Genomic DNA, 72,089 nt, shown 5'->3' on the forward strand with positions numbered 1-72,089 from the left:
CCAGGGCAATTAATTTGAAATGGAATCTTTTCCCTGTAGAATAGCAGCAAGGGCAGATTTAAGGGCGTAGTGACTCGAGCGGCAGGGATGTTAGCAGTCTTCAAGTATTTGAAGGGTTGCCATGAGAAAGAGGGATTAGATTCATTCTGCTCGGCAACAGAGAATAAGATAAAGAATAATGGGTGCAAGATGCAATGAAGTTGGATGTAACGGAAAACTTCATACCAATTGGAGCCATCCAAAAGTGGAGTAGGCTACCTTGAGAGAGAGCTGATTCACCACTGGAGTCCTTCAAGAAAAAGCTAAATGACTACTTTCTGGGGTTATGGTGGAGGGGATTATTGTTTAGGTACTTTTTAGATGATGGAGCCTCTGAAGTCCCTTCCAACTCTTAGATTCCATAATTCTGTGATAATATTCTTACTAGGAATTGGCATAGGGACCTCATTTCCTTTTTTTGCTAAGGTTATAGGACTGTCAGATCAGGAGCATGCCATGGATACAGTATATCTGGACTTCAGAAAGGCATTTAACAAAATCTCTTATGATATCCTTCTGGAAAAGGTGGAGAAATGTCAACTTTACAGCTATGTGGATAGAGAATTATTTGATTAGACCCAAAGAGTATGGATTATATGATTGGTTGGCCTGCAGGGAGGTTTGTAGGGCTCTATTATAAAGCTCTGTCCTTGGTCCTAGTCTAGTCAAGTCAACATTTTTACCAATAGTTTGATGATATACTTATTAAACTTGGAGATAACCTAAAGCTGGGAGGAATAGCTAATGCAAAGATCGGAAGAATTAGGATCCAAAAATATCTTCATAGGTTAGCTCAGTGGACTAAAGTTAATAAAATGAAATTTACTTATATTTCAAATACATCAACGTATCTGTGATGCCATCAACAAACACTCATTAGCAGATAGTAGGAACTGTTTTAAATATCAGGAATAGAAAGAAAACAGTCCCTGCCTTCAAGGTCATAATTATAATGCCCTCAAGGTGATAATTCTAATGAGATACAGGATGAAAGCAACTATAAATATGATAAATTGGAGATAATCTGAGGGAAGTCAATGGCACTGAAGAATGGAAACAGATTCTTTCAAAAGGCTGGATTTTAGCTTATACTTGAATGAAGTCAGGGAAGCCAAGAGATGAAGATAAGGAGAGAGAGAATTCCAGACATGAGGAGCAGCCAGTGAAAATGCATGAGGTCAGGAGATGGAGTACCATGTACAAGGAAAAGAAAGGAAATCAGAGTCACTGGATCACAGAGTACATGAAAGGGAGCAAGGTAGATGAGAATACCGAAAAGGCAGAAGAAGGTTGTCAACATCTTCAAAACACCAAATAGAGGATTTTGTATTCGATTCTGGAGGTATAGAAGTTATCTCTACTGGCATAGATCATAAGTAATTCATAACTTCTCATCCTGTGGGCTTCTTATCCCTACCATGTGTCCCTTCACCACTCTTTGTTTGGAGGCCATGGTGTTTCATGAGTCTGAACTATAAATCACCTCCTGAAGGATTTTTTTGTCAAGATCCATGATTTCATTAGCATAAGTCACTCATAGGATTGTAGATTTAGAGCTATAAGAAACCTCATAGGCCACCTAGTCCAAATACCTCTTTTTACAGATGAACAAATTGAGGTACAGAGAGGTTGAATGACTTGCTTAAGATCACACAAGTAGTAAATAGTTGAATAAGGACTCCAACCTAGGTCTTATGACTCCTAAAGCAGTATCTTTTCTTCTATACCAAAATGTCTGGAGTCCCAGTGAGGAAAATCCCTCTGCCAATGTAGATTGGCAGTTGTTCTTCAATAGATAGTCTTAGACAGTTGGTTGGGGGGACATTGAGAGGTTCTGGCTTATCGAGGGTCAGGAAGCGCATATGTGTCAAGGGTAGGAACCCCAGTAATTGTGATTTGTAAGTTAGCTTTCTATCCACTGTACCATTCTGCAAGAATATTGAGATTCAAAAGGTGAACTTTGGCAGTATCAGGCAACATGAGATTACTAAAGGTGCTCCAAAATTTCCCAAATTCAATTCAGTCTGATTTCCTTCTATCCAATTCTGGTCCAACTCATTGTCCGGTTATTACATTTGTCCAGTATATATACATTGATGGGCTAATTCAACGGATTGCATGTCATAATCTTGCCAAAAACATCTTTCATCCCCTTTATTTTTCCAATGTGGGTGTTTAGGCTGAACTTTTTCAAGTAACCATATATCTAATTTAGAATTACTGGTAGTGTTCTGGGACTTGATGCAATCAGTATGATGTGATTTGGAAACTGGAGCATCTGTGTAACATTTTCATCAGGAGGTGATTGACTGAACGATATGAGGATGTTTAGAATGGTGAGAAGTCTTAAAGGGGAACATGATCACTGCCTTTAAATACTTGAAACATTGTCATATAGACAATCTGCTTTGTTCCAGAGGTACTGAATGAACTAGGATCAATGGAGAGAAGTTATAGACAGACAGATTTTAACTCAATTTAACAAAAATCACCCTAACAATAAGGATTTTGAAAAATAAATTCAAAGACTCTTAGTTTCTCTTCACTGGAGGAATTAATGTGGAAGCTGGACCACCATTTTGAAGGGGAGGAAAGAATGGTATAAATGAGATTGATGTTTGGGCAAAAGTTATATTAGATAACTTCTGAGGTCACTTTCAACTCTAAGATTCTATCATTCCATAATTTCAAAACTCAGAATGTACCATGGCCTGTTTTGAGAAACATTGAAATAGGTAATTTTGATTGGCTGTGCGTCTTGAGTGGCGCTGAGTATGGAAAGCAAAATTGTTTGACATGGTTTAGGGATAGTTTAGTAAATCACCTGGTGACTACATACCCTTCCCCCTCCCCCATACATACAACATACACACAGAATTTGCTAGTATTGTAGTTAACATTTCTGGACTTCATTTTCCTTAGCTGTAAAATGAGAGCATGAGGTTAGACGAGGACGATGACGACGATGATGACAACGATGATGACGACGACGATGATGATGAAAATGATGATGGTGTCGATGATGATAGGTGACATTTATACAGCACTTTGCACAATTATTTCATTTTATAATATCTAGTAGTCCTTCCAGCTCTAACATTCTATGAATCTACACATCTATGATTCTGTGAATTCACTAAGCAGTTTTCTATTCCATGGCCATTGATTGTTACTCACCTTGGATCAATAACATATATTTCTAAAGTGCTATAAGGTTTACAGCCTTGTGAATTTGTTAATAACAACTCACATTTCCATACTGCTTTAAGATTTCTAAAACTCTTTTTCTTTTCACAATAATCCTGTGAGGCAGGTGCTACTAGTATTGTAACTTAACAGCCAGTCAGTCAACAAGCATTATTTAGCTCCTACCATGTGCCAGGTACAATGTTAAGTACTGGGGATACAAAGAAAGGCAAGGACAGTCCCTGTCCTCAAAGAGGTCACAATCTAATGGGGGAAGCAACATGCAAACAACTATGGGCAAACAAGATACACACAGTATAAATTGGGGATGATCTCAGAGGAAAGACATTAAGATTAAGAAGAGCTGGGAAAGGCCTCTAGTAGAAGGTGGGATTTTAGTTCAGATTAAGATACTCAGGTTTAAAAAATAAAGCTGCTATCCAATTGTCATATAGCTGATAGCTAATAAGTGTTAGAGTAAGGATTTGAATCCAGGTTTCCTGAGTCTGAGTCCAGTATATTTTATTTTTACCACCCTTTTTGCTGTTCTACAAAGTAAGGAGATCATGTCTGAGGCAGGTGAAAGGACTGAGTTTTTCATAATCTGATGTGCTGTCTACTATGAAATCTGAATGGATTAAATGGCTCCAAGATATGGACCTATTCTCTCCCCTCCTTACACTCTTTCCCAGCTTTATAGATTGATGTTAACTCCTAGTTTTCCTTTCCCTGGGAACTTTTGGTATTCATGGGCTCCTTGCACCCCACTACCACTTGTCACCACTACTTTTCTCCCTCCCCCAGAAGAGCCCAGCTCCCACCCTCCCTTCATGGACTCTACTTGAAATACTGTATTTATCTCAATGTCATTTCTCCAAGATGTGAGCTGGAACCAATCTGGAGCAGCTGCTTGGCTTCTAAGTGTCCTTCAGGGATCCCCTTAGCAGACACTTGGCGAAATATAATGATGACATTCTAACGAGCATTAATGTACATGTTGTCATTTTTCTATATTTACTCTTCCCAAAGGAGGCATAGCTCTGAGAAAGGGGGAAAAAAGAACAGGGAGAAAGGGAGAAAATTTTGTTAGTAAACTTTGCTGCAAATTCAATGCCTAAGATCGTCCATGCCTAGAATTCTCTCCCTGTTCATCTCTGCTTCCTGACCTCCCTGGCGTACTTCAAGTCTCAACTAAAATCTCACTTTCTACGAAAAGCTTTTTCTGGTCTCTCTTACTAGTAGTGCCTTCTGTCTGTTGATTATCTCTCATTTATTCTACATATAACTTTTTTGCACATAGTTGTTTGTATATTGTCTCTCCCATTAGACTATGAAATTCTTGACATTAGAGACTGTTGGTTTGTGTTTTTTTTGTCTTTCTTTGTATCCTCAGTGCTTAACAAAGTGCCTAAACATAGTAATGCTTAATAAATGCATATTGACTGACTGCTTGACATACCCATTGCTGGAGAAAGAAGTCCAGAGGAAAGGTATAAGTAGGCTGGAAAGGCCTAGAACTTCCAGAGCCCCTGAGGTGAAGGTCAAGTGGAGAGTATGATTGGATCACAGATGTAGAGCTGAAAGAGACCTTAAAGGTTATTGAATCCAATTACAATAATAATAGGAAGTAAGGATTTGGGAGGCATAACCTTGAGGTAGCAACTTTTCAAGGATAAAAATAATGTTGACATATGAGGTTTTCATCTGGTTGGAAAAACTATCTCCCATTTTTTCTTTTTTTCCCTCTTTTTCCTTCTTCCTTTTCCTTTCCAGTCCATGATTCATTTGGCTCTCTTTCAGTAGACACTATGGGGAGGGTAATCATAAGAGAAATAAAATGGGTAAAATGGTGAATCCTGTAATCCTGGACATTGGAAATGCCCCATAGTGGGAGGATGATTTCTCTTATGCCTTCTCAGATCAAGAGCTTAAGTCCTGGGCATGGTCAATAGTGTTGGCTTCAAAAGGAGACAGTGTCAAACATGCCTTTGTCGAAGCAGGTTCAGATTTGGTCTTTGCTTCTCAACTGTGACATGGACCTATCACTGTTTGACCCATGACTTACATCCTGATCCTATTTCTGGCTCTCCCTGATTCTGACTTTGACCTTGGACTAGATATTTGTGTTTCAGCTACCCTGTATTAACCCTTTAGCTTCTTTCCTGTGCTTTCTTCCTGTTTGAGTCCCATGTCTGCTGACCTGGCAGCTTCCATTTGGATGTTAGCTACCATGAACTGCACCTCTTCCTATCCCTTTCTCTAGTTTTGCTAGAGATATCACTAGCTTCTCTACCCTACCTCCCTCCTCTCATGGACACTTACGGTAGTACCCAACCTATTAGGTCAATGCCTGAAACACTAGCAGCAATTGCTGAGAGAGAACAGAAAAAAAATTATCCAAGAACCAACAACAGACAATGGCAGAGAAGGCTTTTGTTCAGAGGCCATCCTGAGCCATGCTCAGCATGTAGGTAGGGGTAGAAGAAGCTCTCCTGAGTATTTTCAACATCACCCCAGCCCCTTTTCTGAACAACATACTGATGAATTCATTCATTGATACATTACGTCACTAGTCAGGGAACTAAAATCAGAGGATTCGTAGGATTGTACAAGCACAAAAGGAGTAGAAGAAATTGTCGCTGCCCTCTAGGAGTTTATATTCTTAATTTGGGATCTCAAATGCTTCCTACTCCATGAAGCCTTCCCCGATTCCCCTAATCAAAAATGATGTTTTCCCTTGCATAGCTAGGCACGGTGGATAGAGTACTGAGCCTGGAATCGGGAAGACCTGAGTTCAAATCTAGCCTCAGACACTTCTTAGTTGTGTGACCCTGGGCAAGTCACTTAATGTCTACCTGCCTCTGTTTCCGCATCTGCAAAGTGGGGATAATAATAATGCCCACCTCTCAGGGTTGTTGTAAGGATCCAATGAGATAATAATGGTAAAGTGATTAGCATAGTGCCTGGTACATAGTAGGCACTATATAAACATCAGCTATTATTATTATTATTATTACCTCGTCTATGCATTTGTGATGCTCTGTTTTGTATCATCATTAGTTGCACACATCAGCATGCAGATGTGGCTAGAATTTTGGACTTCAAGTCAGAAAGACTCTAAGGTTCCAATCCTGGCACTTAGTGTTTGACGAGTCACTTAACCTCTCTAAACCTCAGTTTTCTCATCTGTAAAAGGTGGGAAATAATAGCACCTACCTCACACAGTTGTCGTGAGGATAATGTAAGCAAAGGGTTTTACAGTCCTTAAACGTCAGCTATTATTCTTATCAAAAACTCCATTAAGGACTAGAACCGTGTCTTATTTTTCTCTGTGTCTCTGCCAAGTGCCTAGCACATAGTAGGCTCTTAATAAATGCTTATTATGAATGAACACCATGCTTAGTCCACAGTTATATTCTGAATTGACCTAAAGAGATGAGAATAGTTAGAAGATAATTCCAAGTATCATAAGAAAACACATGCTGTTCTGTGTGGCTCAGATGACATATATAGGTGGATTGCAAAGTAAAGGAAGGATCAGCCTGGGGTGAAGTTCAATATTGAGGGCTTCCTAGGTAAGGACCCTCTTGCATTGATACTCAAAGTAGGTTTTAGGATTTGGATGGGGAAAGAGGACAGTTCCTGCAAAAAGTAGATGGTAAGATCCCTTCTCTTTCCTCAGAGGAAGGATAAGGTCAAACTTTGTCCTCTTCTCTGCTAGGAGATCTTATCTGGGTGGGATCGTATCAAATAAATAATGTATCCGAAGATTCTGCCCCCATTACATTATCCACATCAGGAGCAAGTGCACGGGCAGGGTGTGTGATAAGTGGTAATAAATGGCAGTGCTTGTCGGTGGAAATTTTTCTGGCAAATTTCCGAACCAGATTAAAAAGTAAATTAGATTTCTTCTGAAGAGTTATTTTCAAGGGTTTTTATCCACTGACGTGTATGTGCAAGATTGCGGCTTTGCCAAGGGGGAGAGAACGAAGCTGAAAAAAAAAATAAAATAAAAATCAGCACGCAATTATCTGTCTGAACAAGGCTATCGTTGGGAAGGCACCTAATCAGAGATGCCTCAAATTTGCTTAAAATACAATGTGCAATATAAAATGTATTTATAATGTGTCTCCTATGCTCCGATAAAATTGTTTCCAAGGCCAGACAATTGTAGGAGACAGGACTGTAAAAATGGAATGGATAGAATCAAATCGGGTATTAATAACAGTGGAATAAAATAAAGGTTGTTGTTTGTGGTGTTTGGATTTGTTGATTTTCCTTTTGCTTGGGAAGAAATCTTAAGTCTTGTGTGTTGTAAATACAGATGAATCACAGACTAGATGGAAGTGCCAGCTACGGGTAGCAAGCGGGGAGGGGTTCCCGGCAGCCAGATGAGAAGAAGCCAGCAAGAAGAAGGAAGAAGGGCAGCTGTAGGATAGAGGATTTAGAGAGAAGAGAGGCTGGATCGAATCCTGGATCTGCTGCTGACATGCTTTGTGATGGCTGACGAGTTGTTTTACATGACAGGGTCTCGATTTCCCCCTCTTTAAAATGAGGGAGTTGGATTAGATGGTCTTGAAGGTCTCTTGGTATTCAAAAGTCATATGACTCTATGAAAAAATATTTGAATAGCTCCTGGGCATTCTGAGACTTGAGGGGGCCTGGAGAGATGATTCGGACCATTTGTCTGCTTTTCCTCAATTTGAAAGATAGATTCCTATCCTAAAAGTCAAAAGTATGATACTAATTTCTCTGTAGGCATCCATCAATCCTCAATCACACAGGGAGTAATGGTGATATTAGTGCCCAGCACAGTGCCTGGCACATGGTAGATACTTAATAACAATAGCTAATATTTCTATAGGACTTGCTAAGTGCCAGGCGTTGCGCTAAGTGCTTTACACACATTACTTCATTTGGTCCTCCCCAAAACTCTGGGAGGTAGATGCTCTTATTACCTCCATTTTGCAGATGAGGAAACTGAGGCAAATAGAGGTTAAGTGACATGTCCGGTGTCGTGTCCGGAAATATCTGAGGCCAGACTTGAATTCGTCTTCCTGACTCCAGGCCCAGTGCTCTATCTACTACAGAGCCTATTGATGGATTAATTTATATCAGGTAGATAGATTAGCCAGGCTCTTACTCCTCACTTTTACTTACCTTTCAGCCATTTTGCCAATCAGAGGTCAAAACCCAGAACCCAAAAAGTCCATTTTCATTTTCTTTTCTCCCAAGGCAAAGCTGTATCATGGTAAAACTAAAAACAACCTTAGGCTAAAAAAGATCTCCATGAATTTGGATTTGGAATACTCCCTTGACTTCAACTAAACAAAATTTATCTGTAATTGTTTTTCAGAAAATTAGAAAATTGTATAAATCTTGAGTTGCTTTAGACCTTTGCATTATCCTTCACTATGCTTACAAGATCTGTCTTCAATTCACACCCCTAATTCTTCCCCATATTGTCACTTTAGTGACCCTTTCTGGCTTCGGAAAGTTAGTCTCTAAAAGGGGAGGGAGAACATAATGGAAGTGGGTGTATTCTTCAAACTATAGGCCAATATGCTTGGCTTTGATTCCTCAGAAAATTCTAAACAGTATTATTAAAAAGATGATTAATGAAATTTGAAAAGGAAAGCTAAGAGTCAGATCATACTGTCCTAACCTAGTTTTCTTTATTGGGAAGCGTTGCTAGACTGATAGACCAGGGGGATGACAGTATACCTGGGGTGCCACACCAAGTAGGCGAGAATGTGTAAATTCAACAATCAATCAATCAACAAGTACTTATAAAGTACCTACTATGTGCCAGACACCAATGATACAAAGACAAAAGTCACACCATTCTTGCCCTGTAAATGTTTACAAATTAGATGGGGGGATAATATGTGCACATATAGGTATATATCAATTTTATACAAAATAGACACAAAAGTCATTTGAGAGAAAGGCATTAGAGGCTGTGAGGATCAAGAAAAACTATGCAGAAGGATGAAATTGAGCTGATCCTTGAAGGAAAAAAAAAGAAATTCCAATATGCAAAGGTAAGGAAGCAGTGAACTCCAGGTATGGAGGACGATAGGAACAGATGCAAAGAAACAGGAGATTGAGGGATGGGCATGAAACTCAGTAAGAAGGTCCATTTGGCTGGACAATAGAGTGCTGAGAGGGGAGTAATGGGTAATAAGGCTGAAGAGGTAGGTTAGGACCTGGTTGTAAAGGACTTTAAATGCCAAAAGATGAATTTATATTTGATGTTAGAAATAAGAGGGAGCCACTGGGATTTATTGAGTAGGGGAATGGCATGGTCATTCTACTCTAGGAAATCACTTCAGTAGCTGTGTGGAGGAAATTTGGAGTAGGGAAAGACTTGAGGTAGGGAGACTAATTAACAGGTATTGCAGTAGTCTAGGAGAGAAATGATGAGAATCTGAACTATGATGAAGGCTACATGAGTGGAGAAAAGGAGAAGGCAGAGATATTGTGTGTGTAGATATAAAAAGATTTGGCAGCTCTGGGGAAATGTAAGGTATGTTAGAGTGAACACTCAAGGATGATATTAAAATTCCCAGTCTGGGTGATTGGAAGGATGGTGGTGGTGCCTTTAACACAAATAATAAACTTCAGAAAGGGGTGGGCTTGGGGTGGTGGTGAAAATAATGAATTCTGTTTGGACATGTTGAGTTTGAGATGCCTGTGGGATATTTAAGTGTCCAACAAGCAACTGGTTATGTAGGATTGGAACAAAGGAGAGCAACTAAACAGGGCTGGATATAGAGATTTGAAGCTCATTAGCATAGCAATGATAATTAAATCCATGTGAGGTGATTAGGTCTTCAAGGGAGAGAAGCAGGAATTAAGGAAGGAAGGAAGGAAGGGAAAGGAAGGAGGGAGGGAGGGAGGAATGGAAGGAAAGAAGGAAGGGATGAAGGAAGGGAGGGAGAGAAGTAAAGAAGTTAAGAAAGGAGAGAAGGAAGAGAAGAAAATAAAGATGAGGAAAGGAGGGATGGAAGGTGGAAGAAAGGGAGAGAAGGATGAAAAGAAAAAAGGAAGGAAGGGAGAGAGGGAGGGAGGGAGGAAGGAAGGGAAGGATGGGGGAAAAGAAGAAGTGAAGGAAGGGAAGGAGGGAATGAAATAAGGAAGGAAGGGAGGGAAGAAGGAAGGAAAAGAAAGGGAAGGGAAGGGAAGGGAAGGAAAGGAAAGGAAAGGAGGAGGAATGGAAGGAAAGAAAGAAGGGAGGGAGGGAAGGAAATAAAGATGAAAGAAAGAGAGAAGGGAGGAAGAGAAGGAGGCAAGTAGGGAGAAAAGGAGGGAGGAATGGAGGAAGAAAGGAAGGGAGGGAGGAAGGAAGGTAAGGATGGAGGAAAGGAAGGAGTGAAGTAAAGGAAGGAGGGAATGAAATAAGGAAGGGAGGGAGGGAGAGAGGGAAGGAAGGATGGGAAGAAGGAGGGAAGGGAGGGATAAAAGAAGGAAGGGAGGGAGGGAGGAAGGGGAAAATGGAAGGAAAGGAGTGAGGAAGGAAAGAAGGAAGTAAAGAAAATAAAGATGGAAGGAAGCCAAAGAGAGACAGAAAGAAAGAAAAGGAACGAAGGAGGAATGAAGTTAAAAGGAAAAAAGGGAAAGAAAGGAATGCATTTATTAAGCACTTGTGTGTAAAGCACTGTGCTAAGTACTGGCAGTGTATTTTAAAATTGTTATCTTTTTAGAACTTTTACAAAGGGGTATTATAGCAAGAACAAAAACCTTGTGGACATACTCTATTCCTCTCCCATACAACACCTTGGTCCCTTGGATATTAGATTCATAACTTAGCTCCATTTTCACATGGCTTTTGGTTGTATCAAGTTGATGTCCAAAGGTGACATCTCTACCATTTCAGCTACTGCTGGGCAGGGATCCTGAAGGTCACTTCCAAATATCACTCCTTACTCCTTGGGGTATGAATATTGCACTGGCTCTGGAAACCAGACTCTGGAACACTAGGATTCCAGAGCACCCTTTTGAATTTTCAAACTTACAGGGTCAAAGACTTCAATCTCCTTCACCCAAACACAGTGGCTAAAGACTGAGTTTTTTTCAAAGTCCATAGGGCCTTGAAGGGGAGAAGCCCTCATAGTCTCTCCCCTTACAGCAGTATCTCACACTGAATGAAATGAGCGAAGCAATCACCAATCAGATAAAGAGACAGGGAATACAAATATAAAAACAACACAGCCTATGCCTTCAAAGAAGTTACCTTTTAATAGAGAGTGTCAACAAATATAGAGGATTAGAGCCCTGTGGAGGATATTTCTGTCTGGGAAATCACAAGGATGATGAGTGCAGCCACAGAGGGAATTGATGATTGGTATATTTTCTCCAGAATCAGTGATAATATTGATTAATTATGACTTCCCAGGGAAAGAAGTAGAAAAGAATATGCATAGCAGGGGAAGATGCACTCATAGTAACATGGTGGATGGCATAAAGAGGGCTAGAGTAGAAAGCCATACAGAATGTGAAGCATGGTCTGATTAAGGGACTGGGTAATCGAATGTTAAGTGGATTATGGCTCCCAGGACATGGTCTCTAGGAGTATGGTGGTTTGGAAAGCTTAGCAGCAGGGTGGATTGACAAGAAGATGACCAGGGTAAATGGGCTAAACTACTAAAGTTAGGTGATTTAGAAATTATTGAAAGAATTGGACTCCCCCCCAAATAGTAATAGTCAATCTAGATAGAAGTTTCTAGCACAGTGTCCTTGGTTCTATGCTGGTCGACATTTTTTTTGGTCAATGAGAGAATTGTGTAGATGATATGCTTCTTCAGACTTTTCAGAGTGTAGAGTATACAAAACAGGATAAGATACTTAACATATCATATGACAATCAGGTTTCAAAATATTTTTGGTAAGCTAGAATGTTGGGGGCCAACAAAGGATAAAACTTAATATAGATACATCTAAATTGTGAAATCTATTTGATATTAACTTTGCAAGCCCAGGATGGTGGGTGGGTTGTAGTTTATAGTCAAAAGTTCATGTGAAAAAAAGATATTGGACTTCTAGTGAACTACAAGCTCAGGAAAATATGGCATCTCCAAAAGGTAATTTGATCTTAGAATATATGAATAGTAGCAGAGTCCAGGATGAACGAGGCAAAAGTCCTGATGTACCCTACCCTGATTGGAACACATTTGAAATATTGTGTTCAGTTCTGGAAACAATATTTTAGAAAGGACATTGATAAATAGGATTATGTCCAAAGGAAGGAGAGGAAGGTGGTAAGAAGATTGGAAACCATGCCTTAGGATGATTGATTGAAGAAATTGGGTATGTTTGGCTTGTAGAAGAAAAGACTTAGGGGGACATGATAGCTGTCTTCAAGCATTTGAAGGACTGTCATAGGAAAGAAGACTTGTTCTGCTTATCCCCAGAGGGTAGAAGTAGGAGCAATATGCGAAAGTTACTGAGTCCATTTTCAGCTTGAAATAAGAAAACACTCCCTAATCATTAGGGCTGTCCATTAGGACAGCACATTCATAGAATGGAATGCCTCAGCAACTAGTGGGTTGCTCATTACTGTAGTTTTTCAAACAGAGGGTAGATGGTCTTTTGCTGAGAATGTTTTAAAGGGAATTTCTTTTTGGGGTTGGGTTGGACTAGATGACCTCTGAGGTTTTTTCCAACTGAGATTCTGTGATTCTTTAAACCTACATACAGCCTTGTAGCCTTAATCAATACTCATGCTCCTCTTTAGTTGTACTACTTTCTTCATGACTTCAAAGATCTGTGATTTCATGGATGTGGGTTCTCTCTCTTCAGTGCATATCACAGCCTCTCTGCCTTCGTTGACAGTCTTCATGAATTGCTGTAGCAGAAAAAAAAATCACATACTCACTATTCTAAAAACCATCCTTCAGGTTTCCCAGTTTTGTGCCATTGCTTACACAGTTTTCCCTGCCTGAAATGCCTTTCCTCATCGCCCTCCACATAAGAATATTTGTGTGTATTTATACACATGTCTTTATATATATTATATGTACATATCCATCCATCCATCTATCTAATATCTATCTATCTATTTATCTATCTATCTATCTATCTATCTATCTATCTATCTATCTATCTACGTATCTATCTCATTGGGGATGGGATCTACCCAGGAATGACCACAAGGAGCATTCTAGCACATGAAAAGTGCATCAGGGCAAGAAAATGTATTAGATTCAGCACAGAGGGGTTTAACTTTGTGCGAGATGTAGGAATAGGAGCCAACTGCATCTCTGCTACTCACTATCCAGTTCTGGGCCACAGATCCAAGCTGAGCTAAGAAAAGATTGTGCACCTAAGGGTGGAATCCAAGGATAAGGAGCAATCTTATTTCATTACATGTATCTAATAAATATATCATATTACATGTATATTGCCTCGTAGCATAAATTTGACTCATTACAGTGTATCTGTGTGATGACATAGCATATGGGTATCATGACATAGCATATGAATGGCATGATATGGTATGTGTTTCATGGCATTGTGATACATGTGTGAAACATCATGGCATAACATATGCAATGGCATGGTATGGCAATGCATGACATGCAAATATGGCACGAGATTGCACAACACAGACATGACAGTTGTATGAAATGGCTCAACCCAATGTATGTATGCATGGCATGTGCATGACATGGCATCGTACAACATAACCGTGATGCCATGTGCCATATGCATGACACAGAATGACATGGCATGACACAAATGTGGCAAGATGTTTCATAAGCATGGCATGCCTGATGTGTGTAACATGAGGTCATGTGTGTAGCATGACACAACGTGTGTGGCATTGTGTGAATTCATCTTTCATTGTCCAATCCCAATGGCATCTCCCCTATGAAGTCTCTTTGCATCACCTGATTGGCAATGTTCTGTTTCTCCTAAAAACTCTCAAAGTACTTTGCTTATACCTCTTGAACACTTACATATTGCAGTATTATAATATTGTATATTGTATTGTATATTATACATTGTATTTTTAAGTATTATTAATAAATGCTTGTTGACTTGAATTATAGTAAAGCTTTTTGTATGCAGCTGTAAATTCACAAATGATTCTCACGAGGAAGAAAATGGGTTGTTTTCTAAGGAGATTAATGAATTCTCTGTGCATTCATATTAACTAGCTTGCATTTCACGTATACGTATATATCACATATATATCATATGCATACGCAAGCACAGCAGCAAGGGAATATAATGGATGAAAATAACACAAAATGAGGGAACCAGAGTGGTAGAGTAAGGAATACTAGTTCTGGAGTCAGAGGGCCTGCATTCAAATTCAGGAGCAGCCATTTAACTGTGTGACCTTGGTCACTTAACTAATCTGGGTGTTAGTTTTCTCATAGATAAAAAGAAGGGGTTGAACAGAAACCATGTGATATCATGGAAAGACTTCTGAATTTGGAGCGAGAGGACCTAAGTGACTAGGGTCATTAAGGTATGACCTTAGGAAAGTCATTACACATCTTTGGTTCTCAGTATCTTCCTATGTTAAATTGAGATGATTAAATAATTTTAAGGCCCCCTCCTGTCTCTTAATTTATGATCCTATGATCTAATTATTCTAGCACTATATGGCCTCTGAATTCTCTTCCAGTCCTTGGACTATGATCTTATGATAAGTGGCATAGTTCCATAAGAATTATATCAGGTATAAAGTTCAGAATGCACTGAGGTTGATGCTGAATGTTAAGGACCAAAAAAGGAGAACCTTTTTAAAAGTAAGTTAGGAGCAAAAGGAAGATTAAAAAAGAGATGAGATATCTGCTGAGCTTGTATGGGAAGAAGATAATGGAGAACAGAGAAAGGGCAGAACCACTCATTTTGTTTCATTGGTCCATAATTTATAGATGCCTCCCTCTTTCCTCATTTGAAAACTAGAGCAACTTGATTTTGATTCTTGACAAAATTCTAGAACAAGTTATTAAAAGGATGGTTTGTGAGTCCCTGAAAAGGAAGCAGTGATCTCTAATAGTCAACATGGCTACATTGAGGATAAGTCACATTAGACAAACTTCACTTTTTTTTTAGATGGAGTAATGGCTGGTAAATCTGGGGAATGCTATAGAGATAGATTTTAGGAAAAGCATTTGGCAGTCTTTCATACTATCCTTGTGGATAAGATGGAGGGCAAGATGTTAGGTTAGTTACACTGGGGTAGTTGGAATTGGCTGAATGACCAAATCAAAGAGTAATTAATGGTTCAATGTCAACTTGGCAAACAGTTTCTAGTAGAGTGCTCCAAGAAAGTCTTCTCAGCTCTGTGTTGAGGATACAGACAAAAGAGAACATTGTTTTTAATCATTAAGTTGGATGAAGGTATAAATCGTAAGTTTATTATACTTGTAAATTTCATAGAACTGTAAGGGACAGTTAACATGTTGAATAAATGAATGCAGGTTCTCTGAGAATGATTTGCACCCTAAGTACACACACACAAATACACAGACACATGCACTCACACCACAACATATACATACATACACAAACACACTTTTTTCCCTAAGAAAAAATAGGAAAGAAAGAAGAAAGAAGATTGGAAGAGGTTGAACGACCTAATGTGTGGGGTGTGTGTGTGTGTGTGTGCGTGTATCCCCACAGGTGTGCATTTCTCTGTATGTATGTGGATTGGAAAACAAAAGGATGGAAGCTTTCAGGAAAAGATACATGAGGAACAGGGAAATGAGTCTGAATATTAACTGGGATTTGGAGATGACTGGAGAGTTGTATATTTTATTCCCACTCCCAGTAGGTTTCTCCAGGCAGTTCAACTGTACAGAAAGTCTAGTAGGCTCTCCTTTCCTTAATGATATTTACTTTTACTTTACGTGGCCCAGATCTCTGTAATACCAGGGTTTGGAGAAGCCACTGCTGTGTGTACTTAGAATGGTGATGAATGCAGAATGGGAGGAAGTGAATTTCAACCCACTTCTGACACTGAAAGGAATGTTCCTATGTCTAGGGACCCCCTCCAGATGGGTCCAATGCCCTACCCCAATGACAAAATCAGGCCTTAACTATATGGTGATTTCAGGAAGGTATGTTGGTACCCTAACTCGAAATGATTTCCCCTCTGGTCTGTCATGCTGCTTCAAATCTCCATCTGGGGCATCCCTCCTTTGGGTTAAGGCATTACATCTTCCAAAAGGCTCCTCCTAAAATGTAAATACATATAAATGTCACCAGTGAAAGATTATTATGCACCCACAGGAAGTACTGGATAATTAAGAAGTGATGGGTGGGGAGGAGAAATAAGAGGGTTTACTAAAAAAAAAAGTTGAGTCTCAATGGGGAGAAGGTTGGCGTAGGACAGTGTTAATACAGATAAGCATGATCTACTGAGAACCAAAGAAGTGTAATGACTTTCCTAAGGTCATACCTTGATGACCCTAGTCACTTAGGTCCTCTTGCTCCAATTCAGGGATTTGGGGATAGGTTGCCTATTGGGGGGGCAAAATGGTGGGGAGCGGTTGTTGAGAACATCTTAATGGAGTATCTTGGGAGGTCTACTTTAATAAGAACATTGGAAGCAGAATCCAGATGAGGTATTAAGATCATGATGGTCTGGGTTCAGGGTGGGAAGTGGTGGTGGCAAAGAGTATAGTTGTGTCTGAGTCCACTTGCATGGAACCTAGCTACTTAATTTATTTTTTCTGAACTGTGCCAGAGCAATGATGGCCAGCTGAGGCTAAGTAAGAGCGGGGAAAGGGGCATAAGGACAACATGTAATTCAGTGATTGCTCAGTCAAGTGTAACCAGAATGGCCTTTGTTTTCTTTGAATGACTCAATTTATCTCAGTGAGCTTTTCTAGGTGCTAAGCCCCAGGCCCAAACCCCATTGTAATCCATGTGGATGTGAACCTCCCAGGGTCCTAAGGGGAGGGGCCAACTCAAGAACCAATCACCAGAGCCTGAGCTCTGGTGATTCAGATGATGTTTGATGTCTGAAGCCCTATAAGAAGAGAGGACAGAACCATTTGTGTGGGGCTCTGGAGGTGGTGTTGATGAGGAGATTCCGGGCAGCTGTAGCCAAGGAGCCCTCCAACTTGTAAACCTGGATGCTGAAACTTTGTTGAACTCTGGTAACTATGTGTTGGGATTTGAATCAGACAAAGTCTGTTGATGTTTGTAATTTGTTGGCATTTTGTTTTGAAGTTCAGGGTGCTGGCTTTTCCCCCTGAACTAACTGAATGATATTTGAATGCTGAATTAAAAGTAAGCTTGTCAACCCCTTCACCTTGCTTTCCTTAATTAAGCAGATCAGAAGAACCTGTGCTGTTGGCAGCTTTCTGGGTGCTAGCTGTGGGTGAATCTTATACCCCCACAGAAGCTGCTAGCCAAGTTGTTGAAACATCAAGTCCAACTCTTTGTGAACCCTGTTTGGGGTTTTCTTGGCAAAGATACTACTAGAATGGTTTGCCATTTCCTTCTCTAGCTCATTTTACAAATGAGGAAACTGAGGCAAACAGGGTGAAGTGACTTGCCCAGCGTCGCCCAACTAGTAAGTGTCAGAGGCCAGATTTGAACTCTGGTCTTCCTGACTCCAGGCCCGGCACTTTATCCAGTGAGTTGCCCTAAGCTGCCCTTAAGAACAGTACAGTGTAGGCAAATGCAAAGAGGGATAGATTTGGAATCAGAAGACAAGAGTTTAAGTTCCACCTCAGACTTTCATTTATTAATAGTATAAACTTGGGCTAGTCATTTGCTCTTTCTGGGACTTGGTTTTCCCAAGAATAAAATGGGGGCATTGGAATAAAAGTTACCTTCCCAGGTTTTTGGAGGGGGTGGAAGAGTTACTCTATATTTTGACAAGTGATTAACTTTTTCTACCAATCTATTCAGGACTGTTCATTCTGGATGATTAGCTAGGTCCTTTTTGTGAGAGGCCTAAGACATTTCTTCCCTCTATCCCAACAGCTACTGTTCCTCTAAACCTAAACAATTCTGGAGAAAAATTGGCACCTGGTGAGGCTACAGGTGCAGAAACAGTGGGAACCCCTAAACTGAGGAGGCAGATACATGGCTGGGGTAGTGGAGCAGGGAGTTGAGTTTCATGGCTCCGGAGAGGTTGTGACTTCACATCAGATTCTGCTAGGGGTGACCATTATCCCCCTTTCTTTCTTGCTTGCTTCATCCCTCTTTCTCATACTTCTTATATATCTTTTCTCATCTCTATTTGCCTGCATTCCTCTTTTCTCTTCATATTTCTCTTCCTTTTCCTCTCCATCTTCTATGTTCTTTTTGTTTTTCTTTCCTTCCCCTTGATTTCCTTCTCCCCCTCTTTTTCTCCTTCTCTTTCTGCTCTCTCTATTCTTCTCCCTCTTTACTTCCTCCTTTTCTGTTACTTTCTTCCCCCTTTCTCTTTCTTTTCTCCTTTTCTACTCTCTCTTCTCTCCTCTCCTCTTCTTTCCATCCCTTCTCCTTTGTCTCCTCCTCCTATGTCATAGATGGGGATGACTTCCCATTTTTTTCTGACCCATCTCAGCGAGAAGTTTAACTCTTCCCTTCCCTAACCACCAATTTCCAGAGTTGTAGCTGTGCTCTCATTTTGAAATTGGGGTCAGACATGGACAAATTTATTATGAAAACCAGTACTTTTATAGCCCAGAGGACTGTGCTATCCATGCCCTGCCTCCATGCCTCACACAAATGATTAATTCTTGCTTCTAGAAGGTAGTTTGGCAAGGGAGATACACTAGCATTTGGAGAGACAGGAGAGGCTTCATGCAAATAATGGTGAGAGGGAGAGAGAGGGAGAGAGAAGGAGAGAGAAAGACAGAGAGAGAGAAAGACACAGAGAGAGAATCTTTGAGTTAAAGGGAAGGAAGGAGTGCATTCTAGGCATTGGGGATGTCCAGTATAAAGGAATGGAGAGAGCAGAAGGAGTATTGCATGTAAAGAATAGAAAGAATGCCTGTTTGGTTGGGTCACAGAGTATAGGCAGAGGAGTAATCTATAATACAGATATCCGAAAAGATAGGTCTGGGCTAGATTACACATGTGTAGGTATTAGAAGCTAAACAAAAGTTTCTATTTTATCTTAGAGACTATAGGAAGCCACTGGAGTTGGTTAAATAGAGGAATCATAGGGTAAGACCTGTGATGACAAAATTTACTTTGGCAATAGTGTCTAGGATGGACTAGAAGGAAGAAAGAATTGAGAAAGGAAGACTGATTAGGAATTGATTATAACTAGGAGAGAAGCAATGAGGACCAAAAATAAGGTAGTAGTTGCATTCATAAAGAGAAGAGGTAAGATGTGAGAGATGTGTAAATAGAAATAGTAGGATATGTTAGTTGATTAGATGGCGAAGGAGAATAAGAATAATGCCAAGGTTATAAGCCTAAGAAACCAGAAGGACAATATTGCCTTCAGCAGAAATAGTCGTTTGGTAGAGGGGTGAAATTGGGAGGTGTGGAAGATCATGAGTTCAGTTTTGGACGTGCTTAATTTGAGATGTCTACTACTGAACATAGAGTTTGAAATGTCCACTAGTGAATTGGCGATGTGGGACTGAAGGTTAAGCGAGAGGGTGGGGCTGAATACATACATATACACACATCTATACATATATACACATACAAACACATATTTACACATATGCACACATATACACATGTACATACATACATATATACATACACATGTTACCTTATACATATACACATCCACATGTTAACTTAGTTTCAATAAAACAAAAACAAAAACTTCAAACCCCTCCCTACCCTTTTTTGTCATTTCATGGAGCCCTTTGCTACTCTAGGGAAACCAATAGGCCCCTTTTTGGAATAATATTTTTAAATGCATGAAACAAAATACAAAGGACTACAAAAGAAACCAAATATATTTAAATAAAGATGTAAATTTTTTGCCCGTTCAAGTTCACAAACTTCCTTGAAACCCGGTGTAGAGGGAAAAGAGAAAAAGACCTAGGACAGTCTTAGACTGTCAGACTGTAGGACAAAGGATTGTGAGGATTAAATGAGATGATATTTGTAAAGTGCTTAGCACAGTGCCTGGCACACAGTAGGTGCTTAATAAATGCTTATTCCATTCTATTCCATTCTGTTTCATTCCATTTCTTGGGGAAATGTTCGCAGTTAGAAGGCATGATGTGGATTATGAACCAGCAAGGAAAGTGAAGAGTGGTCAAATAGGTAGGAAGAGAACCAGGAGAGAGCAATGCCATGAAATCCCAAAGTGGAGAGGACATGTAAGAGGAGAGGGTGTTCAAAGCAATAGATGGTCAAGAAGAAAGGGTTATTATCTTTAGGCTTTTTGTTTTCTAAGAACTCTAGTGGCCTGAGTGGTGGATTTTCCTGCCAGATGGACTCAGGGCTTGAGATGTATAGCCCAGATAAGGGAGTACCCTTTTTTTCTCATCCCAAGGAATTCCTCACCTATTCACAATTCAGCATTGCCAAGACCTGGATCTAAGCATCTCTTTACAAGCCTGGACTCTTAAGGAGGCATCATTTAGGACCCGTTAGTAGGTCAGGTGGTAGGGAATGAGAAAGCACTTCTAGCTGGGACGAGTGAGTAATAATACCAAGATACAAGGAAAAAATGAAGAGAATCTTCCCTCTCTCCTCAGTCCCTCTGCAAAATGGGAGTAGGGAAAGGGGGGAGGAGGAGGGAGCAGGGGAGAATCTTAGAATGAAATCCCTTAGTTCCTCTCATCCAAACCTCTCCTTTTACAGAGGAAGTAACTGAGTCATGGGTGTTCCTCCTTTCCCCCTCTCTTTCATGGCAACAGTGAAAGGGTTATCATTTGTGGCTGATGAGGAATAAGCAAAACTCCTATTATGGCTTTTTTTCTTTCCTCCTCTCTAGCTGAAGGGATAGACTACCCAGATGATCTGCCGTCTAGCTCCCTCTTCTGGTCCTGTACCAGGTGCCAAGGGGCCAAGATTGGGGTGGGACATTGAAGGTCAAAACGATGGCATGGCAGAGAAGGAGCCTTCCTGTCCATTCGTCACCATGACAGCCCCATATGTCTCCCTATCAGAAAGCACTCGCCTCCCCCTAGTGCACTTCATTATTCCTCCAAATGTTGTTGCCCAAGGTGTGGAAAGACCGGTTTCTCTCATCCCAGTGACTGACGAGGATCTGGGGATTAGCTGGCTACTTACTCTGTGCCCCCTAGCTCCCTGCCCATGATGCTTCAGGATGGGGGGGCAGAGACTGCAAGTGAGGTGGGCTAACTGGCCATTGTTCTGATGCTGCCATACATCCACTGTTTGTGTAGATTAAGTTGGAAGGGCCCAGAGAGCAGGCTTGGCACCACTCATTTGTAGGGCTTTCCCTGTAGATGTTCAGAAAGACCTAATTGCGAATTGTGCTGTTAGGAAAGAGAAGAAACCAAATGAGTCTGACCGGGGCTATCTCTCCATCTCCTTTGTTCCTGTGTTAATTATGTGTATGTGTGTGTGTGTGTGTGTGTGTGTACACACATATGTATTATATATACACACACCCCTCCACATACATATATATGTGTGTGTATATATATATATATATATATATACATATACATATGTTTTAGCTCACTCTCTAAAAGCACAGTGACTCACACATAATAGGCACTGAATAAATGCTAATTGAATTGTGAGGGTGTTTATATGTGTAAAATTGGCATTCAGTCTTTAGCCTTCAATCCATAGGTTCGATGAACAAATTAACAACAAGGAAAAATGGTTCTGCTTATTCCTCTATTGGAAAAGATAATTATTCTGAGAGACACAAAGTTTTCATTCCAGAAATCAGCCAAGTGTTGGTGGAGCCTGGGTTCTTACTATAGAATGAAACTTGGGAAAATAGAATATACTTGTGGAAATCCAAGCACATTTTCATTTATTCATGGGCATTAACGACTTTAATCAAAGTGAAACATTTTAAAAATTGGTGATTAGCCTTGACAATAGATGTATAAACAGGATCCTAATTCATGAATTTGCTAATTTTTCTTCTCTCTTGTATATCAGTTAGTGATGGATTTTTAGCCCTTCTCTATGTTAAATACAAATTGATATTCCTAGTCATCTCAATTATTTATTCGAACTTTAGCTAATCCCAAAATAGTTTATATAGGCCTTGGAATACTGTCACAAACAAAGCTAAACAGCTATTTTTCTTTTTCTATCTGCCCTATTCTGGTGGTGTCCTCCAATCAACTGAGTACCTACGTAGAAAGTGAAACAGACAAGACAATGAGGGTGTCATAAAGTTGAATAGGTGCTTCTACCTTAAGCATACACAGCATAGGAAGTTACTCTATCATGAAGAAATTATACTCCAAAAGTTTATTGTAATTTACTTGTTTAGAAGTTGGTAGAAGACCCCTAAAACCATGGTAATAGATGGTATTTACTAGTATAGCCTAGGCGAGCGTTTTTAACACATGATATAGCTGAGCTGTCATCTCAGATCTTGGAAGTCACTTTCTGTTGGGCAACATTGACCAAACAGGGGTCAAAGTATGGACCTCACAGGCAGGAAAGCAGATATTCTCAACCTCCTCTCCCTCCTTTTCTCCCTTCTTTCTTCTTCCTCCTCTTCCTCCTCCTCCTCCTTCTTCTCTTTCCTTTTGTTTTAGAAATCAAGAAAAATTTGTTAAGTACCTATTTGTGCCAGACACTGACAAAAGGGAAAAGAGTCCTTGTCCTCAAATCAACAAGGCGGTACAGCGGATAGAAGACTGGGCATGGAATCAGTGAGACCTGAATTCAAATCCGGCACTTATTAACAGTGTGACCCTGGGCAAGTCATTTTATATCTCTCAGTCTCAATTTCCCCATCTGAAAAATAGGGATAATAATAACACCTACTTCATAGAAAAGCAAGGGTCAAATGAGATAAAATTTGTAAAGCACCAAATGTTAGTAATTATTACAGTCTGTTGGAGGGGAAAACATGTGCTTGTGTAAGTATATGCAAAATGTACATGAGGTTATTTTAAAGGAAAGAAAGAGAAGGGTCATGGAATAAACATTTATATAGTACCAAGGCACTGCCCTAGGTGCTTTACAAATGTTATTTCATTTAATCTTTACAACAACCCTAGAAGGTAGATGCTGTTATAAGCCTTATTTTACAATCGAGGAAGTGACGTGCCTAGGTTCACATAGCTAGTAAGTGTCTGAGGCCAGATTTGAACTCAAGTCTTTTGACTCCAACCTCTGAAGTCTATCCACTGAATCACCAGCTTCCTCTAAAGGGAAGGTACTAGCTCCTGTGGACATCAGGAAAAGCATCATTCAGGAAATGGTGCTCTAGCTGAGCCTCAAAGGAAACTAGAAATCCTAAGAGGTGGCCATGAAGAGGGGAACAAAGACACAAAGATAAGAGATGGAGTGTGGTGTATGAGGACCAGTGAGAATGGCAATTTGACTGGAACAAGGTATGTGTAGAGGGTAGTAATATGCAATATAAAGATAGAAAGGTAGCTTTCAATCAGAAGAGCTTTAAACGCCCGGAGGGCATAGAGATTCACTGGAGCTTATTGAGTAGAGTGACATGGTCAGATTTCTGCTTTATGAAAGTCATTTTGATGGTTCTATGAAGGATAAAGTGGAGAGGAGAGAAACTTGAGGCAAGGAAACCATTCAACTTGGTGGCTATTGCAAGAGTCCATGAGAGAGATGATGCAGTCCTGAACTAGGTGGTGGCTTTGTAATCAGAGAGAAGAGAACATATATGAGAGATGTTGTGAAGGTTAAAATGGTAAGATTTGGCAACCGTGGGGATATGTGGTATGAGGAAGACTGATTGGGTGATTGGAAGTGTGGCAGGACTCTCAGCAGAAAAGTGAAAGCTCAAAGGAGGGGTGATTTGGGGAGAAAGATACTAAGTCCTCTTTTGGACATGAGTTTGAAATTATCTATCTATCTATCCATCTATCTATCTATCTATCTATCATCAGTAATGCGATACCAACTGGAACTCAAGAGAAAGAGTAGGGTTAAAAATATAAATTTGGAAATCATCAACCTAGAGATGGGAGCTGAAGAGATTACCAAATGAGATAGTATAAAGAGCCTTAAGGGACACCCATAGTTAGTTGATACAATGAAAATCCAGCAAAGGAGACTGAGGAGTGGTCTCACAGGTAGAAGAGCCAGGAGAGAGCAGAGTCATGAAAGCCCAGAGATATGATAGTATCCAGGAGGAAAAAAGATCATGGTGCCAAATACTGCAGAATCAAGAAGGGCTAGGGTTGAGATGAAGCTAAAAGATTTGGCATCATATCAGATTTTCAGATTTTTACGGTTGTTTCAAGATATAACCTATTCCTCCTCTCTCCACCCAACTAGCACATCCTTGTAACAGAGAAAAGCTGTTAAACAAAACCAACTGATGCACAGTGACCTTGTTTGATAGTATATGCAGGATTCTGCACCTGTGTCCCCTTACCTCTTTACCAAAAAGGAGAAGCTGCATCCTCATCTTTTCTAGCAGGCTGACTGGTTAATATAGTTACTCGTAATTTGGTTATGTGTTAGTGTATTTTTAGAAGTTATATTATAGTAATTATTGTATACATTATTCTCCTTTTTGTGCTTACCTCTCTCTGCATCAGCTCAACCAAGCCTTTACATGTTTCTCTGAATTTCTCAAAACTGAAATATCTACTGGTTCAATAATGTTCTATTCAGCCATTCCCCAATCAATGAACAACCACTGCTTCCAGCTTTTTTTCTATTTCACAAAGTGCTGCTATGAATATTTTGGTGCCTTATGAATATTATAGGGTCCTGAGCAAAGGTACCTTGCTTAAAACCCCACATTGGGGAGGGAATTAGTTGTTAAACTATGAGCAAAACCAGATGAACAAAATGGTGATTGGAATATGAAACTATGTCTCAAATTAGGGAGTCAGTAAGAATCAACTTTGCAATAGGATCACTAGGAGAAATCAGGAATATAAGTCAGGAGAGTGAGGCCAGTGTGACAGAGTAAAGTGAGGGAGAAGACCCTGTTGGGCAGAGAGGCCACCAGAGGGATAGGAATCATGCCCCTCTCTGTTCTAACTTTGGATTACTTTTTCCTTTTTTCCCACTTCTGATCCCAGAGATGACCTACAAGTTCAAGGATGTTGTTTTGTTTTCACAGTGATTCATTCATCAGCAGTGAGGTCACAGGTTTGGGCTGGAGTGGAGGCTGCACTTTGTCCATATGGGCCATTTTAAAATTGGATGTTAAGTTGAGAACTTGATTAGCAAAATTTATACCTATCTACCTACCTACCTACACACACACACATACACACATACACACACACACACACACACACACACACACACACACACATATATATATATATATATATATATATATATATATATATATACACACACACATAAAACAAAAGTATGTATTGTGTGGCTATTCCTTTTCAGAATGATACTGAGGTGGTTTAGCACCAAACCTTGAGTCAGGAAGCCTCAGATGCTTAATAGCTGTGTGACCCTGGCCAGTCACTTAAACCATTTGCCTCAGTTTCCTTATCTGTAAAATAAAGATAGTAATAGCACCTACCTCCCAGGGCTGTTGTGAGCACCAAATGATACAATAATTGTAAAGTGTTTAGCACAGTGCCAGGCACATATTAAGCACTACACAAATGTTTATTATTGGAAAAGAAATGGCGTTCACAACAACATTTTTGTTGTTCAGTCGTTTCCAATTCTTGCTGACCCCACTTGGGGTTTTCTTGGCAAAGATACTGGAGTGGTTTGTCTTTTCCTTCTCCAGCTCATTTTATAGATGAGGAAACTGAGGCAAACAGGGTTAAGTGACTTGCCCAGGATCACACAGTTGTTGAGCATCTGAGACTGGATTTGAACTCAGTTCTTTCTGACTCTAGACCCAGTGCTCTATCCATTGTGCCAATATTAGCTGTTATCAAAAGGACTAATCTCAGCTTTCCTTCAACTAGCCACATCCCTGGCATATTTATATAGGATTTGATTTACCAAGATCTAATTAACAAATAGTTTTGGGGGCCCATTTATTGGATAAAGAGAACTGTACTTTTAAAAAAAATAGAAATATGTAGGTTTTATAGCAGTAAACATGTACCTATTGAATGTTTATTATATGTAGTACATAATGAAGTATACTATTAATATATATATATAAGTATAAATGTTTATATACACAATATGGTATACTATATATCATATATAATGATGAATATATACATAGAGACAGAGAGACAGAGAGAGAGACACACAGAGAGACAGAGACAGAGAGAGACAGAGAGAGGGAGAGAGGAGAGAGAAGAGACACAGAAGGAGAGAGAGAGAGAGAAAGAGAAAGTGAAAGTGTGCTAAGGACCGAAGGGATCACTAAGAACCATAAAACCTAATCTTCTCCCTCAAGGAACTTAATGTCAGATTCAATGAATTGGGACATAAAGGTATACAAAGATCACTAATAATGTGACACGATGAGAGATTAGCAGTAAATGAATGGTGCAGACAGTGTGTGTGCTGGAGTTCAGAACAGGGAAAGATTCTTCTAGAGGGGGCTAGAGATGGCGAGATAAGTACTTCAAACACCTTGCACACAGCAAATATTCAACAAATGCTTATGTATGTATGTATTATGAGGGAAGTCAATAACTAAGATAAATTTAAGCATATCTTCAAAATTACACGTTTTGAAGAAATGAATTTAAAATGTTGCCAACTCTGGATTGCAGAAGCTGTGAGTGCTAGCTATTCAGATATGGTAATGAGGGTTTGGAGGAATATGCATATGATAGTTAAGTCATGTCTATGAAAAAAGGAAATTCATCTTAGTTGCTGATTCTACCTGGTATATATGTTTTTGTGTATTTTCAGATTGTGTGTTTGTATTGATAGGTACTTCCAAACGATCCCCTCAGGCAGTACATGAGAATCATAAGAAGGGAGTGGAGACTAGAGATGGAAATCCCAGAAATAATTCTCCCCATGCCCACTTTCACTTTGTATTTACTTTGTATATATTTCGTATTTATTTATCTGCACACATGTGGTTTTGCTCTTCTTTTCCTCTCCTCCCAGTAGAATGTGAACTCTTTAAGAAAAGGAACTACTTCCTCTTCTGTCATGGTACCCCCAGAGCCTATAGCACAGTGCATGGCACATAGAATACACTTAATAAATGTTTATTGAATGGAATGGAATGCAATAGTGTTATTCTTTCAATACATCTTAGATGGGACTTCTACCCTTCATCATCGTCTTTTTCTCTTCCCTTCCCACTCTGTCTCTTCTCCCTTTTCCCCTTTTTCTTCCTCCTCCCTCAGTCTCCCTCTCCCTCCTTCCTCCCACTTCTCTCTTCTCCCCTCTTTCCCTCTTCCTCTTACTAGCTCTTCTTTCTTTTCTTTTTCCTTCTCTACTCTTCACTGACATAAGGCCAGGGAATGGTGGCAATGTTTGAATCAATGCTATGACTGAGGGGGTGGGAGATACTCAAGATTGAAATTAAGGTGAGGATGGCTTTGTGGACCATTTTTGCCTAAAGTATCCCTATTTCTTTTATCTTCCATTTCAGTTGTTAAATCCATGAGTAAGGAGTAGCAAAGGGAAAGAAAAAATGGTGTGTGTGTGTGTGTGTGTGTGTGTGTGTGTGTGTGTATGTGTATGTGTCTGAAATACTCCCTGTCTGAGGCTCTTCCTCTAGACCTGAGAGCAGGTTAATAGAGTCTTAAAATTGCCACCCTGAGAGTAGTATACTTGAGACCAATCCATGTCATGCACCTGCATCTTTCCCGAAAGATGCAGGCTTGTTGTTTTTTATTCTGGTAAGCAATTATAACCCTTGCAGGTGAAGAGGAGGAACCTTCAGGTGGTCCTTTGGTCACATACTGATCTGACTAGCATAGTGCCTCTGGAAGGGGACTTTCCAAGTGTGGATCTTTTATGCAATTTGCATCCTTTTTTCATCTTCGTCCTCTTCCTTTCTCACCTGATGTCCCACTCTCCCCCGCTCCTTCCCATACATAAATCTTCCCCTTTTCTAAGGCTTGTTTTAATTCCTACCACTTCAGTTCCTTAGCTGATTGCACCAAGACATAGTGATCCCTGTCCTATAAACTCATAACACTAACTACATATAGTACTACTACTGCTGCTGCTGCTGCTGCTACTGCTACTACTACTACTACTACTACTAAATTACTATTATTATAATAGCAGTTAGCAGTTATAGAGTACTTTAAGGTTTGCAAAGCTCTTTACATAATTTATCTCACTAGCTCCTGACAACAATCCTGAAAGGTAGGCACTGGTGTTATCCCCATTTGGCAGATGGGAAAACTGAAGCTGAGAGGTATAAAATGATCTTCCCAGAATCAAACAGCTAGTTAGTGTCTGAGGAGGAATTCAAAACCAGGTTTTTCTGACTCCAAGTCCCCTATGCCAAGATACTATGCCACCTAACTACCACTCAGTGGGCATTTAATCATACACTGTCTTATTCAGTCTCTTATTTTATTATTACAATTTTTGTGCGCCTACGTCCTGGTGGTTCTAGCTATAGTTTAAAGGGTTGTGTTTTATATGTTTTTTGGTAACCACTACAACAGCAGGTAGGCGTTCAGCAGATATTTATTGAATGAATAAAGACATGAATGAATCCATAATGGGAGGTTCCTGAAAAACTGGCTAGTTGTTCTTTCATCTCCTGGATAATGGAGATTCGTTCTTTGGATAAACGATCTTCAATTCTATCATAACAAGGTTGAAGAGACATGTACCAGTCAGTGCAGGGTTTAGCAAAAATTGCACTCACCAGGGGAAAATGATTGGGAGAAATGGCATGATGTGGTGAAATGAACACTGGAGCTTGAGTCTGCTGTCTTGGGTTCAAATTCTGACTCCAATACTGAATGACTTTGTGACTATGAACAAGTTACTTAAACTCTCTGAGTCTCAGCTTCCATCTGCAAAATGAAGGTGACTCTCCTAGCACAGCATCACAAGGTTGTTTTAAGGACAGTGATTTGTAAAACTGAAAGGGTTTTATAAATGTTAGTTATTGGAATTAGCAGTTAAAGTGCTTGGCAATTAATTCATAGGCAACAATAACAACGAGGAGAAAGAGGCAGAAACAATATTAACCATAATAATAATAACATTTATATGGGCAACTAGGTGGTGCAGTGGATTGAGTGCCTGGCCTGGAGCCAGCAAGACCAGAGTTCAGAGCTGGTCTCAGACACTTATTAGCTGTGTGACCCTAGGCAAATTACTTAGCCCTGTTTGCCTCAGTTTCCTCATCTGTAAAATGAGCTAGAGAACGAAATGGCAAACCACTCCAGTATCTCTGCCAAGAAAGCCTCCAAAAGGGTTCACAAAGGATCAGACATGACTGAGATGACTAAACAACAACCAAAACGGCATTTGCATAGTACTTACTTTGAGCTAAGCACTTACGATTATAGTCTCATTTTATCTTCACAATCATGATAAGCAATTGTTCAATTATCTTAATATATAGAGTATGAGTAATAAAATGAGCTAGCACTTTTTAGTTAAATAGAACCTTGTAGACAGAGCTGAGTCTTCCTGGGATGCAACTTTTAACTCAAATAAAGGTAAGAAAGATATGCTTTGTTTAAGAGGAACAGCTTAAGTAGGATGGGTGACAAGGTAGCATTTTACCCTAAAAATTATTCTCCTGGTTGGAAATCCCAAAGGGAACAGGAAACATGGTGGACTGTATTTAGGTTAGGATAAAAAGGGTGACACGGTGATGGAAATACACTAAGGTCATAAGGCAAAATGGGAGGGTGGGATGATGAGTTCTTGAGTGAAATCACAAAGCTAGTGCTGGAGGTCTTTTTCTGCTAAAAGCAGAGCAGCTGATAAATTCTTGACTTGTTTTCATGATAATTTCATTGTTCAGAACGTTGAGGAAGCAATGAGGGAAATTGCTATTCTGTACCTTATGCTGATCAAAAAAGAAGAACTTAGGGGTAGAGAAGAAATGATGGGAACTTTGGGAGGCAGTTTTTGATAGAGAAATGCCAAATCCAGTATGACTAGGATTCCCAAAGTTTAATAGAACAGATTTCAAAGATGTTGGTGACATGACAGGGGGGACCCCATCACCTGGGACTGTAAAAGGGAAGTCAATGAGAGACAAATGGGAGATTGAAAAATTTAATTCTGATGATATATTCACAATCAATTCCAATGAGTAAGAAAAGAGGGAGGTGTCTAATAAGACTGATGCAGACAAATGGAGAGCTGATCAACTAATTCAGATTTTTAAAGGACATTTGTAAGAATAAATGGTAGCAAGGTCAGGAAACCGAGAATAAACACAAAGGAGTGGCAAGGTCCTGTAATAATACTGTCAGGAATAAAGCCCAGCATGAGCTTAAGATGAATGCAAAAGATAACAAAAGGGTTCTTTAAAAAAAAAGCTGTGTTGGGGGCAAGCAAACGATCAAGGAAGGGACAGGATCACTGCTGGGAGTGTATAGGGAAGAGATAAAGGACAATAGAGAGAAGGTGAAACTACTCAACTTCTGTTTTCTCTACTAAAAAAAAAGTGGCCTTCAGACTGGGGCTGATAGAAGAGAAATGGTTAAAAGGGAATTAAAACCCAAGATAAGTGTGGAGGTGGTAAAAGAATGCCTGGCTGTCTTCAATAACTTCGAGCCACCTGGCCTAGATGAACTCCATCCAAAGGTCCTGTAAGAGTCTGTGTATGTGATTGTTGAGCCACTGCTGGTGATCTTTGAGGGATTATGGGGAATGGGATTGGAGGTGAGCAAATGTCCTAGTTTTTTTTTTTTTTTAAGTCAAGTAAGTAGATACTCCAAACTATTGGCCAACATGTTTGCCTGATACTATTTCTGGAAGGGATTATTTAAAGGATGCCTTGGGAACACTTATAAACTTCATTTTCCCATTGGTTACTAGACAAGTAGATTAGGGGAAGGGGTAGACACAGGAAATCTGGATTTCATTGTGGCATCTGATAATGTCCTTTATGTTATCCTTGGGACTGTGATAGAGATATGTGGGTTAGATCAGTGCTTCTTAAACTGTGGGTCTGTAAGGCCAATCAGGAAGTGAAAGATCTTTCCAGCCCATTGAATAGGCCTTAGGTGGGGCCAACAAAGGGAGGCCTGATTTAAAGGCAGGCCCATACCCTTTCACTAACTGCTAGTTAAGGATGTGGGCACGAAGCCCTCAGGGCCCTAAGGGGAGTTGCTAAGACCAGAGACAATGGTATGTGCACTGAGTTCTAGTCAATCAGGTGCAGGCTAGGACTGTATAAAAAGAGGGCCCAGAACTGAGAGCAGCAGGATTCAAAAGCTGATATCAAGAGGACATTGAGGGAGCAAGAGCTACAGGAATTGGAATTCAGCCCAAGGAGAAGGAGCAGGAACTCAGAGTCTACAGAGCTGCAGAAGAGAGTGCTGAGTGGAGAGTTGGGATTCGTGAGTGATTGTTTACAGGAAGGCCCTAGCAGGGGAGAAGGTTACAGGATGACTTGGCTCCTTGCTATAATATTGTGTTACAATTTCCTTGTTGCTACATTGAGGTGGGCTTACTGGCTTTGGAATATTATTGCTAGTATATGGAATTGGAATTACTGGTCCTGGGATTGGATTCTCTGGTGTCTAAATAAGTGTTATACTTCCTCTGCCTTCTACCTAGAGAATTTCTTATACTTCGAGATTCTGAACCATTCAGGCATGTTCATCATCATCTTCGAGGTCATGAATCTTGCCTTACTGATATAGGGTCGAGACCCCATATGGGGTCGTGAAAAATTTAGCAACAATAAAAGGTTGCTGAATGCACGATGTCCAAAAATTAATTAAAAATCAAATGGGTAATGAATCCGAGGTGTTTTGGCAGCACTTGCCTGTGTTGCATCATGCAATTTCACCACAGCCTGGGTTCTGAATACAAAGCATGGGTACTTTGCAGCTGTGCATGCCCTCAGGCCATGCAACATCAATGAGCTGCCTAATTGGGAAAAGAGGTCATGAGTGGGAAAAATTTAGGAAGCCCTGGGCTAGAGGATGGTATGCTACCTGGATTTAGAACTGGTTGACTGACTGGACCCAAATAATGCCAATTGATGGATTGCTACTAACTTAGGTCTCTAGTAAAGTGTTCCAGGGCTTTGCTTTTGATCCTTTTATTGTCAATCTTTGAATCTTTGGCTTATATGAAGGCCTGGTGATATGCTTATCAAGATGGCAGATGGCATGAGTTTGGGAGGAAGTCGACAGAGGCTAAGAAAAAAGTTCAGTAGCAATGAACATCAAGTCTAAGTTAACCAAATCAATTGTACAAGTGTAGAATAAGGGAGACATAGCTATTTAGGAGTTTATTTGGGGAAAAATATAGGAATTCCGGTAGACCACAAGCTCAGTAAGAGTCAGCCACATGATGTAGACAGTGCAGTGTAGAGGATATAGTGTCAGATTTGGTGTCAAGAAGAATTGCATTCAAATTCCTTCTCTGACACTACCTACATGATCATGTACCTCAGGTACCAATTTGTATCATTCCACACTGGGAGTCCCTACACATTTGCTCCTCCTTCTCCCTCCTTCCCCCTCCAAAAACGTACTTATCTACTTTAAAGCTCATGTAAAATGACATACATAAAGAGCTAATCAAATTTTAATGTTTTCAAAATGTCAGTTATTATCTGGCAGTCAAAAAAAAAAAACTCAATGTGATCTTAGGCTCCATTGGAAGAAAAGTGATCAGGAGAGAGAGGTTATAGAACTCTGGTCAGACTGTATGTCAGTTTGCTCTCCCAGATTAGCTATTTTGGCAGAATATCACCACCAAGTTTGTCCTCTGGGGATGACTTTTCTTTTTTTCTTTCCTTTTCTTTTTTCTTTTCTTTTCTTTTCTTTTCTTTTCTTTTCTTTTCTTTTCTTTTCTTTTCTTTTCTTTTCTTTTCTTTTCTTTCTTTCTTTCTTTCTTTCTTTCTTTCTTTCTTTCTTTCTTTCTTTCTTTCTTTCTTTCTTTCTTTCTTTCTTCCTTCCTTCCTTCCTTCCTTCCTTCCTTCCTTCCTTCCTTCCTTCCTTCCTTCCTTCCTTTCTTCTTTCCTTCCTTCTTTTCTTCTTTCTTTCCTTCCTTCCTTCCTTTTTTTTTTTTTACCAAAGTCTCTTTATCTATTAAATTATAGAGCATCCGTATCAGTAGAAGTGGAAAGAATATATGAACAGCAGAAATTATGTATCATTAAAGTTTTGAATTCAAAGCATCTATTTAATTCCATTGATCAGTGTATAATGCTAATATGGCCAAGGCTGTCTAGGTTCAACCCCCATGTGGGCCAGCTGACTTTGTTCTTTCCCATGGTCACAGATTGCACTCTGGTGCTGGTCAGTTGTTGCGGAGATGTCTGTTTCTGGTCACTTTCATGTCCAATTGATTGTCTACACACCTGTCAAATTAAGAAGCTTAAAATGGAGATTTAGTTGTGTCATTCCCCTGTTCAAAATATTCCATAGCTCCCTATTGCTTCTAGGATAAAATACAGATTTGTTAGCCTGGAATGCAAGAGCCCTCTAAAATCTGTTTACCACCTACCTAGTCTTACACCATGACATTTCCCTTTCACACATTCTGTTCCAGTCAATGGAGCTACACACTTGGCATTCCATCTCTAGCCTCTGTACGTTTGCACAGGTTGTATCAATGTCTGAAATGCACTCAATAGTGCCACCACAATGCACAGCTCACAGGCACCAACTCCTACAGGAAACCTTTATTGAACCTTCCCATTATTAGCATTCTGTCCCATTTGAAAATTTCAAAAAATTTTCTTTGCATCTACAGACTTGTGTATATGTTGCCTCCTCCTGCTTGAATGCAAACTGTCTGAGGGCAGGGACTGTTTCATTTTTTTTTGCATGCTTAGTATTGCACATTGTGATACATGTTTACTGAATTGAAGTGTTGGTTTGAACCAAACACACAGGATAAAGAAGTATGAATAAACTAGTGTAAATCCATCCCTAATATTTGTTAAAAATTAATTCAAAGTCAAGTCCTTCTGAAGCTGGGTCAGTAGCACTGACATACAGGAAGGGAAACATTTATTATTACAAAATTACTATCACCAATCAATCAGCAAATGTTTATTAAGCACCTACAATGTCTCAGCAGTGCTCAGGACTTAGGATATAGAGACGAGAAAATGATACCCTGCCTGCCCTCAAAAAGCTTATAATTTTAAAGGCAGAGGAACCATATACATACATAGGTATATACAGAATATTTGAATGCAAGGTAGTTTGGAGAGGGAGAACCCTGGACATAATAAGAGACCGAATCTATTTTTTGCAGATTTAAGAACAAGACTTTATCACAGAGCTAGCCAAGGCTTCCCCACTTTGAGTAAGAGTAGAGGCAGAGTTTGTTTGGATTTGAGAGATTTCCAATTCAGATCTACCAGAAACAAGGCCCTAAAGAACTGTTTGTCAATCAGAAACCTTTAGGGGCAAAGGGACGTCTTCACACCGCCCTCTGCAAACTCATTGTGCTGGAAAGTGCTGTCCATAGATATGGAAAGTTTTTACCAGTATAGAGTGGGGCATGGGGCTATCCACCCAGGCACTGAACTTCCTTGCCCTTCTACCTGTAGCCTGCCGTGCCTCTTATCGGGGGCTCTGTGCCAACCCTTTGTTGTGAACCCCCTCGGTCCCATTCTCACTGTCCAGATTGTTTTCATCTTCTCAAGTTTCCTAGAAATATCTAGGCAAAACGTGACATTTGATTTTTGTCCTGTCTGCTGTCATGTGGCCACAGGAGACCTGGGTTCTGCCTGTCAGGGCTTGGTGGGCACTATTAGAGCAGAGTGTAAGGCACTGGGGACCAGGAACATCCAGTTGAAGCTGTGACCTAGCAGGTGGTATGAGCCTGGTACTGAGTTAGATAATCACAGCAAGAGAATAGAGGAAGAGACAGCCCAGTATGCCCCAGCCAGAGGAAAAGGGGAAGGGGATTGTGACCCTCAGTTGAAATAATTTCTTGCAGTTCTTTTATGCTAACTTTGCTGGTCATTGACAGATTGTTGGCAGCCCTTCCAGTGAGATAAATGCAGTGTGAAAGGGTAATTAGGATGAGTGATTTCTAAGTCAAAGGAAATCTCTCAGGCTCCAATTTCCCTATGGCCTTTGCATCTAAATTGATTTGGGAATGGAGGTGATAGGAAACCTGGAGGCAAGGGAAAGGGAAAATTATGCCAGTTTGGGGAATACCCAAGAGGAATGTTGTGTTGGGGAACAGAAATGACTCTTTTGGATTTATTTCGAGCTTCAGTAGCCCGATTTGATACAGAACCCTTATGGCTACTCTTCTCAATACTCTCTTGTGAGAGGATACCCAAGTACCAAGTTGATTCTATGATGTTCCCAGAGAAATGGGCCATGCTTTGACCCATAGCGAGGGGGTGGAGAAAGCCATCCCTGGCTATACCCACTTTATTCTGCTATTGAGAATCTCTGCCCATCCCCATGTGGATATCATTGGACATTTTTCACTTCTATGTCTTGTCTGCCTTTATTAACTCCAAGCCATTCTATGTTTTAAGCAGAGATGTTTATTTACACGGAAAAGAAACTTAAAATTGGCATAGAAAGTAGAAGAAGATGAAAGTAATATCTAAAATATCTGCCCAATGCGTAGCTGGATGCCTCTAAAGCTTCACAGGTCAACCTGTTAGAGGTAATTTTTCTGTATCTAACACATGTCCTAGCCTGGTCCATCATGGACTTAAAGTATTACATAATCTATAGGAATAATATATACACTTTGTGTATATTATTTCATTTGACCCTCACAACAGCCCTGTGAGGTGGGTGCTAATTTCTTTTTTTTATTTGATGTTTTTCAGTTTTCAGCATTGATTTCCACAAGATTTTGAGATACAAATTTTCTCCACATTTCTACCTACCCCGCCACTCCAAGATGGCCTATATTCTGATTGCCCTGTTCCCCAGTCAGCCCTCCCTTCTATCATCCCCTCTTCCCCTCCCCCCACCGTCCCTTTTCCCCTTACTTTCTTGTAGGGCAAGATAGATTTCTATGCCCTATTGCCTGTATATCTTATTTTCCCATTGAATGCAAAACAACCTTTTTTTTGGAGCATTTTCTTTTAAAACTTTGAGTTCCAAATTCTCTCCCCTCCTCCCTCCCCACCTACTCTCCCTAAGAAGGCAAGCAATTCAACACAAGCCACACATGTATCATTATGCAAAACACTTCCATAAATAGTTGTGTGGTGAAAGACTAACTATATTTCCCTCACTCCTATCCTGTCCCCCTTTATTCAATTTTCTCCCTTGACCCTGTCCCTTTTCAAAAGCGTTTGCTTTTCATTACTTCTTCCCCTTATCTGCCCTCCCTTCTATTGTCCCCCTTTTTTACCCCCTCCCCCTACTTTCATGTAGGGTAAGATACCCGATTGAGTGTGTATGGTATTCCCTCCTCAAGTCAAAGCCGATGAGAGCAAGATTCACTCATTCCCCATCACCTGCCCCCTCTTCCCTTCCTACAGAAGCACTTTTTCTTGCCACTTTTACGTGAGATAATTTGCCCCACTCTATCTCTCCCTTTCTCCCTCTCTCAATATATTCCTCTGTCATCCCTTAATTTGATTCTATTTTTTTAGATATCATTCTATCATCCCTTCATATTCAACTCACCCTGTGCCCTCTCTCTCTCTCTCTCTCTCTCTCTCTCTCTGTATATATATATATATATATATATATATGTGTGTGTGTGTGTGTGTGTGTGTGTGTGTGTGTATACATACATATACATATATATATATATATATATATTTATTTATATTCCCTTCAGCTACCCTAATACTGAGCTCTCATGAATTACACACATCATCTTTCCATGTAGGAATGTAAACAAAACAGTTTCGCTTTAGTAAGTCCCTTATGATTTCTCTTTCCTGTTTACCTTTTCATGCTTCTCTTGATTCTAGTGTTTGAAAGTCAAATTTTCTATTCAGCTCTGGTCTTTTCACTGAGAAAGCTTGAAAGTCCTCTGTTTTATTGAAAATCCATATTTTGCCTTGAAGCATTATACTCAGTTTTGCTGGGTAAGTGATTCTTGGTTTTAATCCTAGCTCCATTGACCTCCGGAATATCATATTCCAAGCCCTTCAGTCTCTTAATGTAGAAGCTGCTAGATCTTGTATTATCCTGATTATGTTTCCACAATACTAAAATTGTTTCTTTGTGGCTGCTTACAATGTTTTCTCCTTGATCCAGGAGCTCTGGAATTTGGTGACAATATACCTAGGAATTTTCTTCTTGGGATCTTTTTCAGGAGGCAATTGTTGGATTGTTTCAATTTCTATTTTACCCTCTTGCTCTAGAAAATCAGGGTAGTTCTCCTTGATAATTTCTCGAAAGATGATATCTAGGCTCTTTTTTTGATCATGGCTTTCAGGTAGTCCAATAATTTTTAAATTATCTCTCCTGGATCTATTTTCCAGGTCAGTGGTTTTCCCAATGAGATATTTCACATTGTCTTCCATTTTTTCATTCCTTTGGTTCTGTTTTTATAATATCTTGATTTCTCATAAAGTCACTAGCTTCTACTTGCTCCAATCTCATTTTTAAGGTAGTATTTTCTTCAGTGGTCTTTTGGACTTCCTTTTCCATTTGGCTAATTCTTCCTTTCAAGCGTTCTTCTCCTCATTGGCTTTTTGGAGCTCTTTTGACATTTGAGTTAGTCTATTTTTAAGGTGTTATTTTCTTCAGTATTTTTTTGGGTCTCCTTTAGCAAGTCATTGACTTGTTTTTCATATTTTTCTTGTATCACTCTCATTTCTCTTCCCAATTTTTCCTCTACTTCTCTTGCTTTCTTTTCCAACTCCTTTTTGAGCTGTTCCATGGCCTGAGACCAATTCATATTTTTCTTGAAGGCTTTTGATGTAGGCTCTTTGACTTTGTTGACTTCTTCTGGCTGCATGTTTTGGTCTTCTTTGTCACCAATAAATGATTCCAAAGTCTGATTCTGAATGTGGGTCCATTTTCACTGCCTGTTCATGTTCCCAGCCAACTACTTGACCCTTGAGCTTTTTGTCAGTGTATGACTGCTTGTAGAGAGTACTTTGTCCCAAGCTTTAGGGGTGTTGTGCTTGCTGTTTTCAGAACTACTTCTACACAGTAAGCTCTGACACACCAGCACTCCTCCTCCCCCAAGAACCGCCAACTCAGACTACAACTCAGATCCAAGCAGGCTCTGCACTCCTGCTCTGATCCACAGCACAATTCCTCCCACCTTGTGGGCCTGGGGCTGGAAGCAACTGCAGCTGGAAGCAGCCCCAGAGCTGTACCACTTCTGCACCCCCAGGGCTGAAGCAGACTGTGCACTCCTTTCACTCTGTTCTAGCAGTTCTACCCACCAACCTTCTCTGTTGTCTTTGACGTTTGTGGGTTGAGAAGTCTGGTAACTGCCACAGCTCAATGATTCAGGGCCCTGTGGCCTGTTCCAACCGGCTCCTGGTCTGGTTGGTCCTGGCATGGCCCATGCTGGACTTTGCTCTGCCCTGCTCCCAGTTCTGTGCAAAAGACCCTTCTCTGCAACCATCCAGGCTTTCCTGGGCTGGAGTCCTGCTTCTCTCTGCTATTTTGTGGGTTCTGAAGCTCTAGAATTTGTTCAGAGCCATTTATAGGTATTTGGAACCTGGGGGAGAGCTCACGCAAGTCCCTGCTTTCCAGCTGCCATCTTGGGTCCGCCCCTGGGTGCTAATTTCTGTCTTCATTTTATAGCTGAGAAAAGAGCAATTGACTTTTCCAGGGTTGTCCAGCTGAGTATCTGAAGTGGAATTTGAACCCAAGTCTTTCTGACTCCAGGCTAAAAACATTCTAACCACTATACCAAGCTAGCTCTCTGTGCCCCATGGTGATGCTCAGAAAGATGTTACTTTTTTGTGGCTTGACTCAATATATTCATTTCCCTTCCTAGAACCCTATGACTTAGCTTTGAGTTTGTTTAGCTATGAATCCCCTGGATTTAGTTTATTGATAATTTAATTAAATAATTCAACAAGTATTTATTAACTAATTACTACATGAACATATATTTGGCTTGTATGAAGCTCCTTCCCCTCTCTCTTCCCTCTGCTCCTTTTTGCCTAGGAGGGAGAAGTGTTTGCTATATATCTTGACCTCCCCAAGGTTTAGGGGGATATTCTTGATTCTTCTCTAGGGAAACAACTGGGAATTTCCCACCAGTGGCTAAGTAGATTTTCTACTGGCTCTGGCTCTCTCCATGGTGAAAGGGTCAGGGATAATGGCCTTTTTTTTTTGTTGCCATGATAGAGGAGGAGTAGACATAGGGAGGGGGGGGGAGAGAGAGAGAGAGAGAGAGAGAGAGAGAGAGAGAGAGAGAGAGAGAGAGAGAGAGATCATCCACATATATGGAGCTAGTATGGCCAAGAGCTACATGAAGAGAGATAGGTTGCCTGCTGGAATAGAAACACTCCCCACCCTGCTACACACACACAGGGCCCTGTGAGTAAGTGTTTGTCCTCTGCACCATCTTAGAATACCCTTCAGCTATAGAAAATGACTAGGTCCTAGCTCTCATGAGCAGCATCTTGAATTTGGAGGAACTCAAGTCCCAGATCACTGTGAGAAAGATGTGGAAAGATCCTACTCACTTTGTAATTTGGCTGTTAACTGTTTTTAAAAAGGTAATTTCTTTCTCATTTAAATACTTACTATCTCAATGCTCTTCCTTTTGAGGGTTTGTTAGCATGGTAATCCACTGAAAATCTAGGTTTGAGTTAATTTCAGAACTCTATAGTTTTTCTCCTGGTTGGGGAAAAAAAAAGAGCCATAATTACTGCTAGAAGTCTCCATAATTTATATGCCAATCAAATGTTCACAGGATGATACTCAAGAGTTAGACAAGGTCACACAAGTTTGGAAACTCTGTGGCCTACCCTTAGTCAATGGGGGCTCTCAAATGAGAAAATGTGTGTAAAATGTTTTACAAACTTCAAACCACTAGATAAATACTGATTATTATTGTTGTTATTGTTTTGGTTTATTACTATTGATATTAATGGTGAAGCCACCTTAAACTTCTGTGGGGCCTGGAATCAAAAGACCCAAGTTCGAAAGTGACCTCAAATACTTTCTAGCTGTGTGACCCTGAGAAAGTCATTTAACCTCTGCTGACTCAGTTTCGTCAACAGTAAAAAGGAGATACTGATAGTACCTACCCCTCCAAGGCTGTTATGAGGATCAAATGAGATAATACAATGCTAAGTGCATGTCTCCAGTCGTGTCTTTCTGGGCTTCAGTTTTCTATCGAAGGAGGAGTTTGGACTAAGGGTTCCCAACATCTTTGAATATAAGGATCCTTTTTAAAAAGCATCTCTTATTTTTATTAGCTGATTCCACATTATGGAAGTTGTACGATTAGGTTGAGAAAACCCGTGATAACAAAAACCTACTGCAAATTCAATAATGGTTTGTGTTTTGTTAGCCATACCACATCTACATACCTTCAAAAATAATGGAGCGTGTATGTGTGAGACATTTATTCAGTCTACAGAGGGTTTATTTGCTCATTTATTAGACTGAGTCAATGATGGCTGGTGTGCCATTGCAAGATTTACCCTTCCAGTAACTCTATCCTTCTACCCACCCACCCCCAACCTTTACCTCAGGGTCTGAGGTTCACAGGCTAGGAGCCATTAGACTATATCAATCAATCAATAAAAAATTATTAAGCACCTACCATCTATGTGATCTCAAAAGTTACTTGAGGCTTTGAAATTCTGTGATTCTGAAAAGCAGCATGTAACAGGGGAAAGCTTCCTGACCTTATTGTTAGAAGACCTGGGTTCAAGCCCTTCTGCTGACATTTCATTGGTCACACGATCTTGAGCAAGTCACAAGCTGTCTGGGACTCAGTTCCCTCACATGTAAAACTAAAGGGTTAGATCAAATGGTCTCTGAGGTCCCTTCCAGATCTATGATCTTATGAAGCCACCTAAAGGGCTTTGATCTAGGAATACAATTCCTTAGCTTATCTTTGACAATGATTATTCATCACCAAGGCCACACCTGCCCCAATGCCTTGACCCTCAAGTTAACAAAGGCATTCCATTCTTTTGAATGCTTTCTGGTCATGTCACATGGGGGAAAATGACCCTCCTCTCCTCTCCACCCATCTCCCCCATCCCACCCAGAAGGGTGCTTTCATCTGTGCCATTGATCTATGCCTATAAGATAAACAGAGAGCCAAAATGGTTTGGATCTCAGAAAACACCAAAGAGGAACTGATTCAAAGGGTTGGGAAAGAGAAATGAACAACAGGAGAACCTTGTTTGGCATCAGCCAGAAAAATTCAGCCATTAGATCATCCTAGAACACAAGCAAAAGCAAATTAGAATTAAACAGAACATCCAGACTTAGAACATTGAATGTAACAGCTGGAAGGAAAAGAAAATCACCTAGTCCAAACTCCCCAATTGACAGATGAGGAAACCAAGGGCCAGAGAGATTAAATGATTTTTTTTCAAGGCAACAGAGTTAATGGCTGTGCTGTATGGCATATTGCCTCCTTGGGGACCCTGTAGAAGAATAAATTACACTTAGGTAGCAGGATAGAAATGTCCAGAATCAAGGCAGTTTCATAAACTGTATCTCCTAAGCTGAGAAAAGTGGACTCTGGTCTTTGAACCTGTGTTTGCTACCTGCCTCTAAGTCTGTGCCCTTATATTAGGGCTAGGGTACATGAGATGTGAAGCTGGTGGCACCTCAACCTTTAATTAATTTTACTACTCTTCACGTGTATTTATCTTTCTGTCCATTCGGCAGTTATATGAAAATGACCTGGGGATTTTCTTGGATTGAAAGCTTATTATGAGTCAACAATGTGTTGTGTTGTAGTGAAAGCAAAGACAAAAAGAAACATGAGAAAACAAAACCCTGACATAATTTTGAGCTCTGTAAACAGAAGCACAAGGTACAGAACCCACCTGATTACGCTCTCCCGGATTCAGGCATCACCATATGAAGATGTGGTGAAAGGAGGCATTGTTATCAGAGAAAGAGAGCTTAATCTGGAATCAGAGGAACCGAGTTCAAAAGCCACCTCCGGTACTTAGTCTCTGTGAGACCCGGGAGCATGGCTGCTTCCTTTGTAAAAGGAAAGGTTTGAACTAGATGGTCTCTAAGCTCCATTTGAACTCTGTATTTATGATCTGACGAACTGGGTACGATTAACCTGGAGAAGAGAGGACTTAGAGGGAACATGGCCCCTTTCTTCAAATATTTCTTAAATCACAGCATTTACAGTTGGAAGGGACCCTCGTGGCCATCTTGTCCAACCCTTTCCTTTTACAGATGAGCAAACAAAGGACCAGGGAAGTCAAGTGACTTGCACAAAGTCACATAGGGAGTAAACATCAAAGGCAACATTTGAACCCAGGTCCTTCTCACTGTAGAAAGTTTGTCATTAGAAGAGGGAAGGAGGGGTAGAATTTGGAATGCGAAACTTTAAAAAAATGCTTAAAAATTATTTTAACATATAATCGGGAAAAAATAAAACATATAAAAAGTATAAAAAAGAAGAGGGGCCAGATTTGCCCTTTCTCTACTAAGAAGAACTAGAAGCAGGCCTTCAGGGAGAAGCTAGACTATCCTTTATGTGGGATACAGTAGGAGAAACATGCTTCGGAGAAGTGTTAGACTTATCTCCTTGTTGTTGATGTTTATTTAATTGTTTCAGTCACGTCTGACTCTCCATGACCCCATTTTGGGGTTTTCTTGACAGAGATACTAAAGCGGTTTGCCATCTGCTTCTCCCTCGTTCATTTTACAAATGAGGAAGCTGAGGCAAATAGGGTTTAAGTGACTCTACCTTGGCTCATGTAGCTAGTAAGTGTCTGAGGCCAGGTTCGAACTCAGAAAGATGAGTCTTCGTGATTCCAAGCCCAATGACCTATTCACCGGACCACTTAGCTGCCCAGACTTACCCCTTAGGTCCCTTGCAACTCTCAGATTCTGTTTTAGAGGCTGTGGTCCTGCTAGGGAATAGATTTTCTTTGTTTATCTTTAGGTTCTGCATAGGTATGTCCATATGAGTTGATCTGTTTTTGTAATTCTGTGAAAGGCAGGCGCTTGGTTACAGCTCTGCATCTAAGTCTTTGCACATCGCTGGGCACGTTCAATAACACTTCATGATGTTAGCAATACTGAGAATAATGACATGATGATGATGATGACGGTGGTGATGGTGATGATGATGATGATGATGATGATGATGATAATGATAACGATAACAACCTGCTCAGGAAAAATAGAAAGGTGACGAACATTAATTCTAACAAGGCAGCCAGTCTTTTCCTCTGACACCTAGATTAGAGGTCTTTCTTCCTCACACAATAGCCCACTCCCCTCACCTTCCATGCATGCACACTTTTTACTTTAGCTGTGAAGCGGCACAGAGGAGAATTCACAGTTTTAAATCGACTTGTTAGCATTTGCCTTCAGCAGTTTTCATGCTTCCCAAGTCCAGGGAGCCTGGGCCCCAGAGCTGCTGGAGCTGTTGGGTGGTTGACAAATCTATTAAGAAGGTGAGATGCAAAAGTATACATAGACTGGGCTCTCAGAGGGAGTGGATGTTGATCATCTGTTCGGGAGAGAAGGGACCAGTGTGTGGAGGGCATAAATTCTACTTGCCCAAAGAAAGGAGATATTTGATCAGAGTTCTTTAGTAGAATTTTTTAGGCATTGAGGTTCTCAGACCACACCCAAAGGAACAGTTCTAAATTGATAGGATTAATTAATTTATTTATATTGTAATTCATTCAACGTAATAAAGAGCCCTGAAATTGGAATCAGAAGTTCAAGGTTCATATCCTACCTTAGATATTTACTGGTTGCATGACATAGGCGAGTCATTTTTCCTTCCCTATGAAATGGAGATAATGATGTTAGCACTGTCTATCTCACAAGATTGTTGTGAGGAAGGTGTTTTTCAAGCCTTAAAGAGAATTCTACCAATCAATCAGTTAATAAATGAACATTTACTGAGTACCAACTAAGTGCTAGGCACTTGCAACAAGTGCAACAAAATCAAGATAGTGGGAGCTTTCATTCTATTGAGGTAAACAACATGTACCTAAACACACTTCTGCATGTGTGTTCATGTCCGTGTCTGTGTGTGTGTGTGTGTGCATGCATGCATGTGTGTGTATTTAGTATAAAAAGAAGAATAAAATGATTGAGGCGGCACAAGGCACCGGTGGCATCATATAGAAAGTGGTTTAGCTGATAAGTCTTGGGGAAAACAAAGGATTTAAGAAGTGATGGTGAAGGGTAGAGGGCATTTCAAGTATAGGAGAGCCTGTGCCAAAGTGTGGAGATGGGAGATGGAGTATCATACGTGAGGAACAGAAAAGATAGCTAGCCTGGACTGTAAAATGAACATACCGTTGTATAACAAAGATGATAGATAGATAGATAGATAGATAGATAGATATTGATATTGACATGTATATATACATATCTCAAAACTGAAAAAGTTGACTGGGCCTAGGTTTGAGGGACTTTAATGCTAAACAGAGTAGTTTATGCTTGATCCTAGAGACTATAAGAAGTGGGGAAGTAACATGGTACAACCTGCATTTTAGGAATTAATATGACACCTTTTGCAGGATAGATTAAAGCAAAGAGAGACTTGTATCAGGGAGACCAACGGTTGCTTTTGCTAGTCCAGGTGAGAGGTGATAAGGGCCGGAGTCAGGGTTGTGACTGTGTGAGTGGAGAAAAGGTAGGAACAACAAGATTTGGAAACTGAATGGATTTGTGGGGCAAAGGACAGTTCAGTTGAGGAGTCGGGGAGAACACTGAGTTTGTGAATCTGTGAAGGTTTGTGCTGCTTGAGACAGAAATGAGGAAGTTTAAAAGAGGAGCATATATAATAAATGTAAATTATTGCTATTATTTATCTTGTTCTCATCTATCTGATGTAGTTTAGATAGAAATGACCCCAGGAAAAGCTGCTATGCTATTATTTTATATTTAATGTTTTTTCAGACTACTGGAGGATAAAATAATAGCTTTTTGTAATTGAATGAAAGTATTAGGATGTAAGCCCATCTTCTGAGGGCTCTCTGAAAGCAACTTCCAGAGAACTTCAGTGGCAGAAGAATGAAGGTGGTGCTATGCCTCTAGGTCTCTGTATTTTGAAAGCTTTTCATTCCATATAGCTTGAAGATTATGTGCATTTGGTATGGTGACATCTGTTAAAATGTTGTTCTTAAATTTCTATGGTTCAATGTTATGTCTGGAAAATTATAGACAACCTGTTTGTCTATAATAATGGTCCAGTTAGAATATAGTTTATTTGTTGACTTCTCAAGAATATTTTGAAGTCTGTATTTGTAGTAAAGGAATTTATCTTTAGTTTATAAAAGAAGCAATTTTCTGAAAAATAATTTTAGCCACCAGATTGTTTCTTGTTAGGCATTCAGTAGGTGCTAAATTTTTATGGCCTGTACTGAGTAATGTGTTGCACAGTTTCTACCATTTCCTTATGTAATCTTGATTATGCGTCAATTGTAATTAATGCAATTATTAATGTCATTGTAATCATTGATCAATAAATCCAAAATCTTTAATCTATGAATTCTGGTGGTGATGAAATGATCATGCATTATCATTTTTTCTTCCCTTAAACAAATCTACATAATTTAGCCATTTCTTTGATATTTCTTTGTCATCACATTGTTGGCTGAGTTCTTGTGAATATCCTGCAAGAAAGCCCCTTTGAGCTCTTTCCTGTTTTACAGGACCCATCCAGAAGTAGGCTACTTCGAGTTACAATAAACAAATTTGGTTGTGTATCTATTGGCAGCCCATTTACTCTGTCTCAAGGGTATTTTTCTAGTTTTTAACCTATTTATAATGTGTTCAGAAAATACCTGTCAAATCTCTTCTTCCTTTTTCGATGAGGAACTCATTCCGTAGTTATCATAGGGTAATGTGCTCTGAGTTTTGTTCATAATAAACAGGTTTTTCTCAAGATACTTTCCAAATCTGTATCATCAGTTTTATATTTCCACATGTTTTATTAAGACTGATATTACATAGTCATTAATTACTTTAGACCCATTCTTCCCTTCCAATTTTGATTTCAGTAAGTCTTCTAGGCTCATAGACTATAACTGAAAGAGACCCCAGAGGTCATCTAGGCCAACTTCACTTAACAAATGAGAAAACAAAGAGACCAAGTGACTTGCCTGAAGTTACACAGGTAGTAAGTGGCAGAACCAGGATTTGAATTCACATCCTTGGACTCCAAATCTGATTATTTTTCCACTCTTTTAACATACTGATTCACATATTTCTCTTTGGTAATTTAATTCTCAATGTATCTTGCTTGGAATAGCTCAAAGTATTTGCAGACATTGCCTTTGCCAATTGCTTCAATTTGACCTCTGGTTTGAAGCTTGGAGCTTACTATCACTTTTCCTTAATGTACATTAAGAATTTTACATTGATTGAGCTCAAATGGCAATTGGTACAACTGATGAAGCAGATGATTAAGTATTTGATACAGTTACAAATATTACTGTAATCTCTGATCAATAAATGCAGTAGCCTTGAGAATAACCCATCTGTAATTTCTAGTTGTGATGATATGATCATGAATTATCCCAATAAAGAATCAAAAGGCCTTCCTTGGGGGGACATTTACATGAACTCAGCATTACATCTACTGTGTATAATATACTGTGCTCAACATTGTGGAATATACAAAGACAAATAAGACATAGCCTCTGTTTGTGAGGAACAACCTAATTAGAGAGACAGGGCACGTGCACGCATATAACAATACAGGATGTACAGGATATTCTGAGTGCCTTGAGAGAGATACAAACCAAGTGCCCGTTGGGAGGGGTTGAGAGGAAGGAGAGCCCACCCATCTCTGGGAGATAAGGGAAACCTTCCCACAGGTGGCAGCATTTGAGTTGGGCCTTGAAGGATGAGTATAGTTTTAAGAGATAGTACTTAGGAGGGTATTCCAGGCAGACAGAGCAGCTTGAGAAAAGACAGAGAAGGAAGAAAAATACAAGCTAGGTTCAGAAAGTGCATAGTCCAGTATGGCTGAAATGTAGAGTATTTGTTATGAAACAGGGCCTAAAAACATTAGTTAGGGCCAAAGCCCCATGCTTTGGAGTATCGACTATTACACTGTGTGATGACCAACTTTGATAGACTTAGCTCTTCTAGCAATGGGACGATCTAAGATAATTTCAAAAGACTCATGATGGAAAATGCTATCGACACTCAGAGAAAGAACTATGGAGTCTGAATACAGGTCGAAACATACTATTTGTTCTCTCTCTTTTTTTCTTTCTTGTAGTTTTTCCCTTTGGTTCTGATTCTTCTTTACATCATGACTAATGTGGAAATATGTTCAATATGATAGCATATGTATAGTTTATATCAGATTTTGTGTCATCTTGGGGAGGGGAGAAGGGAGGGAAGGGGAAATTTAGAACTCAAAATCTTATAAAAGTGAATGTTGAAAACAAAAAATAAATATTTTTAAAGAGTATTGAGTTTGACAGGTAATGGGAACCATAGAGTTTTTTTAATTAGGGGAATGATGATCAGTGCTATCTATATGTCCTACCTAGGGCAGTACCTGAGGTACTTAAAGTACCTTGGGTTTCCTAGAGTCATACAGCTTGTGAGTCTTTGAGATAGCATTTGAATCTAGGTCTTTGAGACTTCAACCCAGCCCTCCCTCCATTGGGCCTAGTACTTCTTTACTTTCCAGATACTGCTTTTTTGTTAATTCAGTCATGTGACACTATTGATTCATATTCAGTTTGTAGTCTATTTAATTCCTTAATATTTTCCAAATGAACCGTTTTCTAGACAGGCCTCCCCCCTCCCCTGTCATGGTTTTGTTCAGTTGACCTTCTAAATGACCTTCTGGTCCAGAAGTTTTAAACCTGGGTGACTGGGAAACCAGTTATGCTATTAATAGGGATAGGGAAGTGAGAAAGAGGGACTGGTTTCAGGAGAAAAACAATGAACCAAACATGAATTAGTCAACAAAAAGTTCAGAGAAATGGTAGATTGTATCTGATGGCCTCAAATTCTGCTGCGGAAGTTGACCCTAGCAAGGAAAGATCAGCGACGTGCCAACTCATACTCAGCTCTCAACAACTGATTGTTAAATCTGAGCATTTATGCCTCAGAAATCAGTAAATGCTACAAATTAGGGATTGATTTATGGTTTTGTTGATTTTTCTAGATTTAAGGTGATGATTAAAATGTTAATAAGGAAGATTAAACTTAAAATGTGTTGTACATACTTTTTTTTTTCAAAGCTGGTTGTTAAACATTTATTAGCACACTCCTGGATTAGATGCTCTTAAGAAATAAATTCTGAAAACAAAAACACAAACGATTCCCACGAAGAAGAAAAATGGGGGCATCATTCGAAGTGCCTGATAAAAAAGCATAGCAAACTCAAGAACCAAATAAGAATTTTCCAAAGACATGTATAGAGGATAGAATCCAGGATAAATAGCTGAAAATGTCACAATTCTCTAAGAATAATGCAAAAACAGAGCTGAGAATGAGCTGAGCTTCATAATAAATGTTCGGAATAACACAAAAGATATTTTTTGGGAGAAGATAGAGATCAAAGAAGTTATACAACTGCTGTTGCGGGGGTGGGTAGTGTAAGTGGTATGATGATAATATATGAAAGAGAGAAAGTAGAATTACTAGACTCTTATTCTGCTCTTGTTGATTCTCTTCCACAGAGAACAACCTTTGAATTGAAAGGACAGAGCAAAAAATGAAAACCACGAATTAGAGCTGAAGAAAACTGAGGTGATGGAGGGAGAGCATATTGCCACCCTCAAGGTATTCAAATCACCAGGCATAGATGACCTATACAATCCCAGTGGAGTGAAAGAGTCGAATGATGTGATTGCTGAATTGCCATCAGCAATCACTGAAAAAATTATGGGCAAGGGAAGAGATGCTATAAAAGTGGAGATGCGTACATTGGTCCTAAATTTCAGAAAAATGAAGAGGGTAGAATCTTCAGATTATAACCCAATGAGTTTGACTTTAATTCTTAGCAAAGTTCTGGAATGAGTTTTTTAAATTAAATTAAATTTTTTTTTGTTATATTTTAAGTCCAGAATTGTTTCCCTCTCTACCTATCCAGCACCAGAGAAGGCCACCACTTGACACACACATATATATATATATGTATATATATATATATGTATGTATATATGTATGTATATATATGTATGTGTATATATACATATACACATGTATGTATGCATGTGTGTAAAACCTTACTATACATGCCTCTATTTATCAGTTCTTTTTCTGGAGGTGGATAGCATCTTCTTTCCTAGGCCCTTTGTAGCTGATTTGAATATTTGTAATACTCAGAATAGCTTACTTGTTATTAGTTATTCTTTGAACAATGTTGCTGTTTCCATACACAACATTCTCTTGGTTCTGCTCATTTCATTCTTCATTATTTCATGCAAGTTTTTCTATGTTGGAATGTGTTGTTAAAGGGCTTGTGAAAGTATAAAAAAAGGGAAGCATTCCTCACGAAGAACCATTTCACAAAGAATGGCTAAGCAGACTACTCGGATTTTCTTTTTTTGACAGGATTAGTGACTGGTGGATAGATCAAGGGAATACTGTAGATAAGTATATCTGGATTTCAGCCAGACATTTGACAAAGTTTCTTATGATATCCTTGTTGGACAAGTTGAAGAGTTGTGGGCTAGGCGATAGTACAGTTAGGTGGATTTGGCACTGTTTGAATGATTGGACTCAAGGAGCAGAAATTAATGGGTATATGTCAACCTGGAGGTGGGTTTCTATTACAATGCCTCAGGCATCTGTCCTTGGCTCTGTGCAGTTCTACATTTTTTATCAATGATTTGGATGAAGGTATGGATGGCATGGTTATCAAATTTGCTGATGACAAGAGGCTGGGAGGGAGAGTTAACATGTTATATGACAGAATCAGGATCCAAAAAGTTCTCATATGGCTAGAGTAAGGTGCTACCTCTAATGAGATGAAATTTGATAGAAATCATTTAAATCCCTACATGTGGGTTCAAAAAATTAACTGCACAAGTACAGGATGGGGTAGGTGTGGGCAGAAGGTAGATTGTGTGAGGAAAAATCCAAGAGTTTCAATAAACTGTATGCTCAATATGTGTTGATAATATGACAAGGCAGTCAAAAAATCTAATGCTATTTGAGGTTAAATTAATGGAGGCATGATGTCCAGACAAGAGGTGTCATGGTCCCGCCACTCTGCCCTTGTCAGACTACATCTGGAGTGTTGTGCTCAGTTGTAGGAGGGACACTGGCAAATTGGAGTGTTTCCAGATGGTGAGATGACTGGAAACTGTGCCATATAATGATGAGTTGAAGGGACTGAGAATATTTAGCCTAGAGAAGAGAAGACTTATGGGGCAATGGAGGCATATAGCTGTCTGCAAATGTTTGAAGGGTTGTCATGTAGAAGGATTAGATTTGTTCAACATGGCCCCAGAGAGAAAAACTAGGAACAACTGGTGGAAATTGCTAAGTGGCAGATTTTGGCTCAATGGAAAATTTCTTAACAATTAGGGCTGTCCAAAAGTGGATTGTCCTATCTTGTAAGATAATGCATTTTCCATCCCTGGAGGACTTTTAAGCAGCACCTGAACAATCACTTATTGGGGATGTTGTAGAGGGTATTTCTTTTTTGGTGAAGTTTGGACCAGATTACTTCTAAGGTCCCTTCTAACTCGGAAATTTTGTGATTCATCTACATACTTAAAGCTTTGAAGCTGAAAAGGTAATGCTAACATGTTGGATGAGAATCAAGATAAAAAAAAAAAGAAAACCCTAACCCTTGGCAGGCGAGAATGATGGGCCAAATCTAATAAAATGAAATTTAATAGAAATGAATGTAAAATCCTGCACTTTGGTTCAAAAAAAATCAACTTAATGAGGACAAGATGTAGGAGGCATGGTTAGAGAATAGATCATGTGAAAAAGATTTTGGTTTTTTAAGTGATTTCAAATACAATATGAATCAGCAGTGCAATATGACAGCTAATGTGAAGAGAAGCTGGATTATGAGAGACATAGACTCGCATGGAGGGGGAGATGGAGGAGTCTCCCTGGTCAGAACACATCTGGAATATTATGTTCAGTTGCAGGAACTACTTTTTAGGAAGAGCATTGACAAGATGGAATGCATTTGGACAACGATGATGGTGAGAGTATTGGAGACCATGCTAGAGGACGACTGAATAGACAGGGGATGTTGAGCTTGCAGAAAAGAAGGTGAAATGAAAACTTGATAGTTCTCTTCAAGCATTTGAAGGACTGTCATATACAAGATAAATGAAGTTGGTCCTCTTTTGTACCAGAAAGCTGAACTAGCAGCCACAGGAGGGGGTGAGGTCGGGAAGTTAGGTGACTTTCTTTTCTAAACCTATTATCCTAAGTGGCAAAGAGGAAGATTTGACCTTAATGTAAGGAAACATTCTCTAGTAATTTGAAAGGGCCAAAAATAGAGCCAGATGCCTTGGAAGTTAGAGGGACCCCCATCACTTGCGATCTTTTAATGGAGTATAGATAACTGCTTGTTAAAGATATGGTAGAGGATAGTTTTGATCAGTAACAGGTTGAATTCTGAGGCAGCTCCCATTTCTGAGATTCTATCCTTGTTAAAGGACAGAATGAAGTGTATAGAGAAAAATGAAGGGCTGAGCTCTACAGAGCTTTATAGACTTTAGGGTTGGAGATATTATATCTTCAAGAAATCCTTGAATGAATTTCATCACTTCTGTAGCTATGCTTCCTGCATTAGCAATCTCATATAGTCCCATAGGCTTAATTCTCATCTCTATGTAGATGACTCTGGAATCTATATAACTAGTCACAATTCCTGCCTCCCCCAGTCCCAGCCTAATTCCACATCTTCAGCCACATGCCAGTCCCTTAATCTTAACATGGCACAAACTCACCTCATGTTCCCACAGAAAAAAATTGAATAAAGGTATATATGGTCTGCTTATCAAATTTGCAGAGGACAGGAAGCTGAGAGGGATAGTTAACAGAGTTAACAAGTTAAATGACAGAATCAGAATCTGAAAAGTTCTCAAAAGGATAGATAGAGGAAGATACCACATTTAATGAGATGAAATTTAATGGAAATAAATTTAAATCCCTACCTGTATGTTTGATTTTTTGAACCTACTTCTCCATACTCTTTATTCTGTACAGGATGGTGTGTGTGTGTGTGTGTGTGTGTGTGTGTGTGTGTGTGTGTGTGTATGTATGTGATGAGATAATAGTTTGTATAAGAAAATCTGGAGGTTTTAGAAGACTTCATGCTCACTATGTGTCAATAATGTAACATGGTCACTTCCTAATTTCTGTTGTTGGCAGCCACCACCCTCCCAGTCTCTAAAGCTCATTCATCTTTAACTCTTCCCTTTTTGATTCTCTAGTGACTCTTACCTTACCAACCTATTGCCAAGTCCTGTTGATCCTGCTTCCAAAATATCTGTCTAATCTGTCCCATCCACTCTACTCAATGCCAGTAGCCTAGTTTGGGTCCTCATTATCCCTCACCTGGTCCACTCTAATAGGCTCTTAACTAGCCTCATTGCTTCCAGTATGCCCTATTTTTAATTCATAAACCCTAGATTTTAGGGCCTTAATGAGTCCTAAACTTAGATTTGTAAAACTTATTCACAGAAGATGGAAAGAAAGGAAAGTGATAGAGGACAAATGCAAAAGTGTGGCAGGGATAGTTAAAGAATCACCCCAGGAGCACTAAAGCTAAGAATGAGCTGGGGTTGGTGGAGACAGCTAAGGATTATAGAAAAGAAGTTTTGTTTTTAAGCTATATTTGAGAAAAGAGGAGAATTAAAGAAAGAAGAGACCCACTGTTCATGGTGGATGAGGTGAGGATAACTGACAACAGACAGAAGACAGAGATGGTTCATGCCTATTTTGCTTCTGTTTTCTCCACCAAGGTGGATGACGTTTGGGCTGGGAAGGACATATAAGCAATGGATATAAGTAAGATAGCAAGAAAATAAGCAAGTCCTTAGCTTTTTGATCAATTCAAGTCCTATAGCCCAGATTAATACATCATTGGGTACTAAGAGGATGGACAAATGTGAAAGATCTGTAAAATTCTGAAAGATCATAGACAATAGAAGTGCCAAAGGACTGAATTAGGACCTTCAACAAAAGGAGAAGGGAATCATACTTGTGAACTACAGGCCAGGGAGCTTGGATTCCTGAGAGATTTTGCTGACAAGATGATTAGCGAACATCTAGAAATGGAAAGAATAGGTGGAAGATGTCTTTATCAAGATGAGGTGACTCCAGTCTAACAGTGGGGTATAGCAGAAGGAATGCTGACTTGAGACCCCAGTGACCTGGTTCAAATCCCCACTCCGAGGTTTCTTACCTCTGTGAATGTGGGCAAATCACTTCACGTACCTGAGTTTCTGTTTCTGCTCTGTGAAATAGAGGGATTGGTCCAGATGGCCACTGAAGACTCTTCTATATCTCTGATCCCCTTTATGATAGTTTTGCTGACCAAGTAGAGTATGGGAACAGATATTCCTTAGATTTTAGCAGAGTCTTTCAAAAAGTATCTTGTGTTATGCTTGTGGAAAAGATGTGGGCTAGATGGCAGTACAATGAGATGGATCTTAACTTTAGAGCTGGAAAGGACCTGAGAGCCTATTTAGTTCAACCCCATCATTTTACAAATGAGGAAATTGAAGAAGCCCACAGAGATTAAACGATTTGCCAATGTCTCCCAGCTAGTAATAAGTAGCAGGAGCAGGATCGAGATGCAGACTCTAACTCTAGCACACTTTGCATTGTAACACATTGCCTCTCCAGATCTGAGTCATCATGGTGCAGTGGAAAAAATGCCAAACTTTCCCACCCACATTAGAATCATGTGACGAGTTCTAATCCCTGTTCTGTCACCAACTCCATGTGTGAGCTTCCTCTCTTGGCCTCAGACTTCTCATCTATAAAAATAAAATAAAAATAAATGAGGAGGTCTCTTCTAACTTGAGATCTATGGTTCTATGTTTTGGAATTATTTGAATGGTATATTTGAAGGGTAGTCATTAATAGTTTGATGTCAGTTTGGAAAGAAGTCTTCAGTGTGGTGTCCCAGGGATCTATGGTAAGACTTGAGATGTTTAACACTCAATGAATGACTTTCATAAAGGAATAGGCAGCCTCTTTATCGGCTTTGCAGATGATTAATAGCTGAGAGGGATAGCTGATACACCAGATGACAGAGTAAGCCTCTGAAAAGATCTTGACAGGCCAGAATCTAATAAGATGAAAATTAATAGGATATATGTAGAGTCATATATAGTTTCAAGAAATTTTCTTAAGCATCAGAATAGAAGAAGAGTCATTAGCTCCAAGTTTGAAAAGGATGGTTTTTTTGTGTTTTTGTTTTTTGTGTTTTTGAAGAGAACTACAAGCTTAATGTAAGTCAACAGTATGATACAGCAACCCAAAAAAAACCCCTAATGTCATCTTGGCCTGCATTAAGAAAAAGATAGCTTCCAGGAATAAGGAGGTTATGATCCCACTGTACTCTGCCAGAGTCAAACCATACCTGGAACACTGTTCAGTTCTGAGTATCACAGTTTAGAAATGACACTGAGAGGCTGGAGAATGCCTTAAAGAGGGAAGTTAGTCCTCTGAAGAGCCTTGAGCTCATGCCATTAGAGGAAATAACTGGGGATGTTTAGCTGGGAGAAGAAAGAAGATTTGGGAAAATAGGAAAAGTCTCTTTACAAGTCTGAACAGCTATCTCATAGAAGAATGATTGTTTTTTTTCTGTTTGACTCTAAAAGGCAAAGCTAGATGTAATGAGTAGACATTGCAAAGAGGTAAATTTTAATTTGATGTCAAGGAAAACTTCCTAAAATTTAGAACTTTCTTAAAGTGGAATGGGCCCCTTCTGGTGATACTGGATGTCTCTCTCTGGGGGCCTTCAAGTAAAGGCTGGACGACCATTTGTCTGATGTGTTGTAAGAAAGGTGCACTTTTCACATAGCTCCCCAAATATTCTTCCTAAGGAATAGGTCCAACCACATCTCCCCCACCGAGCGGCTTCCTATTGCCTCTAGGATAGAATGTAAACTCTTCAACATGGCATTCAAGGCCTTCCCTCATTTGATTCTAATGATTCCATCCCTGTTTCAAACAATTAGCTTTCATGAATTGTGCTCCAGCCAAATGGACTTCTAGCAGAACCACATCACAACCTCAGTATCTTCACCCAAGCTGCCCCATGCCTGAAATTTACACTTTCCTTGTCTCTAGAGGCCTTTCAGAGTCTCCATCTTCCTTCAAGGTTCAGTTCAGGTACCTATCAGCTCTTTCATGAACCTTTTCCTGATGCACCTCCCATTAAATGTATTCTCTCCTTTTTCAAAATTTCCCAAAACACTTTGAATCTTATATTGCCTTTATCATAACCTACTTGAATCATATTCTTCTAGGCACATGCTACAGACCTTCTTCATATCCTCCCTGTAGAATGTTTGTTCCTTGAGAGTTAGATGGTGCAATGGATAGAACATTGGCCCCATACTCAGGGAGAATTCAAGTCGACTTACTAGCTGTGTGACAGGTTGTACAAGATGTGGTAACACCAAGTAAAACTCTGTGGGGCTAAATCAGGTTGAGTGTAACTGACAGGCCGCGGACCCCTCCACGAACTAGGGGAGTGTCTATCCCAAGCATGTGAAGACTTCCCCTGGTGAAATGCATGGATGAAGCAATTTGTTCCAACTGCCATGAAGGTGACTGAAGCAGGCTCCGTGAAGTGCTTAGAGCTTGGTCAGACATGGAAGATGCTGAAATCATCCACTGCATCCCAGGTCATTGCCAGTCATCTTAACTTTTGTCCTGCCGCTGGACTCCCATGACTCTGGAAGAAAGAGCAAGGCTGATGACTTTATGCAGCTCTACCTCACTTAAGTCCAATTCAAGTACAGGTCAAGACATCACTCTCATGATGTCATTGGTCCTCTTTGAAAATGAAAGGAAAATGACAGCAGCGTGACCCTGGGCAAGTCACTTAATCTGTGCCTGCCTCAGTTTCTCATGTGTAAAAGGGGAGAAATAATAACACCTAATTCCCAGGGTTGTCATGAGGATAAAATAAGATAATATTTCTAACAGCATTTTGAATTATGTAAAGGCTAGACATTATTATTTGTCTCTTCATTGACTAACAGTTCCTTGAATGCAGCAGTTATTTAATAAATATTTGTTCTTTTATTTTTTTTTCCTCCACTTTCTTGTCCTTTATTCCATCACCTCCTCTGGGGCTCTCAAATCTTCCCTCATCCAGACTGGCGTAGGCAGAGAGCTGGGAGTTAAGACTCCTGAATCCGAGTCCCCGTTCTTTGCGTGATTTGCTGCAAGGCTTCGCAGAGGCCACTTGCTATTTCAATGGCTTATTATTTCCCTTCTGTGAAATAGAAGGAAGACTGATCCATGTACTCCCCTTTCCATGCCCACCTCCTCTCCAGTCTAGCTTTCTCTTGGGGGTTGTAGGAATGAGTTAACATCTGGGGGAGATTCTTGGGCTCCTGTGCGAAAACAGTTTTCTTAAGGATTGGTTTGTCCATTTGGTTGTTGTTGCTGTTTGTCCTTCGAAGAGGACCATGATTTCAGGGGGGCGATGCCATGACAGGCAAGTGAATTGGATTTAAGCGAGGGAGGGCTGTGCAAAGGAAAACCCGAGGCTCCGCATGAGAAGCAGAACGTGAATGTCTGAGAGGAATGGGCCGTAGGTGAGAGGGGGGAGAGAGAGGTTGGCTGGGATCTCCAGCCCCTTGGCATTTTCTTTCCACTGCCCATGCCCCCAAACTTGTGCTGCTTCCACATCTAGGGCTGACCTGGCCTCAGGAGCTCTTCCAGCACCAGGTGGTCTCCCACCCCTCCGGCCCGCTCCCTGTTCTACCTTCCCCCCCTTGTGTCCCCAAGAAGCTGTTCAGGACGCCGCATCCCTTATCTCCAGAGCAGCCCCGTCCTGCCTTGTTGGTGAACAATCAAGGATTCAGCTCCCGCTACCTCATTCCACTGCACCTTTAATCTAAAGTGTTATCCTAGGCTTCTGCTCAGGCCTCATTTAGATTTCTTGTTTGTAGCAATAATACCCTTTTAATATGCTAAATGAGCAAGCAAATGAGCCTTCCTCAACTTGCAAGGTTTTTAAAAACATCCCTTCTTTAGTGGATGAAGGTCATTCTTTTGGCAGATTAATACTTAACTAGGAGGCCCTGTTTATTGTCTAGGGTCAGCTCCACTGCGGTCACAGCATATTAAAGAGCATCCGCTAGCCTGCGCCAGAACAATGCTGCTAGGTGGGAGAGGCAGAGAGCGCACACCCGGGCCCCCGATTCACTTCTCCGGCTCTCATTTAAACTCCGCTGCCGTTATTAATACTTTAATTTGTAGTGCATTAATGAATTCTAATCCCTATTATGCGCTGAGCAAATGGGGCTTCTGTAGGCTCGGGCCCACCGTCCAGGCTGCGCATTAAGGCGCATCAGCTAATGGTATTAGCTGGAGTCTTGGGGGCTGGAACAGACTCTCCTAAGGGGGCCCTGCTGGCTTAGAGCGGGATGGTGGTGGTGGTGGAAGGAAAACATTATGCCCCTTCTAGGGAGGCATTCCAGAGCTTGGAACCAGGACTACTGATGAAGATGTGAGTGGGAGCCTAGACAGGACCTGCAAAATGTGTGTGTGTCTGTGTGTGTGTGGTGGGGGGAGCCTCCCCTTTCTTTCCAGTCTTCCCCCTTCCCCCAGACTGTAGGTTAAGTGAAAGTGTTTCGCCTCCAGGTGAGCTGAGATGCTCTCTCTCTCTCTCTCTCATTGTATTCCAAACTCTTTACCTGCCCCCCCCCACCCCAATTCTCCACCTCTCTAACTCTCCAGGGAGAACTGTTTGCCAAGGTTTTCAAGCCTTGTCTAAACCCTTCCCATGCTTCAAAGCCCAGACCAAATTTTCCCTCCCTTCTCTGTGGAGCCTTCTCTGGCTCCACAAGGATATCTCCCTCTTGGAAATTCTCTAGTATTTAGTGTCTGTACCACCCAGTTCATCCTTGCTATGCTTTTTATCATGCTATGGTGTCATGGATGCTTTTCTGTTACCTCCCCAACTAGGGTAAAAAAAAATCTTCAAGGGAAGGGACCATAGTGTATTCTTCTTTGTACTGTCCATGTGGTCTGTCACAGGGCCTGCCCTTAGAAGACACTCAAGAAATATTTGTTGGTTTCATCCATGTGAGCCATGACTGCATCCAGAGTCCTTTCCACAGTCTAGATCAGAATCTCCAGGGAGGTAAGGACTGTGTTACATATTTCTTTTGTATCCCTACGTGGCCTCTGAGTTTAGTAGAATTTAGAAGTAAAAAGTACCTTGGACATAAGGCAATCTCTCATGCTCTGTTCTGGGTGCGATGGTTTAGGAAGGATATTGATTTGCTAGAGAATGTCCAATGGAAGAGCCTCAAAGAAACCAATCGACATAATGATCAGTTGAAGGTATTGAAATGTGCTAGAGAAGAAAAAGGCTTGAGGAGAGTACGCATGGTAACTATCTACTATTGTGGGGAGGATGGTGTGGTGTAGTAGAAAAGGTAACTGAATTTGGAGTCACAAGACCTGAGTTCAAAGTCTGACTCTGTCATTGCCTGTGCGACCATGGACAAGTCACTTAACCACCTAGTAGATCTCAGTTTCCTCATCTGTAAAATGAATAAGTTGGGCTAGATAACCTCAAAGGTTGCTTCTAGCCCTAAATTTATGATTGTGTTGTCCTCTTTGAAGAGCTGCCACACGGAAGAGGGATTATACTTGATCCGGCTGATTGGTTCTGAAGGGCAGAGCTAAGTAGAAGTTTCAAAGAGGTAAATTTAAATTTGATATAAGGAAAAATCCCTTAATAATTAGAGCTATCCCAAAATAGAATGGCATCACTGAGTTTCTCTTCACTGGAAGTCTTCAAGCGCAGGTGGAGGTGTTGAGTTTAGATTCCATTGTGGTTATGTTTGACCGGATCACTGTCACGGTTCCTTCCAATTCTGAAATTCTGTGATTCTGATAGTACAACTTGCTCATTTTATAGAAGAGGAACTGAGGCCCACGGAGGGAAAGTGATTTGCCCCAGGTCACTAGTGGGGCCAGAGTTCCACACACCCAAGAGCCTACAGTCCAGAGTCCAGGGTATGGATTCAATTTTTTCAAAACGTTCAAATGAATTAGATTTTGAGGAAAGAGAACCCTAATTCTAAGGGTATCTGTGAAGGAGAGTTACTTCCTGCAGTATTCAAGCATCCCACCTTGCTTCCTCTCCTCCTTGGCTGCCATGAGGAGCTTCCTGAAAGTGTTGGAGTGTGCAGTTGGCAAGGAAAGAAGAATGATTTGTTATCTTGGTGTTGTCATGGTTCTAGAGTCTTTCCTTTGGGCTAAGCATGTCTGATGGGGGCTGGTAGTGACTACCGACTAGTGAATTGATCTTGACATAAGCCAGTATAGCCTAGACAGTCTCAACCCATCCCTGCTGCCATGGTTTAGCAAAAGATAGAAGGGAACAAGCATTTATTAAGTATCTACTACGTGCTAAATGCTTTGCAAATAATAATCCTGAGAAGTAGGTGCCATTATTATGTCTATTTTGCAATTGAGGAAGCTAAGACAGAGAGGTGTTAAATGACTTGCCCAGGGTCACACAGCTAGTACCTGTCTGAGGCTGGATTTGATCTCTGGTCTTCCTGACTCCAGGGCCAATGCTCTGTCCACTGCATCACCCAGCTGCCTATAGACTCAATGCTATGAACTGCCTCTCCACGGGGCATGGGTTACTTGGCTATAGGACCCAGATGTTCTTGATTCAATTCCACAAGCATTTTGTAGATTGCAGTGATCAGAGCTTAAAGGACTTTTATAGATCACCTAATCCATTCATTTACTTTGCTGAAAGGGAAACAAACCAAGGGATAGAAGTAACTTAGCCAAGTTACTTGCAGCACTAGGATTTGAACCCTGATCCTCTAACTCCAGATTCAATGTAATCTTACCAATGTATATTGCTAGATGCTGTGTTTGTGCCTAGCACAGTGTCACTTGTCTCTGGTTGACGCCATTTGGGTCTACTTCATCTCAGTGACCCATTGGCAAGGGCATTGGGACAATTCTCTGCTTCTTCTGGAAGGCAGCTTCTCCCTCCCCCAGCTTCTCTGCTTCTCTGCAGGAACCCCTCTACGAGTGTGCACTCCTTTCTTTCCTTCATGTCTCCTCAGGAGTCAGTTGGTGTCCTGGTGATCTATGAGTTATTTGGAAAAGGAGCAAACACTGCTTATGCATTATATACATGTCTTGTCTGTTCCACTTGATAATGCCATTCTTTAATATGCTCAGGGCTGGCTTTTTAGTTGCTGACTTCTCCCCCCTCCCCCCTTCTGTGCATGCCCAGTGAACAACCAAGGCTCTTTATTTCCCATAATTGAGGGAATTTCATTATAGTATGTTTTTTTTTTCCCTCTCACTGGCACCAGAAAACAGCTTCCTCAATACTCTCTCCCACCCAACCCCCTATCCCAGAGTTTCTTATCTCCTCTCTATTGGCAGAGATTTAACGGATCTAAGTTCACTGAATCAAAAATCAAAAGAGAAAAGACGAGACAATGATAGATTAGAACTCTGGAGAGGAAATGGGTTCCCAAGCCAAGCAGCTGTCACTGCCTCTGCCCAATGCATCAGTCCAAGGATCAGCCAGCCTCAGCCTCAGGCTCTGGGTAATCACTAAGCCTGTGGACAATTTTCTTTTTAAGGGTGAGGGTGTGACTTGCATTGTGTGTGTGTGTGTGTGTGTGTGTGTGTGTGTGATGCAGACAGAGACACTTGGGGGTAGATAGAAAAAGGTATGACAGAAGTAGGTGAGTGGTGTGTGTCTGAGTGGTTTTATGAATTAATGGATCAATATAAACAGAAGGTCGGTGACATTGTCTCCTTGTATTATAATTGTGTAAGTATATGTCTAAGTGGGCAGCTAGGTGGTGCAGCAGTTAGAGCACCAGGCCTGTAGTCAGTCAGATCTGAGTTCAAATCTGGCCTCAGACACTTACAAGCTGTGTGACCCTGGGCAAGTCACTTAACCCTTATTTGCCTAGGTTCCTCATCTATAAAATGGGAACACACTGGAGAAGGAAATGGCAAACCACTCCAGCATCTTTGCCAAGAAAATCCCATGGACAAAGTCCCTGGAGTCATGTGAAGCCAGACACGACTGAACGACAACAACTGTGTCTAAGTTGGTAAGGTAGCATGGGGTAGGGGAAAGGAGCCTCAATTTGGAGCTCAATTTGGAGGGGAGAGTCCTGGGTTCAAATTTCAGAATTTCCACTTAGCTTCCTTGGGCCTCAGTTTCCCAGCTATAAAATGAAAGAGTTCCTCTAGGGCAAGGCTTCCTAAACGTTTTTCCCTCGAGATCCCTTTTCCCATTTAGGCAGTGCTCCTTGGTGTTTCATGGCATGACAACACGTGCCATGCAAAGTGCTCATGCTTTGTTTTCAGAACCAAGGCTATAGTAAAGTTGCGTGATGCAACCTAGGCCAGCACTGCCAGAAACACCTCGGATTCATTACACGTTAGTTTTTTAATTAATTTTTGGTTGCTGTGCGTTCAGAAACCTTTTACCCTTGCTGAATTTTTCACAACCCCATATGGGGTCATGACCCACAGTTTAAGAAGTGCTGATCTAGAGGACCTCTAAGGTTTCTTTCAGCTATAAATCTATGGTTCCAGGAATGGAGGGCAGGTTTGTATGGACAAATAGATGCAACATTGTAGGCGGTGAATCATATGTGTGTGAGTGCTTGCGTATGGGTTATGAGTGATTTCCTGTGCCTAGGAGTGTGGCATGGGTATGAGTGAGCATGGCAATGGTAGGTGAGTTTACAAATGGAGTCTCTGTGTAAGGGAGCATAAATATGGGTCATAGATGTTGAGTCGGAAGGGCCTTGGAGATTATCAAATTCACTCCCTTCATTTTATAAATGAAGGAAGTATGGGCGCAGAGAAATTAAGTAACTTGCTCATAGTCTCCTGGCTAAGAAGAAGCTGAGTCCCCAAAGAGAGAACCCAAGACCTTTCATTTCAATTTCAGCCTTCTTGCTATTGTACCATGCTATCTTTTTTATGAGGGTTGTGGAGGAATATGTGAATTGTGGGATTCTGTGCATGGTGGGGCATGTGAAGAGTAGGCATGGGTTTATGAGTAGTTATTTGCAAGTGGGTGGGGACACACAATCCATAGGAGAGTCATCTATACATACATTAGAGGTGTCTTGTATGAGTGTCTTAGTACAAATGGTATTGTATTACATATGATATTCTTTTACAAACTATATTCAGCAGTGGACCACATCTTTACGATTTGATCATTGGTGGAAAAATATAGAAAATATAAGACATTGGGCTTAGTTTTGTTAATGATGAAAAAAGCCAGTTGATGTGGTGGAAACAAAACACCATCTTACAGATATCTTACCACAGGGTGTTTCACATCCACATATAACAAAAATCATTTAAGTTTTCTTGGAATATATAATGACAGAAATAACCCTGTTCAATGACTCTTTGATCAAAAACATCAGATCAGTCATAAAACAGGAATATATATGCATGCCAAAGGTGTTTGGGAGTGTGGTGGAGGAGAGTAGAGTCTAGGACAAAGAGGATGCTCTGAGGATGGATGAGGCCCTCCAGATGCTCTTGTTTGCTGATAACATTGTGCTTGTTATATCAAGCACACATACACAAAAAGAGCAGATCCTTCTAGAAGAATTCCACAATCACTCAAAGGGGTCTGATCTTTTCATTTACAAAGTAAAAACCAAGTGGATGAAAACCATCTGTTACCTAGATTTCAAGATACATTTGTGTGGACATGCCATATACCTTGTTCATCAGTATGTACATATGGGATAGACATACAGATGGATGAGGGGTTTAGTCCAAGGGTGGGGAACCTGTGGCCTTGAGGCCACATGTGGCCCTCTAAGTCCTCAAGTGCAGCCCTTTGACTGAATCCAAACTTCACAGAACAAATCCCCTTAATAAAAGGGTTTGTTCTGTAATACTTGGACTCAGTCAAAGGTCACACCCAAGGACCTAGAAGGCCACGTGTGGCCTCAAGGCTGCAAGTTCCCCATCCCTGGTTTATTCCAAAGTTAAATAAGGGTGTGGTCTCTGGGCAATTTTGAAGTTCCTCCATTGACCCCATGCTTCCCATATAAGCAAATTCCCATCTTTGTAATACTTTCTACTCGTGTAATTATGTTACAGTGGGATATGATATACAGCAATCTCCAAAAAATTAAAATTGAATATTGTAAAGAGTGCAATGGGGAGGCACAAGACAGAGTGTGAGCAGGTTGCAACATATGACTAATGAGGAATTCCAAAGAAGAACAGAAGTCAAAGACTCCATTAAACAATTTTATGAGAGAATGTTGAGATGAGCTGGTCATGTGGCAAGGATGAGGAATAAGAGGCAGTCACAGTGTTCCACTGCTATCTTTCCAATGTCAGGAGAAAGTGAGAGTGGCTCCCATCACACTGGGTGGCCCACTTGTGGTGAACATATGGGCAAATATGGACAAGAGTAGCATAAGATGGGCAGACATGAAAGGGTTATGATCTATATTACTACAGAGAACTTCTAAATCTGTGGAGATCACAAATCACCAGAGGCAGTTAAGTGGCACAATGGATAGTGTGCTAGGCTTGGAGTTAGTAAGACTTGAGTTCGAATTGAGCCTCAGACATTTATTAGCTGAGTGACCCTGGGCAAGTCTGCCTTGGGTTCTTCCTCTGTAAAATGGAGTTAATAACAATACCTACTTCCCAGGGTTGTTGTGAGGATCAAATAAGATAATATTTGTAAAGCATTTAGCATAGTGCCTGGCACACAGTAGGCACTTAATAAATACTTATTTCCTTCTTTCCTTCCTTCCTTCTTTCTCTCCTTCTGTCCTTCTTCCTTCCTGTTTTCTTTTCTTCCTTCTATCCTTCTTTCTTTCCTTCTTTTTTCTTCTGTCCTTTCTTCTTTCCCTCCTTCCTTATATGCTTCCTTCCTTCCTTCTCTCTCTTCCTTCCTTCCTTCTCTTTCTCGCTCCCTTCCTTCCTTCCTTCTCTCTCTCGCTCCCTTCCTTCCTTCCTTCTCTCTCTCGCTCCCTTCCTTCCTTCCTTTCCTTCCTTCCTTCCTTCCTTCCTTCCTTCCTTCCTTCCTTCCTTCCTTCCTTCCTTTTCTTCCTTGCTTCCTTCTTTCCCTTCCTTCCTTCCTTCCTTTCTTTCCTTCCTTCTTTCCTTCCTTCTCTCTCTCTCCCTTCCTTCCTTCCTTCCTTTTCTTCCTTGCTTCCTTCCTTCCTTTCCTTCCTTTTCTTCCTTGCTTCCTTCTCTCCCTTCCTTCCTTCCCTCCTTCCTTTTCTTCCTTCTTTCCTTCCTTCCTTCCTTCCTTCCTTCCTTCCTTCCTTCCTTCCTTCCTTCCTTCCTTCCTTCCTTCCTTCCTTCCTTCCTTCCTTCCTTCCTTCCCTGTATGTGAGAGAATAGGAGTGGTAGGTGGGCTCATTGGTGATTGTGAGTTACAGGAATGTGTGTGGTAGGTTGGTATGTGTTTAGGATCAGGATAAGAACCTCTGTTAAGAACAACAAAAGCGCAGTGGCCAAAGGAACCTGCCAGGCTCAGCTTGAGAGAATAGATTTAGGCTAGATCCTAAATCTTTCTGAGATGGACTCACTCTAAAGTCTCTTTTTTATTCTTATTTAAAGAAAAGAAATTTACTTTCTAAATCTGGGCTGCCTCACTGAGCAAAGATAGGATGACATTTCTCCCTGATTCATGAAAATCACCGCTAGCCCCTGCATTGATAGCTTCAGTTCTCTGTATCCGCAGGAACCTTGGCCTCATCACTGACCTCAGTTATTCTCTCTAGATACACTAAAAACCACTCCTGTGTACTGTACTTAACACTCTTCAGCTTAGCTAAATACACCTCCTATATCCTGGCCCCTGGGTTCCATGTCCACACCAGACTTTCCACATTACATCACCTCTGCTCATCAGCAACCCCTCCTCACCCCAACTCCCAACTTCAGCTTCTCAGATGGAATGTAGATGGACTTGGCTCAGTCTCAGGGTCTTCCCTCTGTGCTGGCTTTTCTGGCAAGAGGTGGTGAATGGAGGGATATGTGGGTCTTCTCCTGAGCTGCCCCGTGGTTCAGTGGGTCCAGCCAAGGCTATTGCTGCCATATTGCCTGCCACCTCCTTCCTGATATTAGACAGAAGGTGCCTATTTGATTAAGTCTTTTGCCCTGGCATTTAGCTGTTAATCTCTCTGTACCAGAGATGGTAAATTCTTTCTGTTCCTTCCCTGGAGATGATCCTCTAGAAGGGGCTTCCAGGAGTCATTGAGTTCATCCTCTCTTCCTAGGCAGGACTTGTGATCAAGAGATCTTTCTGTCTCATCTACTTTTTCTTTTAAGTCTAGAGGAGGGATATCCTTAATTCTTCCTGGCAGCATGTTCTAAGATTAAATTCCTCCTTCTAGACATTAAGCCAATTCCCTCTTGATCTTTTCTAGGGGAAAGCAGAAAGGCTGAAGGAATGGGCAGGGCAGCAGCCATTGTCTCTTGAATAGTGTGAACTCCATCTTCACTGGGAGTTGTGGGATTGTCTAAGATGGTCTTTGGAAAACTCAGGAGTCTGAAGTTCTCAGAAACGTGAAAGAAGCAACCCTCTGATTAGCTCCTGGGAAGGAGCTGTTTACTCAATAAAAAACAGTTCACCCTTTTATAGCGCATTATACCTGGCTCTCTAGGTCCCACCCTGGGCACCTGAATGATGAGGGTTCTCCATATCCATGCTAACCCAGACTCCTGTCTTCTGTTATCTTCATGCCATGTCATACCTCCTACTTATCCCCTTACTAGCCCCTTTCTACCTTGTGAACTCAGAACATTAATCACCACCATCCCTGGAAAGGGTGTGTCAATCACTTGCCCTTTGTCTCCATTCACCATGGCTGTGACTTCTCAGACCAAAATAGCTTCCCTGACCGGCACTCTCTAGTATGTATTGTCTTCCCTTATTAGAAAATTAATAATGATAATAATAATGATGATCACTAGCATTCCCACAGTGCTTTAAAGTTTTCAAAGCACTTTACAAATATGATCTCACCATTACCCTCATTTTACAGATAAGGAAACTGAGGCAGGCAGAGGTTAAATTACTTTCCCAGAGTCACATAGCTTGTAAGCATCTAAGGCCAGATTTGAACTCAGGTCTCTCTGATTCTATGTCCAGTGTTCTATTCACTATACCTCCTTACTTCCTTATAAGCTCCTTGATAGCAGAAACTATCTCGCTTTTTGCATTTGTATCTCCTGTGCTTAGCTCGGTGACTGGCACATGGTTAAGTGCTTACTTAATACGTTTTTTTAAAGCACTTTTCTCACAGTAATCCTGATGAGAGGCTTACTTGGAGAATTTAGAGGGGTTGTGGCCTGCTCAGCTTCACATGGGTAACTAGAATTGGAACTTGAACCTTGACTTCCAAGGTCAGATTTCTTTCTACTCTACCATAATGGTTTTTTTTCCCCCTGACTAATAACTTCTAGCTTGTGATTCCTGGAGACACCTCCTCTGCCCATGTATTCTCCTTGGCCACCTCTAGTTGAGATACAACTCTCCAGAGCCTTGGATGAAGGATTCCTTTCAGAAATCCTGCTGAGACTCCAGATATCTCTACATGAGCCAAGCCTGAAAAAGAGCTGGGGGTCGGGACAAGGAAGCAGGGAACAAAACCAACTCGCCCATCTTTGATTAATGCAAGATCGAAGTTGACCATTTAAAGAAGAAGACAGGAAATCTGGCTCTTTCTGTAATTTAAGTATCAAGTGTGAGTGAGTGCTGGTGTGGCAGCAGCCAGCTCATCTTTCCTCTTTTTACCTTCAGCCCTACCCTTTGAGAGGGTCAAGAGAGAGAAGCAGAAGAACTCATGTGTTGATATGTTCCCTTTTCCTTAGTGGTGAGGACTCAGGGAACATTCCCAAAAACCACTGAAAGGAATTGCTGGGAGGAAGAATGATGAGGATACGAAAGAACCTTCCAGAAGAGGGTGATGTTGAGGAAAGGCCACCAGAGGCAGCCAAAGGTGGAAGCAGTTGGGGCTAGCCTGCTTTCCCTTTCATTTAATTAATTTTCTCAATAAATACAAATCTATTTTGTTTTTCTTCCATTTCCTTCTACCCACACTGAATAAAAAGGGGAAAAAATTGTAACAAATATAGGTAGTCAAGTAAAACAAATTCCCTCATTGGTCCTATCCAACACACATGACTACATATATGTATATGTGTGTATACATATATGACTGCCTATAAATGTAATAAAATAAAACAAACAAAATTTCCTCACTGGCCTTGTCATATATAAACACATATATACAGATATGCACTTACACATATACATGTGTACATAGGTGTGTATGTATATGTATGTATGTACATATGTATGCATGTTTTAGACAAGGGCAGTGAATAAGTTTGTTTTACTTAACTACACAGATGTATATGTGTATGTGTATAATATGTACATATATGTATATACATATGCATGTGTATGTACATGTGTATATTCACATATATATATATATTCTTATACATGTAAGAATATATATTCATTCATTCTGCACCCTAAGTCTGTCACCTCTCTGGCAGGAGTTGGGTGGCACGCTTCACCACTGGTCCTCTGGAATTGTGAGTGGTCACTATATCAGTCAGAGTTTTGGAGACTTTCAAAGTTGCCTTTCCCATATTGCTATTTACAGTTTAAATTGTTCTCCAGGTTCTGCTCACTTCTCTCTGTATCAGTTCATATGAGCATTCTCATATTTCTCTGAAACTATCTCCATTTCTTATAGTACAATAGTATTCTATTAGATTCATAAATTATAATTTTTCAACCATTCTCCATTTGATGGGCACCCTCCAGTTTCCAGTTCTTTGCCATCACAAAAAGAGTTGCTAAAAATCTTTTGTACACATGGGGCCTAATAGTGTCATTTCTGGTTCAAAGAGTATACACAATTTAGTAATGTTTTGGGCATAGTTCCAAATTGCTTTTTCAGAATGACTGCATTCTGAAATTCTCAATTCACAGCTCCACCAACAAGTACATTAGTGTGCCTGATTTCCTGCAGCCCCTCCAAAATTTATTTTCCTTTAAAAAAATCAACTTGGCTGATCTGATGGGTATGAGATGGAGCCTCTGAGTTGCTCTAATTTGCAGTTCTCTAATTGTTAGTGTCTGGCACACAGTAGGCAGTTAATAATTGATTTTGTTTTCTTTTTTGACCTTGCAGAAAGGAGGTAAATTGAGCATTGCCTAATAGATGGCAACAACGTCAGGAGCCAAGACAAAGGAAGCTCACTTCAACTGGTGCTGGGAAGCACAGTAGCAATACTTTCAGGCTATTGGCCCCTCACCTTTTGGTGTTTCCAGTCTTTTGAGAGGACTTGATCTGCACTAAGTGAAGGAGCTGGCGATTGGGAGGAGGAGTTAGGCATTTCTTTTCCTACACCTTATTTCTATTGTGATAAGCAAGGTGTTTTTTGAGCTCAAAATACTTTTGTATTCTTAAATACTTTGTGGGAGAAGAGTAAACACCCCAGGGGAAGTTTAAATTGATCCATTTCTAGATGGGGGGTGGTGGTCCACAGGCCAAGGAGTATGATTATTGAGAAGCCTCCAAGATATGAGCTTCAGTCCATGTGAATCTGGAGGTACTTTAGGGCATGGGTTGAATGCTAATGAGATCTGCATTTGGGTGGCTAGAAGTATCCCCGTCATAGGAGTCTAGACTGGGTTGGCAGGAACTCTAGAGAAATGGTAACACTATCACAGGGACACCAGTCATTCAATTGAGTCCTTCCTCTTCCTGATTGAGGGGTCTGGTTTGCTGTTTGGGGTGTAACCATATTTTCTTCTTGTTCTCCTGACTGGTGAGTAAAAGTCAAACCTTGCCCCAAGGATGTTTGATTCCCATATCTTCAATACTCCCCTAACCTTCCCAGAATCCCACAGTCTTACAAGGCTGCTTAAGGCTAGATTCTAACCCTGTTGTTATGCATTCATCTAGCCCAGAGCTGTGTAAGACCAGGGCACACTTTCAGGTGGACCCCACTTACAATATTTCTCTCTCCAAACCCTAATCCCCCCCAGCTGAACCAGCATCCAATCAACATCAGCAAAAAGAGGTACCCACGGAGAATGCATGGACAGAGGAGATGCTGCCTCAGGTAACCGAGCAAAGGGTACTGTTTACTTATTTCTCACCACTCTCTCCTCCCTTTTTCATTTAAAGTGGAAGCTTCTTCTCTCTTTCCAGAGTCTTAGTTTCTTAGGTTTAATTTCCAGCCCATTACTTATCTTTACTGTTCTCTTCTAGGATTCCTCTGTATTTTCCAAATACTTCTTCCCTTTCTTGGGACAATGTAGAGTCAAAAGGGGATAGAAAGGCTGAACATAATATTGGAAGGATTACCATGACCAAGGTCATGGTTCAGGTTTAGAGGAAGAAGACCTCACTCTGATGCTACTTTGTGCTCTATTACAGAAGTGTATGATTGTGTGTGTGTGTGTGTGTGTGTGTGTGTGTGTGTGTGAGAGAGAGAGAGAGAAAGAGAGAAAGGGGGGGAGATGGAGAGATGGGAGGAGAAAAGAGAGGAAAGAGAAACGGAGAGAGACAAAGAAAAGGAGAGAGGAAAGACAGGGGAAAGTGGGGTATGAGAAAAATGGAGAGGAAGAGGGAGGGAGAAGAGACAGGAAGGAGAGGAGGGGAAAGAAACAGGAAGGAGAGAGGGGAGGGAGGGAGGGGAAGAGAGTGAGAAAGAGAGATTGAGAGAGAGAGAGAGAGAGCGACCTTTATGTTTTTGTTCAGCACCTCTCATTAGAACCTTGATTGTTTTGTAGTGCAGTGCATAGAGCCCTGGGCCTGGAGTCAGGAAGACCTGATTTCAAATGCATCCTCAGACACGTACTAGCTATGTGACCCTGGGTGAGTCAGTTAACCACTATTTGCCTCAGTTTCCTCATCTGTAAAATGGTGATAATAACAATACCTACCTCCCCAGGTTGTTGTGAGGATCAAATGAGATAATATTTGGGGGGAAAAAAGCACTTCACATATGTCTGGCATATAGTACTCAAAATATAAACCCATATTATCTTCTCTTTTCCCTCTCTGTCCTTTCCGCATTGCAGAAAGGACAGAAATCCCTGCCTTGCAGATATTCAATCCCCTTTTTGATTATTCATTGGTGTGTGTGTGTCTGTGTGTGTGTGTGTGTGTGTGTGTGTGTGTGGGCTGCCATGTTGGGGAATAGACTTTTTTCCATCTCCGTTCCTCCTAAGGTGGAATGGGTGGGGATGTCTCAGGGACCTGTCAGGTCATCCCTAATGTTTGCTCCTGCCACTTACTAAGCAACTTGACCTTGTGTAGAAAGAGATGTCAAACAAATCTTCTCTTGGTCACACATGATTTCATAGGGAATAAAAACCCTATGAATCAATCTTGCTCATTGGCCTAGCTGGCAACTCCCTTGTGCCACAGGAAAGCATGCCCTAATGGGAGTGAAGGTCTGAGGCTCCTTCCCCCACCACCAGCTTCTCTACAAGTTGTGTATCTGGAGACATATGTTGTGGGGGTGAAAAAGGCAAAAAGACTCTGAGTGGGCCATTTTTCAACCATTAACAGAAATGAGATCTTAAAGGTTAAAAAGGAAGCAAAATAAATTTACCCCCAATACAAGTCTTTGTTACAAATTTTAATACTACTTAAACAAAGGGGACTCCCTGAAGTTTCGAGGGGACTAAATTTAAGAGGAAATTAAAAGGAGTACTACTCCTTTTTCTGGAACTAATTTGTGTGGCCTGACTAACCGGCCACTGAGGTCTCTCAGAATTCTCAAATTATGTGATTCTTCAACTTAGCCTGAGAGTTGTTACTAGTGAAAAATATAAACAAAATCCAGAAGACTTTATGTAAATGTATAACTGATAATACATTAAGGATGCCTAAAGATGTCTAGTAACAGTCTTAAAATTTTCAGGTTAACGTCACAGAGAAGAGGCATGACCTTCCATAAAATATTTCTTAGGAACACTGTTAGAGAAGAGTCCTGTCACAGAATTTGAGGCTAGATAGTCTGGGCTAAGGGGCAGCTAGGTGGTGCAGTGGATAGAGCAGTGGGCCTGAAGTCAGGAGGATCTGAGTTCAAATCCAGCCTCAGAAACACTTCCTAGCTGTGTGACCCTGGGCAAATCACTTAACCCTGTTTGTCTCTGTTTCCTCATCTGTAAAATGAGCTGTAGAAGGAAATAGCAAACCACCAGTATCTTTGCCAAGAAAACCCTGAATGGGGTCATGAAAAGTCAGACGTGACTGAATAACAACATTTCACTGTTATTATGTGACTAGATGGCGGATCTCCTCTTCCTGGCATCCAATGGACCATCCAAGCTCTCAACTGAAGTCAAAAAGGCCCTGGATGGAGGAAGGAGAAAGAAAGGGCACACATTACTGTGTGCCAGACACTATGTTAAATATTTTATCTCATTTGATAATGGCAATT

Source organism: Trichosurus vulpecula, chromosome 2 (assembly GCF_011100635.1).
Source record: "Trichosurus vulpecula isolate mTriVul1 chromosome 2, mTriVul1.pri, whole genome shotgun sequence".
In the NCBI taxonomy this organism is placed as follows: Eukaryota; Metazoa; Chordata; class Mammalia; order Diprotodontia; family Phalangeridae; genus Trichosurus; species Trichosurus vulpecula.